Consider the following 72,089-nt stretch of genomic DNA (forward strand, 5'->3'; position numbering starts at 1 on the left):
GCAGTGACCTCAACATGTGTTTTATATTACGTGCATGTTACATGACCCATACTTTGCCAGACCTTTTATGGTGACAGACATTTTTTAGACTGGGATGGGAACAGATGTGTTTGTGACCATTTTTTCTAAATAACTACCAGCATCAATAACCGTTACTTTACCCTGCAAAGTGATAGCATTTGGTCCTAGCTAACACAGCTGGCTTTAGTCACAAGGCATCCTAAACGCTGGACTGGTCGCTGGTCAATCATCCACTGGTGCAGCTGTAGCCCTGTTGAGCCCACTTCAAGTCAATGATTGGAAGGAGAATGAGGGCTAAAAAAAAGTTTCAGACTAAGTGTTGCTAACTATTGCTTGAGAAACGGTCAGGAGTAACCATAATTAAGTAGCCTACAAGCTGTGTGTTTCACAACACATCTGGGAGGGCTGAAGCAAAAGCGGCACTGTTCAACAACTCCACTCCTTGAGGGCACGTATCCAGCATGTTTTCCATGTAACCCTCCTCGAATCCATCAGATTTAAATGATAAGGATTATTATCAAGCTTCTGCAGAGCTTCCGAATGAGCTGATTATTTGAATAAGGGGCATTGGAGTAGAGTTGCACCAAAAATTTGCTGGATAGGTGTCCTTGAAGACCGGAGTTGGTGACCCCTGCATGCAGGGAAATACAGGGTGACCCCCAAAACAAGAGTGATGGAGGTAAAATATTTTATTTATAGTAAGTGAAACCTCTAAACATGCCTTTTAAGAATAAATGACTAATCTTTCTTTTTTTTTTAAATTACGTCTTTTAGATGGTGTCCTCTTGTACCACTGCATTATTGAAAAATTAAACTTTAAAATAAAAAAGTATTTGAAAAGTTTTTGAAAATTCTTATAAAAATTAAAAAAATATTAAACTCACTAATTGAATGCCGTGGGCTCCGTAAGACAAACAGGTAAATGTTGTTTGTAGTATGAGCACTTCTTTGTTGTCCTGTTGGGTTTTTCTTTATTTTATTCTTGTTGCATTGTATTGTGTGATTTGATGGAACAGCACCATTACGTCCTAAACTGTGAAAAAATCAGAACTCCCTCTGTGTCGCTGTCAAACTATCACTGTTTTTAAAAGACATTTTTATGGCTAACATATGCTGTTGACTTCCACTGATTCACATCTAATTATCTATAAAAACCGTATAAGTATGCTTAAAACGGTATCCTTTTTAACATGTACAAAAAAATCTATATAAATATCAACTTTCAACAACTGTTAATTACTTTTCACAGCGTTTATACAGGTTACAGGTTCGTCTAAAACAGAAAAAAATAACCAGACACATCAAAGTGCCTGGATAAAAATGTCGATCCCTACTTAATTGCAATTACACTACACATGGCAAAAACAAAGCCTTTTCCCTGGGGTCATTCGTGCCCCCTCCGACTTGGCCTCCCGCCCCCTGAAGGGTGCCCGCCTCGCTATTTGAGAAGGACTGGTCTAATCACACAAATACTGAAAGAAAAATGCTGTATTTACATATGAATGACTAACGATTGTTCTTGGGTGAATGCTGGGAGGGTGCGGTTAGGTGGGGGTCATTGCAGTTTGCAACTCAAAGGTCAAGTCAAGTAGCGTGATAACCGCAACACAAAAAGAGTACGCGGGGCTGTGAATGCAGAGCCTTGCCGTCATGTCTCAAGGCATTTTCAGCGCATATTAAAATGCTATTATAAAGCTCCACTAGAATCCATAAGTACCCCCAAATTTGTGTTCTCCTCAATTTTCACATCTTTGAGCATTCCTGATCACCCTGCGTTCTCAGTACCAGCCCCGCCTGATCAAACAACTCACTTTATTCTGTCTCAAAAGTAAGTACTGCCCATGAACTGCTTAAGACTAGACCACCCCGACATTAAAGGTTTTAGACCAGAACTAGTCTTTACATTTATTTTTAGTGAACTATTCTTGAAATAACCCTTTAAAGAGCCAAAAGTCCTATCACTAGTGCACTCGGATGACATAATGAAAGAAGTGTGCTATCTGCACAATGAGGCAGATTTTAAGGGAGCCAGGTGTCTTACTTGGGGATTAGAAATATTGCCACTAAAGTACCTCATATTTCATAATAAACTGAATAACCATGATAACAAAAGTGATATATTTCTCAGCAAATAAGTCATGCAATATATTCCATGTCCATGAAAGAATGTTAGAGTGCGATGAAGAAAATCATTGTGGTGCTGTTAACACTAAATATCGTCATGCACCAAGTCAAAGCACTGTGCTTACCTAAAAATGTTCTCTGGGTCACACAAAACACATCGTAGTCGGTCATTTAGAACCTGCTTCCAGCCGTTTGTTGAAGAAAAGTCTTACCTGTCTCTTCAAGACATCCTGGTGACTCTCCTTGGTTACAATTGGTGCACACATTCAGCCAAATGTAATTAAAACTTAGCAAAACTTAACTGCATTGCACCAGAACAGGCTATGCATGTTGAAAACTGAAACAAAAACAAAAAACATCCCCTTTTCAGCAGTTAAGATGGTCTAAACCCAATTTTCTTTGTTGCTTTTCACTATATTTCATTTGTTATATTTTAAGAATTCGTTGCATAAAAAAAAACACATTAGCCACAATGTACCACCCAAAATCCACAACTCGCTCAGATACATGTTGACTTTAAGGACCCGCCAATTATATTTCTATAATTTTTACAGACTAAAACGGAAAATCTCAATCCCAACATCTTTCAAAGCAATCTTTCATAGCTAAACAGTTCTGCTGATTCTAATGTTCACAGCTTGATAAAGTGCAGGGTTCGTTTTTGCAAAGACAAGCCTTGTCATAATGCTCCCAATTCTCAATTACATTTTCATCTGTGATCAATCATTGATCAATCAAATAGTGTGTGTGTGTGTAAATGTGTATAAAAGCAACCCCAGCACACCAGAGCATCACATCAACTGCAGCTTATTCACTCTTAGATCAAAGCATTTTTCATCAAAAGGGTGAAGACCAGTTCCACTGCTGAGGTGTTTGATCGACATTTTCAGTGCGTCTCACCATCAAGTGCAATGACTGAGAAAAAGATTGAGAAAGGTTTTTTGATTTTTTTTTTTTTTTTTTTTCTGCAAAACAACTGCTCAGGACCCTTTTGCACGACAGAAGTGTTCTGCCAGGCCTCACCACCTCAAATCAGTGTGTCAACCAGAACAGTTTATGAAGTTCAGGCATAGTCTACATGTAGCAGGGGTTCTTAAATATCTCCGGCTTGCCCTATCTGTAGATTTTTTTTTTAATTTATTTTATTTACACACAGAGAGGGGAGAATTAATTTGTGTTTAAATAGCCCTTGTTTTGTGTAGACAAGGCCTCAGTCTGGTCAAATCAGTGCCCTGAAACCAGGATTAAACAAAAGACGATTAAAAAAAATGTGCAGCATTGTCAAGGCCCAAAGACTGCTCAAAGGAAGGACCCTGAAAAAGTAGCAAAAGGTAGATTAAAGGTGTAAAGGTGGTAACAGTCCTACTGGAGCTTGCATGGATCCAAGTAAAAAAAAAAAAATGTTGATGGGGTTACATACACTATGGGGTGGGGTATTTGCAGAGTGGAAGGCAATCTGTATAGCCTAAAATATCAAGAAGGATTAGCCACCTCTGACGTTCCCAACCATAAATGGGGTCAGATTTTGCAGCAGGCGGGAGCTCCATTGCATACATCCATCTTTACATCAAGTCAAATAAGATCGTGGCACTCCAGGACTGGTAAACCAGGCAGGCACCAGACATGAACACCATTGAGTATGTCTGAGGGAGAATGCAGAAGGAAGCATTGAAAAAAAAAAAAAAAAAAACATCTCGAAGAACTCTGTGCCATACAGGACTGCTTTTCTTTTGCTTACGTTTTTACTAGACACTAAGCATCCAAGGCTTTTCAAACCATTCCCTCTAAATCCCAGTTTGCCATACTGTCAAAATCTTGCATGTAAACAAAGGCGTGTTTAACGCCCTCTTGTTTGTGGCATGACTTGCTTTAGTACATGATTACATTAAATTATAATTAAGAATAGAAACGTCAAACAAAGAGATCATTTTCAAATCAGCAGTTGGACCTAGAAAAAATATGTGGATGTTGATTTTGTGTGATAGGTCCTTTCCAGGGAAATAATCGTCATTCAGGGCACTTGATACAAGCTGGGGATCAACAGCAGCAGATGCTATGAAACCTGAGCTTGCTTCTTTTTATTCGAGGCGTTTGTTGATTGCGCCACCTTTTATAAATAGAATGAAAGCAAAGTGAGAGCTGACTTTCTCTTCACAAACATCCTACTTGAAATTAACGCAAACATAAAACAGCTGCTGAGCTTGCTAAACTACAGTTCCAAGTCACATAGAGTTTAGAAGTTCATTATAGAAAAACGTACGAATGTTTAGGTTGTGTTATCATTGAAAAAAAAAAAAGGCTTTGAATTGGATAATTGCAAATACGGTGATCCCCCGCAACTTCACACATCCCTTGTCGCACCCTCAATGCATTGCGGATTGATTTTTTTTAATTAAAAAAAAAATACAAAAAAAAAAAAAAAGCTATATTGCGGAGAGATGCGCTGTGAAGGTTTCCTGCATGCCAGACAGACGAGTTAACTATAAATGCATTTGCCACGGGCACTCCTCGGAAGTCGAACTACTGCAGTACACATATTTACTTAAATGATCAAACCTTATACAGTAACTGTATTGTTGTCCCCTTCCTTTCCCATTCCCTTTGGCTGTAGTCTCATGGAGAGCAGTGGTTATATTAGCAGCGCCCAGGAGTCTAATTAGAGTGAAGCTTGTGGCTGACCAAACATGATGTTAACAATTGAAATGACAATTTATTACAATTGGAATCTAGATAAGAAATTAACAATACTTGCCCTGTAAAATTCCTATATGTGACTGCGCATATTCTATCCATTGTCTTGACTGCTTATCCTCACAAGTGTTGCGGATCTGTTGGAACCTAATCAAGCTGTCTTTGAGCAGTAGCCGCAGCACACCTTGAACCGGTTGCCAGCCAATCAAAGGTCACACAAAGACAACCATTCATACTCACCAACACAAGCGAGGAGAATTTAGAGAGTCCAGTTTCGATACCATGCATGTTTTTGGAATGCGGCAGAAAACCGGAGTACCTGGAGAAAACCCAAACAGGCACAGGGAAGACATGGAAACTAGACACAATAAGACCAGCGCTGAAAACTAATCTACAGCCTCAGCTTTCTGAGGTGAAAGGGAGAACCAGGCTGCCACTTGCCCGAACTATCATTTCTTAATTTGAAATTTGCACTTCTCGTTTGCCTTTTAATTATTTTGGCCTCAAAACAGTGCAGTAGATGTCATAAAAACTGGTTCACTGTGCTTTCAGCGTACTTCTTTGATATTGCAGCTATAGTTATCCAGCTACCCTGCATGTGTGTTGCAACACTTTAGGTTTTAACGTATCTAAAATCAATATACAATTCAGAGCATTTGAAATGTAAGTTTTGGACATGGTCTCACTTTCTTGGCTGGAAAATCAATTCCCTGTATGAGCCATATTCTCCTGAGTAAAAGAGAAAAGCACGCAGATGTATGCTTTTCCAGCTTTGGAAATTCTCATGTCTTCTCACATTTCTCATTTAAACTCCTTCAAGCTACACACCATGGATGGCCCAGCCCCAATTCAACATGGAGTTGCTGTCAAATTCTGGCCCTGCATGCATTCTTGCTTTTCACATTATGCATTCAAGAGGTGTTGTGAATTGACTATATTACTGGCGAAAAATTTGCTTTCCGCAGTCAAGGCATACTTACAAACTTAATAGTTTTGCTAATGTAAAATTGATTCAATAACATTATATTTTGATACACTGTATACATGTCATTAGTAAATGGACTGAGGCATTTCAAACTAAGTCAAAATTATTCCATAAAATTATGCCTTAAAACTTGTTTTCTTCAATATTTGATTTAGAAAACAACAAAAATTGCTCTCAGTTGCTACTCAGTCTGTCTTTTGAAACCTGAAAGTTGTTTGGTGGCTTTATACATACACGGAGGTTATACTCCACCAATTCATTTATATTTCACTGGTACCAGTTCATATTCTCTTGGCATCATGTCAAAAAAGAAACAAAACAAAGAATTATTTTTAGATCAGCTTTTATTCTGACAGAAGCTCACCCCATGGGGATTTACATTAATCGATTATAAAGTAGGACCTTGCCAAGTGGCAAGAGAGAACAGCCTTCACGAAAGTTCAGTATACATACATAGTTACTGACATGCATAATAGTAAAAAAAAAAAAAAAAAAAAACAGAGACAAGTAGGGAGAAATAAAATAGAACGCATTGCTGGCTAAAAAACTTAAACCAGTCAAGGACGTTAATGGGTGATCTTTGAAAAACCTCAACATTGGAAACACCCCAAAAGTGATCACATAAATGCCACACAAATACTTTTACACTTTTAAGGCATACTTGTCCACTGGTAAGGACTGCTGGCTAAACATCTTTAGTTGCATGTAGTGCTAGGCAGTAGTGGGAACAGCATGTAAAATGCTGTAACACCGCTGGAAAGTGCAGGCATATCAAAAGGCCAATCTTTGAATATAAAGTGATCATAGGTCTACATTCATTTTTTCAGCAAAATCGAGGGCAAATTTGACTCATTGTTCATTAGATAAAAAGGCACGTTTGTGTTGTTCATCTAAAACTAACGCATGGCAAGCCACCTTGATATAAAAGAAGTCAATGTACAAATTGTGATTAGGCTGTACAAGAGTATATTACATTTAGAACTCACTTTTCGCTTTTGAAAAAATAGCATGCATCGAGTTCTATTTGGATTCTACAAGTCTTTGGGAAGCAGATTTGGACTACTTGCTTTAAACGGCATTCAGAAGCACGCGCTTAGCTTTTGAGCCCAGTACATAATTATCTGCATGCACCCGTTCTACGGCTTCAACTAAATCAATTCTAGAAGGCGAGGCAAACCAGTTTCCAGTTGATATTTAAGGAAATTGTAGTTTAGATTGAGACAAGTGCCTTTTGCGAGAAAACGCTTGAAGGCACAGAACAAAACAGGAAATGAAACCACGTGAAGGCTCAGTTGAAAGGAACAGACAAAAGGCGCACACTTCAAAACAGGTTAAACAGATGCCAGCCCAACGTAGCGTTTCGATTGCTCACATTTTTGCACAGCCGGCGTGTGCAGAACTGCGTGGAGGGCAGCCAAGACAGGATGGGACAACCTGGGGAGTCCCTCATTGTCCCAGCATTGTTGAAAAGAATACAATGGGAGGTTTCTCGGCTGTTGACATTGCAGTTGCTTGAGGAGAATGGTGTATTCACATTATGGACGTGTTCACATTCAGTACTGGTTGCGTTTGATCAAACAACAACAATTGGCAGTCAAGTTTATTTTTCAATCAGTGTACCTTTCTGTTTCATACGGATATGGCTACGATGCGACAGACTGAAACAAGGAGAAGGTTGTTCACAAGCTGCTCATCGCGGTACATGAAAACATTACATATGTCAATGCAAATAAAGTGTCGTCAATTCCACGACCTCCCTGCTAAATCGGAGTATTCCACTTAATGATCGTCTGTTGCAATATTTTGTAAAGTGACAATTTTGACTAATGTTGCAAGAAAAACAAAGTGACACTTGATAGTATTGTTGCAAAAAACAAAAACAATCTCGCAAAATCCGCAAAACAATCTGTAGAACCTGTAGGACTGCGACATCAGTTATATGGGAGGTGAAAACGACTTCTTTCAGTTGGACTGAACATTTTCCTTTCTTGTGCAGATGGCCATAGTGTTGCATGCGTACTTTAGTCTAGGGACTACATTTGCATCCAAAAAGGAACATATACTTTTGCTAGCGTGACAAAATGTATTTCTACAAATCTGTACAAATCCAAAATCCGTTAAACAAAATAAATGATAAATTCCATACTTTTCTTTTCCAAATGGAAATGATTGTTAAAGGCTGCACTCCTTCTGTCCATTGCAGAGATGTGATAAGCTGATAAAAAGGCGCTGTAATTGGATGTTTTTAATTCATCACATTACGTTACACTGGTTAATGGGTAGTTAACACGAAGAAGCTAAATTGAGATTTTGTACTGTTTATCTGATTTTAGAAGGAAGCTGATAATAAGGACGGCTGCTAAGGAATTCGGGGGACATCTTGCCAATGTCGGGCTGTTCAGCATGTGACAGTCACAGATTCTGTCCAGATTCCATTGACAAGGTTCAGCCCCGGCTGGTAGTGACACTCGACGAACCCGTCGGGCAGACAAACATGTCCGCCTCCCGTCGCGGCCCTTTTTTGCCGACGTGGCGCCTCAGCAGCTGGTGGTGGCCAGTAGCTGCTTGGATATGGCAAGCTCTTCATTGTCTTCTGTGGTCCTCATTTCCACAGGCTTGCTTTGCTTGCGAATGACCTTGAACACGTCCCACTTCTCGGGCAAAAAGCCGCTGTTGAAGGCAAGAGACATCAGCCAAGACACCAGCACGATGGTGACCAGCGAGGAGAGCATAATCACAGTGCGGAAGGGGAAGAACTGAGTAAGCTTGCCCTCGGCGTTCAGCCGGCAGTAAGGGAAGCGAATGATGGGCGGCAGGTTGACGAGGGGCTCGCCGCTCAGGATTCTCATGGTGATTCCCATTAGCAGTCCCACGGTTGCCCCGTAGCCGTTGGCCGCCTTGAAGAAGAGGACGCAGACCAGCTGAGGGAACATGATGGTGTAGGACATGTCCACGCCCACGAGCCAGAAGACCAGCACGCTGCTGTCCAAGAAGGTGAGGCCAGTGCCAGCCACACCGACAACTACCACCGAGATCCGGATCACCCAGTGCATCTCGCGGTCCGATGCCTGGGACGAGAGAGACGGACAGCGCTTCAAAACGTGCTTTGCAATGTAGGCTCATCGAGGGTAGTCTTGAGGCCACGACGAGGACTCGATAAACACAAGTCAGAGAGTAACATATGGCATCTCATTACTGGGGACATTCTTTCGGCGCCCCGTGAAAAGAGCCATTGTTGATGGAAAACATCATAAACAAGCTTCAATGTGAGCAAGCGTTATCCCATGCTTTATTCTTAACAAATACTTCCAACAACCTACACATTTACAATCGTTACAGTTTTCCAAAAGGGAACTTTGATTCGCTAACTTTGTGAGATTTTCCTCATTTCGCCACATCACAGTTAAAACTATATAGTGATGATTCAACGTGGAATCCCCATCTCCATCAGTTCCCTTGTTTTGAAGACTTGGACTTGTAACTCAGTGGAAATAAGACATGATTAAGTGTGACTTTGTTTTAACAAACCAAAGGAAAAAGTCTACTTCTAAATAGTTTAGCCTGACTTTTGCAATTTAAAATCATGTGGCACCATAAAGCTGTTAGAACCTGAAATCAACCTGAACTCATTCAATTCTAAAGACATATGCTTTGTTTATTTCATGAGGCCTGACATGCAACAACAGGTATTTGTTTTCTATTTTTTTCATGTCTGGCTAAAGGAGGCTGGCACTACAGTAAATAATTAACATAATCAATTACTTTAGACACTGCGATTAGCTTTTTCTGCTGTTTGCCCTCCTCCCGTGCCGCCACTTTTGCTAACATGGCCTCACTCGAAAAGTAAAGCTCCGTAACATTTAATGTGGTTTTTTGAAGCGCTTGGAATGATTTACATGTAAAACGCGATTCTTAATATGACAAAAATCATGATACGAAAGCCACTCCGTGATAGGTTAAAAAACAAAACAAAACGAAACATTAACAAAAAAAGGCATTTCAAAACCAATGTGCAATATATTGGAAACTGAAGGTTGTATTGCAATAAGCGTATTGTGTCTCTTTGTATCCCAATATATTGATACATCAATATTATCCCCCAGCACTAATAATTACTTAAAAGGAAAATGTGTAATATTTGGACAGTGTCACTACAGGGTCTCAGAAAGAACATTGGTTGGTTAGCCTGGGCATCCACGAATATAAACAAGGAAGCCAGCCATTGGTGTACCTCCACACAGACGAATGACGACTGACACAAAGCGCTGCACAGTACAGAAAGCGAAAATCCAACACTTTAGATACTTTTTCTAATGGCAAACACAAATGCACTCTTACTAGTCAAGTAGAATGCAGGACAGCGATTCAAGCATACGAGGTTTTACAAATATCAACAACAAGGTAGTGTTCTCTAAGATAAACTCAACCCAGCGTTGTTTTGAAATCACATTCACACGGTGTTTTTCTCAAATGAAGATCAAACTATCGATGCTAAAAATAAAAAACATCAAGCGACGATGTCAAGGACGACGTTATTTATTTATCAATTAACGCTTTTTTTCTCGATTTACGTTTGTTTTTTCGGCTGAGGTTTATTTTTCGACGATGTCATGTGGGCATCCAACAACAGTGGACGTATTCAGCGGCCTGGTGTAGAATAACTCATCCAAATTCCCAAGCTGATTGTGGTGCACCGCCGTGATACTTGGAACTGCGTGTAGTGGAACTCCCCCCCCCCCCCGCACTTTTTTACGGCAATACGTCATTCATATGCCAGCATAGGTTTCGACGAGCCAGTACTAGTATAGGACTTTGAACACAGCACCTTGGAGGGCTATCAAATGTATGAACTCACTTTTTTATGGCCTTGGACTTGAGCGGTTTCATTTCTTTGATTGGCTTTTCTAGAATTAATGGTGTGGCAGGGTTACTTAAAACGTTTCTAACATTAAACCTACTTGTGCGTTATATTGTCATGTGACATGTTTCAACTAAATAGAAATACCTCAACTTAATTGCACACAGGACCAAGGACCCATAATTTCATCTCCATCTCAAAGCTCTCATTGATAGCATTCTTACCTGCTTACGGATGATGTTCTTGTAGATATTAGAGGAGAACAACGATGCAGAGGACAGCAGGGCTGAGTCCATGGAGGACATGACAGCGGCAGCGACAGCTCCGATCCCGATGATAGACACGTAGGTGGGCGTGAGATATTGCAGCGCGATGGGGAGGATGGAACCTGCTTTGCCGTCCTCATATGGAGTTTTCAGGCCATAGCCTGTAGAGTTCCAATCTAAGGAATAGTTAAATAAGAAAAAAAACATCAGGAATGTGGACGTTAAAGACAGAAAAGGCTGAAATGTCTTTCCGCCAGGCAATCGGGAGTTGAATGTACCAGTAGATGCAGCTACAGCTCCCACCAGCACTGAAGGGACACCCAGCACCAAGCAAAAGGCGGCTGAGACAAAGCAGGTCATTTGAGCTTGAGTGTAAGATGAGGTTGACAGGATCCTCTGGTAGAACGCTTGGTAGGCCAAACCGCCGAGAGCCTGTCGCAAACACAACGCGAGATACTATTCATGCCTAGGAACCCCGGGAAACGAGCAGGTGGTATCAATTGCATTTGACGCTCTTTTTAAGGAGAGAGTGCTGATATCCAGCACCTAGTGTCGTCGCATGAGATATCTTTACTCCCCAGTGTGTTTATTAATAAAGTGTTCCTCAACTCACCAGCAACATGAAGTCATCAAACCACTTTCCGGCTTCATCGGGCGCCACCGTGCCAACCCAGGGAGCCTGGTAGGTGTGGTTGTAGGCAGTCAGCGAGATGTCCATAGAGTGAGGGTTGGTCAACAGGAAAGGAACACACACCCACTGTGCATACAAACATAAAGCTAAGCTGATTTCAGTATGCACTCGGTGGAGGATGTTTGCAGTCTGACTGGAAAGTTAGAATCTAAATCAAGTTTCTCTTGGCCATACCACGAGTGGTTGACAACTATCACAGAAAAAGAAGGTCCATTGCGGAACCTCGCCAAACTGTTCACTCAAGTCAGGCCGATCCCAGAAAACATAAATGTGCATATATTCAGTTCAACAACACTTATGCCAAGCGCAGCTGCTCATAACGATCATAAGCTTCCAGGACAGAAACTAAATATAGTTGCAGAGTGGCTGGTCAAAAGCTCTAGTTACGATGAAGACTTTCAACTCAGTTGTGCTGCCCGTTGACCATTGGTTTAATTTGCAGCATATCACGGCAGAACTGCCAAGCTTCACGCTTCGTATGATGCTTCGTATTTGACCAAAGTGTTTGCTGAATAACTTCCTGTCATCAAATAACATCATGCGGAATGGTCCTGTCGTGAAAACGACTTGTTCTTACAGTAGATTTTTGCCGACGAAAATTAAGCAAGAAAAGTCCCGGTCTGATTGGCGGCCGCACACATTTCCGGCATGTTTGATCAAGCCAATGTGCTCAAAGCTGGGTTCTGTGCGACTCGTGGCGTATTTTAAAAATATCATGTTTCTGACGGTGACTGCGCTTGTTTACCAGGCTGATAAAGATGAGGATGAGCTGGATCACATCTGTGTAAGCCACAGAGTAAAGTCCTCCCAGGAGTGTGTAGACAACAGCAACAATGGCAGAGATGACAATGGAATAGGCGTAAGAAAGGCCCAGGATCACACTCATAGTTCCACCTGGAAGAAAATGGAACAAAAATGCTGGTGAGTAGCAGCAGAAAACAATTGGAGCAAAACCTGCACATACATTTATCACTGGAGACACATGCAACATATTTTTGTGACGGGATTTATTGCATTATGTTCTCTCAACCTCTTTTGCTTTTAAACTTTCTTTTTCCCCACAGACATACAGACACACATATACATGCATCCAACTTTCTAATGAGCCATGTATAGCATTTATTTGGTTTCCATTGCACAATATAGCACTGCGTTTCTGAGTTATCGGATACCGTTACACTCGGACAACTAGTTTTGTATTTATACATCGAAAAAAATAAATCCTAATGCAACAAAAGGACATAAAGTAATGATATTAACATAACAGAAGCAGCCTATTGATTGTGACTCCAAAAACCCTTTAAAACGGATCAATAAAATAAAATGCAAAACAAGAAAAAAAGTTCAAGTAATTAAACAACTGAACTGAAAGTGTAAAGGCACGTAAAAACGTGAAAGAAAAAAAAAACATCTTGTTACTGAAACAAGGCAAGCAAAACGTGACTACCTTTACTGTCTCTTCTCCCACATTGCCAGGGTCCCCCCAGCCGCTGCCTGCAGCCACACCACAACAATGTCCTTAAACAGAGAAGTGTCAGATCTGCACCATCTAATGACACTTACACTCCACTCTCTGACCTTCCATATCCACCCCAACACACTTTGTGGAGGAAAGAAAACAACTCTCACTACTTTGCGTTTAATAGTTACTTGACCGCTACGGGTTTTGAGCGTTGACGGTTTGTGTTCTCACCCGTTTTATTGTGTTAGTAATATTAGTCTATTAGTCTAAAGGATCTAAATGATCTTTTCACCCTTGGCACCAAATCGCCAAAATGTGCTATATGACTGGTGTGATGGTGTTTAAACACAAGAGACTGTATACTCCACATTCACATGTAATGAAATTATGGGTGACAAATCTTCAAAACTCCACTGCCACCTCATTTTGCTTGGAGCACAAAATAATTTCCTAAGTCTCATTCAATTTTCCTCAGTGTAAAAAGCTATTTAATGTAACTAAACTATCCGTAATGTACAGATAGAACAACCCTTTTAAGAATGTCCATACTTTTTGGGGACAAAATATCATAAAATTGAGGTTGATGAAAAAGTTGGCAAAAAATTGACTAAAAAGTCCAATATTTAACCTTGAGGTGTTTTTTTTTACAGAATTTTTAATTAAAAATAAAAAAGTGCTAACTTTAGTCTTGAAATATTTTGTAGGGAATCTATAATGAAAAAAAAGCGCTAGTCTTTTTCCTGCGAGTACTCTACAAGTCCTCAGTTTTATTACCTCGGCTATGGCCATGACATAATACTGACTGAATGGTAAAGGATTCCTGGTTGGTATGCTCTATGGTTTAGTGGCATATCCCTTATCTCTTGTGTGTCGAGCTAGCTGTGCCCTTTGCCACAGCGCTAAATTTAGGTTAAAAAAAGAAGGTGGAATGAGAATCTGGGGGGCCACTTTGGCTCCATGCGTAGGCCAGAGAAAAAGGGCTTCTTAAATACGCCCCATGTTGTTTTTAGATCCTCTACCTACCCATACACATGGCCGAGTGAGTGAAGATATACATGCACACAGACATGCACACACAAATATACAGCACTTTTGTATGTGCCTGGAACACTGAATTTATAAAATGGTTATGTAGTGTTGCCTGACAGCATGTTAAATGCAAAATTCTTCGTCGCACTGAAGCCCTGCACAAAAAGCTGACTAAGTGTACAGTATCTCACAAGAGTATCTGCAGCTATTCAATCGTTTTTGCATATAGGACATCTGAAGAAATGACACTAACACAACAAAAAGTAGCCAGGATAGAGCTTGTTATCCTATATATAGTTCCCTCAAAATCACCAGAATACACCCACTTAATAGCGAAAACGCAAACAAAAGCGCCTACACCATTATTTTCCAGGACTTCCTTAAAAAAATGGCAGAGGAAAAAAGACTAACAAGTATTTCCTGAGACCCCTAGGGCCCCATTACAAAGCCTAACTGTTATTAGAAAGTGATTAAATAGTTGGCATACAGTCGTTTAATCACTTAATACAATTCTGAATGTTTCGTCTGCAGGTTGAATGAACCCTCAATAACATTGTCGGATTTTCCTGCAGCTGTGATGTCAGAGAAGCCTTGTGAGCCTACACACATACAAAAAATAGTATCTACAATCTCAATTAAAAATCTCTTTCATTAAATATTGTAATATTGTAAAAACACATTCCGGAGGCCCTAAATTTAACACACATCCTCCCTATTCACACCTGAGACCTTGTAACATGAACTTTTCACATGACAACGGGGAGGGAAAATTGGGACATTTTCACTTCAGCCTGTACTAAGTTTTGTTGTAAGAGGTTTAGATATTAATGGCTGTATTTTGAGTCATCCTGAGGAAACAATACACTTTTACAAGAACTGTACAAGTGTCATTTCTTCAATGCTGTCCCATGAAATATCATGACTCACTAAATGTAGAAATATGAGGGGTATCGCACTTTTGTGATAAACTGTAATTTACCACCAATGAGCATTGTTCATGAAAAGAGAGGTTGATGAAAGACAATGTACATGTATTTTTTTAACACATTGGAGACTAAATTAGCAAATACTGTGAGCCATTGCTCATGTGCCGAACTGCAAATGTGCGGCGGTCCATTGAGTATTTCCTGTGTTGCGAGGCTCCGCTGAACAAGTATTTGCAATGTGCGCAGATGATTTTGTCCACGTGTGTATATATTAAGCTGAGCAAAAACGTGGGATAGCTGTGCTCCAAGTGACTTTACTGAGTGAGGGGTCCACCAAGAGGCCAAATTAATTTAATTGGTTTGAACACACATGTCTTCACAAACATTCCTTTTGTGGAGTTGTCAGCAGTCTACAGAGCCACCATGGTAACTCAAACACACAATTCACATGTAGAAACATTACACTGACAGTTACACACGCACACAAGCATGGAGTTGTGTGAAGGCATGTATCATTGAACCCGTCAAGTCAAAGAATAGAAAAGTCTCCCGTGATATAAACAACCTGCTTTGAATAATTGATCACCTTTCACAATCAACAGGCTGCTCGATGTTTAACCCGCTTTTTCAAATACCACTGGAAAAGAAGACAGTGTTAAAACACACACGCAAAAACATGACACACACATTTTCATCCACCACCAGAATGCCCACATAGGTACACATAGCAACGTAAAGCACACAAAAATAACAGCGGGAAGTACAGTTCAACATTTTGTATTTTCTTATGCAACAAACAGTGCGATAACAAATTACAGGTTATTAGAAAAAAAATCTGTCAAAGTCATGCATAAATTCACTAAAGCTGCCACTTCAAGGTCAGGTATCACTCTCAAAAAACTGATAAGTTAATGAATTCAAACAATCATCTTGAGCTACTATCACTATTGTGCCCATCTTTGCATCATGATCTCAAAGCATGTCTACCTGCCAACCCGTTGACAGTTGACTGTCAGTTAGAAAACAGTCCAGACTATCAACATGCTCTAATCCTAGAGATCATCACTCTTCAGTTAGCTATGTTGATGCTGGACAAGACACTTAGAAATGTATTTCACTCTTGCGAAAGCACTCCGTCCATTGATATGATTCAGACAATGGGCTTTAAGGAACAAAGTTCACACCGGTGTGTTGTGGATTCCATTTAATGAGCGTGATGGCTTGACATTTATTAGACACCGAGAGCACGCGGAAATGCCATGCCCTTATAATTGAATAGCTGCCCTTTATTAATTTCGGCTGTGTCTGGCAGCCAAGAGGTCCACCAATAGGACTTCATGGGTTTACCCACACGCATAAATAGTCCTAAATTAGTCACCATGGCATACTTTCAACAAGTGTGTTTGAGTACCACTACATGAATGGTTTGATCTAACTGAATAAGGATTTTAGTCCAATATTACTACTATATTCATCAAGTTATTTTGTTTGTGGTGTTTACAGCATGCCTAGATGTCTGTGTCTGCACGACGCACGCACGCTTCAGTGTCTAAGTATGAAGCAACTCACCCAGACTGACGAGTGTGCGTGCCACCCACAGTACATCAGCGATCAATGCAGGAAGAATCAAAGCATTGCTCATGCAGTTCCCATACTTCTTCTGGAAGGGGTCCATCATTGTCACATACTTGTTCTCTCTCATGGGCTTCGCAAAGAAAAAGCCGCCTGGAACATAAATGATAGCACTGCTGTGAAATAATGGTTAGCCCATAGAAAAGAGATCTTATATAATACTATTGGGGGAAAGCAAAAACTGAGGTGGTGTTTCAGAATGACAGTACGAAGCAGACATTAAGAAAAACATAAAATATCAGCTAGACACAGGAGTCCTCGCAACCAATAGTGGCCAAGAACTGAACAGGCCATGTTATACTTCCTGATTTCTCCCAACTTCACACTATGCCAGCTATTGTGACATTGGCCCAGTATGCTGGTCACGTCACCTGTTGCAAACGTTTATGTGGATGTGTATCTCTCTCCGCCATTAGAGGTCTCTTTGGTTCAAGTCGTCACTTTGCACCTGTTGCCTCATATTACCATGCTAAACTGATTTCCTGTGGTTCTATTTTAACTTTAGCAACACTTTGTGTCATTTCGTGCAGCCAGATAACCGGGGCTACCGAAGCTGTCGGTGGTCAACAACACTTATCAGATAATCACATAACAAAAAAACAAGTTGTCAAGGTTTTTTATTTTTATTCAGACTCTGTATGAGGTCGTTAATGCTGATGACTCGTTTGATCATATATGATGAAATGAAGGGTGTTGACGATCCCTGAAGAGACCAACCACAAAAAGCCCACAAGCCTCTAAAACTGTGCAGATCAAGTTCCATTTACATAGGGGAATTGCATAATGTACAGCCGGACACACTCATGTCAGCATCTAATTTTACTGGCATTTCCTGGTGCTTGCTGGTGTCAATTTTAAAGCCTTCACCCTTGTGTACAACGCCGCAGTCCGTCAACTGGCCTAACTAGAAATCAGAAAACATTTATCAAAAAACAAGACAAAGAAAACCTCCTTTTTGGCCTCAGCCATTTTGTAAGAGTTGTACTCACCCAAGAAAAATGTTACAACATAGGGCACTGGCATGAGAGCCCACACTGCTCCTAATGTTGGGTTGTAGGTGGCTTCGGCTATACCCAGGATAAAACCTCCTCCTACCCATGTGGCTGTAAAGACATTTTTTAATTTAATTTGCCAATCAGTAAATTGTTTTACACATATAAGCTAGTGTTAACGTTTGTACCTGTGAGAGTGAAGACACCCACAAGCCAACTGATGTTCCGTCCAGCAAGTAATGTGATCTCCATTTGCCCTGCATTGCACTTTTTCTCCGCCTTCCTGGAACGCATGGAAGCCCAAATGCCTGTTCCCAGGATCAGCAGGTAGAAGGCTGCCATCACCACCAGACCCGGCACGTTTAAAGTCATGGTTCACTAGTGTGTGTCTGTTGAACAGAAATGCCGTATGAATACAGTACACAAGATAAATTGCAGGCATTCACCCAAGGAACATAAATATTTTTTCAAAATATTTGTCTTAACTTGATAAAAACTGCAGGGTTGTGGATTTTTTACACAAACAATTCTTAGAACACCCCAAAAATAATGTTCACAAGGAAGGTTTTCTTTGAAAGCACTGATGAGGAGATGCAACAGCGGAAAGAAAGGCCCAACTTTCTGGACAGAGCACACACGAGTATGGCCTAAGTGGAAGTCAATAATGTAGTGTTGAAGATTTGATAAAAACATGATGGTTCACGACGGGCAAAAAAAAAGGGAAAAAACTGGGACGCAATATTCATGGTCATACTTAAATAGTGAACACTGAAGGAGTTTATCAGCACATGCCAACGGTATACCAACGTGTCTTTCATTGTCATGTTCTTTGCCGTTTTAACCAATAAATGCACCTGTCAAATGTCAAAGAGTGCATCTCCAGTTATCTATCGTTGCAGTGACATGGAAAACCTCGTAATTCTACTTTATATTTATTCAGACAATTATTTTCATGGATAAAAAACAAGACATGACCCCTGTCTGTAAAAACAAATAACAATGCACACCAGTCTCAAATGACTGCAGCCAAATGAGCGTATGGATATTCACTTGCAAATGGTTACAGAAAAAAAGGAACATATTTGTCAAAGGAAGGGACTGGAAAACAAAAGCAGAGTACTGTATGTGTGTTTATGTGAAGGCATGGAAGGAATGGATGAGGGCTGGGACAGTTGCCAAAGTCAACAAATGCCTGAAAAACTCACTCATTACTGTGACTTAAAAATGTCTGTGGGTGTACATTATGTACATTTTGAACAGAATTCAAAACTGTAGAGTGCTGATGACAGGGCAAAACCTCCTACATCGAAATCTGTTCTGTTTCCTTTCACCCAAGAGTGTTATTTTTACAAATTACTGATGACAATGTCAACGTTTGGCTCAGCGAACAACGTGTTTTATGGTACAAATCCATCCATCTTCTAGAGTCGCTTACCCTCACAAGGGTCGCAGGCTTGCTAGTGCCCATCCCAGCGGGCTTTGGGCGGTAGGCGTGGACACGCTGAACTGCTTGCCGGCCAATTGCAGGGTACACAGAAACAACCAACCAATCATGTACCCAATCAGACTTAAGACAATGTAGAGTGTCCAATACACCTGCTATGCGTGTTTTTGAATTGTGGGATGAAACCGGAGCGCCCGGAGAAAACCCACGTGGGCTCAGGGAGAACATGCAAACTCCACACAGGAAGGTTGGAGCCAGGCGGATTTGAACTTGGGTCCCAGAACTGTGAGGCAGATGTGCTAACCACTTCCACAGAACCGCCCTTAAGGTGAACAATGATAATAAAAATCATCCATCAATGACCTTAAATGATTCCCCCCCTCTACAGATTTTCGCCTTGCTCATGGCAAACACGTTTGCATTTCACAGCTTTTAAAGCGATGTTAGACTTTCAGTATGGCTCACATGGCTCATGGCGGTTTATAAGCACATGAAACACCTTTGCTCATTTAACTGATGATAGGCGTGATAGTCATGTACAGCAGCACTAGTTGCAGCCATCTTACATCCATGTTAGCTGGCGAAAGCATGAGCCAATCACCTTCAACTTTGGTGCTTGTTTCTGCCTCATTGGTTCTGCAAACATTTGCTACGCCCGCCAGGATCAGATACCTGTTTGGAGTGCCAGACTTGACTGCGACTCAACGGGACCGTGTATCGGGTCTGTGTGTCTGTACCTCTCCAATCGGCCCGTGATCATGCATGCGTTGGGGTTATTACGGCTCGCTAGAAATTGCCATGCATTCAAAGAAGTCTTTGTATGTGTATCATATAAGACTTGAGCTTTTATTTTAGATCAAACATGAAATCAGTTAGAAAACAACCTTTTTTTGTACTAAGATACCGATTTGCCATTAAAGAATTCAAGGGTACAAAAATATAAGGTATGCAGACTAAACCATTGATCTTGTCTCAGTATTATGGGGGCAGAGATACAAAGTGGCCAAATGGTGTCAAAAAATGATGTGCGCAAACATGCATACACAAGCACCTCTGGCCACCCCTCAATGGTGTTTTACCCTGGCCACCCTGCAGACAAAATTCTAGCTATGCCCATGAGTGTGAACTCTTGTTAAACACAAAAAAAAAGATACATTTACAGATAGCCATGAGAAAATCAGCTGGAGGAAATGTAATGATGGATACAGAGCTTGAATTGATCTTTTGCCATTTTTATTATTTAGTATTTGAATAAAAACAAAACCTCACAATCATCATTTAGAATAGTATGAATGCTGCAAAAAAAATTCTGTGATCATTCTTTCACTTTCAACCTAGTTGCTTTTTTTCAATAACGTTCAACAGAGTCCTGCACGTTTAATCCCAACATATTGAATTGTGTCCAAAAAGAAAAACCCAAACAACCACCGAAGGCAGCTAAGCTGCACTGGACTATAAACACAAGGCTCAAATCATGAGAAAAAAAATTGCTGCTCATAGTGCAAAAAATATACATATTAGAATATATAGATTTTTGGTCTACTCAAAATATTACTAGATCTGCGTCTTTAAACATAAATTATGCTATTATTGATATAGTTTCTGGGAAAGTATGCAGAATCATCCTAAAAAAATAGTTTGTGACATGCCTACTTTCAAAAGGCAAACATTCAGTATGGGAAACCCATGAAAAAGTTGACTATAGAAGTGCTGGTTATACTTGGTTTCTTTGTGCATAAAGCACAGCAAAAACAACATACTGCATGTCTGGGGTATCTAGCAGCAGTATTATATACTGTACAACCCGTGCAGGAGTAGAAGAATTCCCTTTATGGTGCTGTTATTTTTTATGACCTTGTAAAGTACAGCCCACAACACAGGGTACAGTAGCACAGTGGTGTCAAACTCATTTTCGTTGTGGGACATGTTATGTACTTATGGTACCGGGGAGGGGGGTCAGTTCCTCGAAAGCCGTATCATGCCTGTTTTTGACGTCTCACTTTCGACGCACCAGATTCAAATGATCAGGATGGTTATTCGGCATCCACAGAGCTTGCTGATGAGATGATCACTTGAATCAAGAGGTGCTCGCAGAGGGAGACAGGCTCTGTGTGCCTCTTCAAGAACTTAATAATACAGGAGTAATCATGAAGCCAACGCACATGATTTGCCTTTGCGAGCCGGATCTGGGCCTTAAACGGGAAGTCAACTCCAAACTTTTCCTTATAGTTCTATTCTGTGACTCATGTAAAACCTGCATTCTGATTATTTATGGAATATGAATTTAATGGCAGAATCCATTTTATTCACCTGAAGGAGCGACCATTTTGACACTTTCTGAAAAAAAAAAAAAAAAGAGCTGTTCAGCTCAGCTTTTGATGTCACATGACCAAATAAGAAACAGGGGAACCATAATCGGTCGCTACGCAATAGTACACCACAACCAGTACTGCACAAATTGCGTTCTAAGTCGGATGTATCCATTTACTGTGTAATAGTTGGGAAATTTGAACGGAAGTACAGTATAAACAAACCAGAAAGAGGATGTTGTCCGAGCATTTTATTTACTGACGTGGTCATTTCGTGAAGGTTATTTACATGGTAAGTGAGTGTTCATCTTGAAAATTGTGTTTTTATTAGAGGCTCTTGACTCGGACAAGTGCACATTTAGATGTTTGCAAATGGTTGGTTATTTTAGTCATTCTCCTCCTTGTATGTATGCATGATATTTCACATTGGAGTGACGCCTACATTCCTTCGCCAAGATTGGACTGATCTTGAAGTTGAGGGGAGGGGGACTCCCATTATATGTCTTCCTCCCTCACTACACACTCTTAACACACAGCAGGACCTGGCCAGTGATTTTGCATCATCTGTCATTTCTCAGAGACTGGATACACTCATGTTACAGTCTTCCTGAATTACATTACAGAAAAGCATTGCCTTAAGTGAAGTGATTTAGTCACATTTCATTTGCTGCCCGCTACACTTTGGCATCTTTAGGTCGTGTTGATATTTAAGTCTGGATTCAAAAAAACTCGTATAGCTCCAATTTTGCATCCTGTAGAGAATCGGGAAAATGTCTGAAGGGATGCCAAGTTAATCTTAAACCCACATGTGCTGGTGACAACTCCCAGCCAAGCTGCAAAACTGGGGTCAATGAACTGAAAAGAAAGTTTCAATTTTGGCCATTAATCATGCCCCTTGTCAGTATAATCTTTCAGCCATGTGACTTCACTTTTATTAACTACCAGGCATAAAATGGATCAAATAAAAGTGGTCTAGTTTAATAATGTGGATGCATTAAAGCTACACTGCGATGTGGCTTTGAGCGTCTTTTGAAATAATTTCCAAAGTGCACAATTTACATGGAGGTGAAGGTCATGGTTTGTTACCATCTGTTACAGCAAAACCTGCCGCTATTTGTCAAGATTTTACTTGGAAATGTGTACTATATTTTAAAATTTTAAATACATTTTAAAATTGGAAATGTATGTTTTAAGGGTTTCTACAAGACGCACTCTTGTGAGCATGTTTGTTGAAAAAGCTTTCCAGCCTAGGAATCCTGGTTGTCAGGTGGCTGAGCGATTAGCAGTCATGTTCCTTCCTCTTCTTTTTTCCCTGTCCATTATATGCTGGTGAAAAAAAAGGGGGCGGGGGGTCTCCTGTGAGTTAAAATTTATGTAAAATATCTGCCATAAAATGACCATAACAAAGTGTGGTAAATCTCCATTATTTCTTCTAAACCATGACCAGTGGTTTGATTGATTTGGGGTGAAAAAAACAAAACAGTGCTCGTGTTTGGGCCAATTAATTATTTTCCTTCACTTTCACGGCAAACATCTACCACAAAGGGATGCATACATTTAGAGCAGCGGGGGCACTCTCACGTGTAAGGCACGGCCACACACGTGAGGGAAATAACACTTTACTGTACTACCTCTATTAACTGCAAAATGGACTCACATAGTTTGGCCCCAGAATTTGGGGTTTTCTCGAAATGTTCATGGCTTATCTGAGCATTACACAAGTAAATTAGCATTGTTAACAGAAAGACTCCCATGATGGGCCAACAAAAATATGTACTGTACTTCTTTTACAATTTCTATGAACTGTCACCCCTGTGAGGTAATATTCACTACATACTGACAGCTCACTGTATTTGTCTGGCTTACATTAACCTTTACATAATTATTTCATCATTCATCATACAGCCTCTTCATTCTCAGGTTACTACTTACAGCAATTTAATTAAGCAATTTCCTGATCATTCTTCTTCCTCTTCTATTTGTCAGCTTTTAAATATTGATAGAAAGCCTACTTGGTTTAGATCAGTGGTGTCAAACAAATTTTTATTTTGGGCCGCATTGTAGTGATAGTTTCTGTCAGAGGGCCGGAATGACTGAATTCAAATACATTTTGAGTGTGTTGATCACACATTTACCAAGATTTGATATCAGAAGCCGGCAAAAACTGTTCAAAAGATATTTGGACAATAAGTAAATGTTTTTCTTCCCCCAAATTTTTAAAAGTTAAAGACAACTTGTAATTTTGGTATTTTAGTCAGAAACCTGAAGTCAAATCAGCATTTCAAGGGCCACAAAAAGTGAGGTGGCGGGCCGGATCTGGCCCCTGGGCCTTGACTTTGACACCTGTGGTTTAGATAGATTGCAGTTATTAACGTTTAATGCAGAAATGGATTTTTTTTCTTCCTGACTTTAAAATGTCTAGCTACATTTGATTGTATTTTGGCTTGCACAAACGCTGCTTTATGGTACAATGACCGCATAACTGACTGGCAGTTTCTTAGCGTCCTTAATCAGCTATTGAATATGATTGTTTTTGCTTTTTAACAGTGGTGTGTTGATGTTGGTAGAGACGTGATGTGATAATAAAAACTTGGAGAAGTAAAGCTAGGTGACAGTAGCCAGGCCTGCGAAGTCAACTTTAGAAAAAAAAAGTGTACTACTGTACAGCATTCATTATTTAGTGAGTTTACTTTAAAGATGACCTTCACAGCACGCTGTTGGCGGTTGCCGTGATGTTTGTTGCATCTTCCTTGGTTGTGCGCAACCGGCATAGTTACACAAAAGCCAACAGGAAGCGGAATTGTTTTATTATCTTTTTTAATTGATAAAAATCCATTTTGAGACTTTCTTTTTTTTTTAAAATAAACTCTGAATTGTACTAAATGAGAATTATTCGTCTGTGAATGGATTTTTTGGCACACCTCAAATGTTGACGGCGAAAAATCAATGTCTTCTACAGTTAGGTATAGTTTAAAAGTGAAAGTGTATCTTCAACAGCATTTTGACTAATGACTCCTGTTATTTAAGTATTATTTTGGTTTTCTATCTCTGCCAATGAAATTCTGTGGAAAACAACAAATAAATGCTTTTCAATTTTATGGAAAAAACATTCAAGAACTGTATCATCCTGTTGACATTCATATAATTTAACATATTAAGTACCAGGGATGCATGAAATCAATATTTAAGTACATTAAGGACATTAATTTCCAGATATTTAAGGATTAAATCGATACTTCAGTGGCTGGGATTGGATGTCGGGACTCTTAAAAATGTGAAAATACATTTAAATGAGTTAATAAGTAATGGGTCCTTGCAGATATGTCAGTGTTATGTTCAATCATGCAGTACAAAGAAATAAACTATGGTTCAGAGTCCTGGGATAGGCACCAGCAAACAGCAGTAAGCAGCAATCGAAATTGGATGGACAGTATGCTGAACATACTCTATCTTTCTTAGCTGCCACCCCACAAAAGCGGAAATTCCATCAGCCGCCACGGCATTATCAGTGACCTGCTCATGCTACACAACTTTCCATTACGCTAACTGGTGAGGTTCAGAGCAATGCAGAACAGAAACCAGGAAAACAGTGGTATATGTATACACCCCCCCCCCCCCCCTTCTCCCCGAGAAAAGAAACTTCCATGCCACCCCACCACTCACTGACTATATATGATTATTATCTATAAAACATTGTGTAAGTATAACTAATCTATAATTTTTAACATTAACAAAAGAAAAAAGCAGTATAAATCAACTTTCCTCAACTCTTAACTAATAATAAATAAAATAAATTAATAAATACATTAATAAATAACCGATTGCATCAAAATGCCTGAAATATTAATAATAAAGGATGCCCATCCTTATTTTGTTGCAAATACACATGGCAAAAACAAAGCCCTTTCCCTGGGGTCATCCATTCCCCCCTCCCCGCAACCTGGGGTGTCCCACCCCCAACCCTACTACTTGATAAAGACTGCTAGGATTACCGTGGTGCAAAGTTATCCACCAGGTGACAGAAGGCTCCAATATACGTAGATAAAACGGCTGCTGCAGGCTTTGGCGCCTGTGTACTGTCTTCCTGCATCGAGGCTCAATGCCATCCCACAGAGCAGTGGCAATTATATATATTGTTGTCAGTATGTATACACAGCAGCATGTCTGATTTCACCTACTGACATTTGAAGTTATTGCATCAGAAGGCTCAATGTAACCTTGGGCAACATTTGGCTGACAGACAGTTGGCACAGCATTTATTTATTACCAGTGTAACTAGAGTAACTTTAGACATGAGGACGCTCTCTGTCTAAATAAGCCACATCCACTGATACAGGTGCAGAAGTGTGACTTGGCAAAGCCCAGCTATTACTATCTATGAATACCTTCCTCCCTAGCCACATGTCTCCATTTCCCTGCCCCTCAGTACTTTTCCGCTGCTGCTCACCACTTATCCACCACCATGCTTGCGATCACATACGACCAAACTGATTCAATGCAAATCTTTACGTTCACTTGCGCTTATTATATGAAAAAAAGAAAAAAAATCTGCTTGCTGTTGAAGCACTGGGAAAATGTGACCGGTGTGTGCACACATTGAGGGCCAAGAAAAATTGAATATATGGACTGAAAACTGACTATAACACATCCTTCATCCTAATTGATTTTATGGCAAGTTCTTTGAAATACAGCCAGCCGAAGTCATCTTAAGTCCACCCATAAGATGGTTTAGAATGATGACTGACAGCTGTTGTCTTGGTGTGACGACAATTACTTCTTATAATTATTGGTTTCGAAACTAACGCGGAGGAAAATCCTCATTTGTGACTACTGACTAATAAAATTGCACGCTTATTAAACCTGCAAACCTACATCAAACTGCAGTATAGCTGCTATTCAGGAATTGGCAGTCTTTGAAATATAATACAGAATGGAATCTAACAGTTTTTCTAATTATTTGCATTTCATCAAATAAGGGTATTCTCCATGCTTATCAACATGCCCCCCCCAGTCCACAAACACATCAGTTCCTGCCTGCTAGAGAAGAAATGAAAAGTGGATCACAAGCCCTGCGAGATTACATTTACTACACAAAGAAACCGCACCATGATGAGGCCCTCAACAGTTATGTAGCCCCAACTGTATCACTCAAGGCTATTTAGAGCTTAGTAGATATGTGTGCTGAGTCTGCTTGAAAATAATTTTAAAGAATAATAAAAAAAAGTACACATACAACACAAAGTTAATGATTGCAACAGGAAACATTGTAATGCACAACAGGAGGAAATAAGACACATACCCAAAACGGTGTTACACAGAGTGTCTCGGGCCTATGTGATGATGGGCTGATGGAAGAGAGATGCTGTTCTTACAGGTCACGCAACACACTAGATAATTGAGTCCGTCCAAAAAGAAGAAAAAAAAAGTCACAATGCACTCAAACTGGAATGGTGCCACACACCGCTCAGAAAGAATAAGAAAAAAAATGTACAAAAACAATTGGATTAATTCTATTTTGATTTAAATGGTAGTGGGATTTTAATAAATGCTAGTAATTATGGTGAGAAGGTTTACTCATAAATCAGACTCAACGAGGGAGGTAAGAAGTCTCTGGAAAGCGGCACCCTAGACTTTCTTTTAAAGCGCTCCAGGGGGCGTGACCAAGTGGCCAAAGTGAAAAAAAGGGGAGGGGGTTGCGACCACTACGGCCTGATTGGTGAGTGGCCCGAGGCCCCCCTGTCTACAGCCAATTATCTGTGAGCACAATGCATAGGGCCGGGACCGGCCCACATGTAATAGCAATCCATATGGACATGACTTTGGTCCCGGAGTGACACTAAAGCACTTTTAACTGCCTCTGACCAGCTCATGATGAACCTCTCCCCTATTCAGCACTGTTGCAGGCAATTCTCATATCCATCCCAAATGGACAGATATAATGGCATCTAATATATTATGATTTAAGAATATACATATCAATAAAACTGGTCACTAAAGAAATATAATTATCGGCATCTCAAAGTCTCACCTAGCCGCTGTGTTTCACAGTGACTGAATAGCCTGCCTGACATATCTGACCAAGATCCTAACACACCCTCCGCATACGGGAGAAAAACCATCTCCTCTCCCTGACTGGCCATACTTTGTTACCCCCCTTCAGGTTGATTGGTGTGCACTGTGTGGATGTGGGTGCCTCCTTGCTCAAGACTTCCACAAAGCCCTCCTTGTTTCTCTCCATATGGTTTAGTGCATGAAGTATTGAGTAAATCACATGGGAAGAAACTTAGCTGCACTGCTAAAGAAAGGAGTTCACAAAAGAAATGTGCTATAGTTGGCAAATCCCTCGCTTTTCACTCGGAAATTAACTTATTATTTTGCCTCCAGCCTGCACATCGGCAGTAATCCTTGCACAACTTCATATTTTAGTTCTCAGGGTTAAAGAAAAACACTTTGTTTAAAACGGCAGTAGTTTCTTCACAGGATTTCCATGTGCACCTTAAAAACATGTATCCTATAATTATAAAGCCACTCATAAGGGGATTGAGACCAATTCCTAAATTAAGGAAAGGAAAAACTTTTAGGATTACTAAGCTTCCGCCTTTGGGAACAGTTGGAGAAAGTTGCTTTTTGTTGCAGTGAAAAAAAAACAAGGTCAGCTTCGGTGTGAAAGAATCGTTAGATAGTGACAATCAACTATGTATCTTCCATTTTCACTTCCTGCCGGTGCAGTCATTGCATTGTCCACTAAGATTCTAGGTTCAACAATCACCAACCAACAACATCGTCAAAAGCCAAGTGAATGAATGCACATGATGAACACTAACAGAATTCATTTGCGTCATCTGATCAAACTTTAAACAGACACAAACGGGAGAAGTACCGTGCAGTGAGCACTGTCCTGGCAACAGAGCTGACTGAGGTGGAATGTTCTGATGTAAATTTACAATGTAACAACTTCCCGGCAGGCAGCACTTTTAATATGTCCTACGACATAGACGCAAAACAAATTGGATCGGACTGTAATATTAAGAAACACAAAGTAAACATGAAATCGACATCAAATACACGAGGTTACTCTGCTGACCTATAATATGACGGGTGAGTTCAGTACATAGTTCAAAATAAAACAGGATGATCAAAAACTGTCACTTCAGATTGAGACATATTTCTTCGTGTATGTAGTGTCAGAGCTAAAATAGCCTGTGCCGAGGAGATAACTTCAATTTACTGCCATATATTTTGTGTTTCTATTGCTGATAACGCAGAGACTGCAACTGTGAGTAGCCCAAATCACAGTCGTCTGGGATAGGAAGTCGCAGCGCATCCGTGACCCCAATCAGGGAAAACAGGACAGAGGATGACCAGATGGATGTTTAAGCAGACAAAACATGTAAATAGATGTCAGAGTGAAAGAGGTGATGAAAACAGCACTGCACCACTTGTGGGGGCAGAGAGGCTGCATTGCTCAGGGGCACCTCAGCATTAGGAAGGAATAAGGCTTACATCACATCAAAAATTAGCTCCATTTGTTACATTTTACCCACAGTGGGACGAAACTGTCCCCATCTAGCTGCATTGCCAATATGCTCATTGGGAGCTACCACACTTGAGAATGTCAACCGGGAATGAATTTGATTGAGAGCTAAGGGCTGTCTGTATAGGGCAGAAAATAAACAGTCAATAAGGTCAGGGAGGAACATGAATCGGGGGGCGTACACAAAATCAAATAAACAACCTATTTCCCATTCCATCCATGAGCAAATCAATCAATCAACAATCAATCAATACATTTCAAATAAACCAATTATTTGAAACTGGCCCGTCCATAAATGACTTTTGGTCAAGAGATTTTCAATTGGGCAGCTTAGTGGTTAGCTCGCCCGCCTCACAGTTCAGGGACCCAAGTTCAAATCCACCTCGCTCCGGGCATTGCAGCTTCCTCCCTCTCTCCAAAAAATTGCATTACAGGTGTATTGGACATACTAAATTGTCCGAAGGAGTGATTGCATGCCTGAATGGTTGTTTGTCTCTAAACCAGTTCTGAGTGTCCCCCGCCAACTAATTGAAGTCAGCTAAATTGGCACCAGCAAGACCTTGTGAGGATAAGCGGACCTAGAAAACGGGTGGGGATTTTCCTTGGTTCCAGTCTAAAAAACACATTTGTATTACTGTGTGATTTGAAGCACAGACGCACACCCCTCTCAAAGCTGCTGCCAAGTGACAATTTTAGGGTCAGAGGTTTAAGAGGTGCTGAGCTGCTCCACAGGTAAGGCGAATTTAACCATTTTCTATATTTTCACACAATTTTATTCCCACATATGAATGAGAAGCATAACATGTTGCTGAAATGTTGTTTCAAGCTTAAGTATGTTAGCAATTCCACATACTAGTTACATAAAAAAAAAATCAAATCATTTCTGCTGGGATTCAATTTAGGTGTGCTTGACCAAGAATTGGGCTGGAAATGGTAAGAAAACTGCCTAAAGCCGGGTCTTCGTTTTGGCGCAAGTGATGTGACGCAAGCGGTTACATCACTTCGTGGTACAAAGCCATCTTCAATTGCCTGCTTCATAAAGATGGCCGACCGCATCATTTGCGAGAGGGAGCTCTTGCTTTTAACCATGTACATATAAAGACATTTTGCCCATGACATGCACAAACTCCATAGTCCATATGTGCATTTGTACCCTCAACACCTAATTCTACATGTGCATTTTGTGCTAAATTTGAGATGGGCACAGAAATAGGTTATTTGAATTGTAATCGTATAGGACTGACAATAAAAATGAATAGCATACAAATATTTAACTTTTGTACTTTAAAATTTAAAATTTGTATTATCCACTGGTCAACTTCAACTACTGTTCATCAATGGAACCTTGTACACAACAAAGCTGTGAAAAGTACCAGTAAGAGCAAAGAGGAAAAGTGTAATGAGCACACTTCTATGAAAGAACTTTGTGCCAGCTGTTAAATATAATAAGCAAGAGTAACATTTATATTGTTTCCAAGAGGTTTAAGGTTTTTATGACGGAGCACCGTTCCTACAGCGGTGCGGTGCTAATGACCAATCACGCGGCTCACCTGTTTTCTGGTTTTGGTCATGTGAGGTTCGCAAGCTCAGCCCTTGCAGTATGATGTCATTTTCTGTCGACAGCAAATGGCAAAATGGCTGCCCCCTGTGGAGAAAAACAGGTGGCTTTTGCTCCCTAATTCATACTCCTCAAGCGTGATATTAATCAAAATACTCTGCCATGCATTTTCGATATCTCACGTTCTAATCATCTACAAAAGACTCCTAAGCTCCTATCCCACTGATGGGTTGAGTGCCGGCAACGGTAGCCGCTTTTGATCTCGTCAGGGTTTGCTCAAGGTTGCAAATGTTCGCCAAGCGTTTGTCGGACGGTTGCCGGACGCTGGCCTCTACTTCACTTCTCGCGAAACACGTGGAAGAACAAACACTAAAACTGCGGGCCAGTGTTTGGCAAGTGTTTGCAACCCTGACGAACGCCTGACATGGATGCACACTTGCATCATTCGCCAACACTGGCAATGCTCACCCCTCAGTGGGATAAGATCATTGTGGATTGGTGATCTGGAGCCTGCTGTGGATGATTTTGCCCGAGACAAAATCCCATTCTGGACTGCTGGCCAGCTAGTTGCAGGGGCACATACTGTAAAGACAGACAACAACTTACACTTAATCATTTAACTAATGTCTATGTTTTGTTTTGTTTTTTTATTATTGGAGCAACCGACATCTGAACCCCAAACTTCAGTATACGTTAGTGTATATGTGCCACATGTATTGACTGAAATGAGTAAAACTCTCATTACTTACACCAGTACAGGAGTTTTGTTTGAATTTGGAGGTTGGCTGATTTGAAATCTATTTCAAATATATGTTTCACTCCTTTCGCATAGCGATTCTATTTTGTCTTTGCTGATAACCTATTGTTACTGTTTTAAGCGCCATTTGCAGCGCTGTCTGTAGCTTTAAACTACAGCTACTTTATTTGGACTTTGAGCATGAATAAAATTAGGACATCACCAAGTAGTTTGTCAGAATTCAGAGCTGCTACATTTTGCCCAGTTGCATTCACTTTCCCCAAAACAAAGTGTCTTGCTTATAATGCTAAATATTTCTATTGAAATGTTACAAATGTTGAGACCACAAAAAACACTGAAAGCTGTTAACATGAACCATTACACTTCCACTGTTAAAAATTCCCCCATACTGTAATTTTTTGGATCTACTTTTGATTTAGCGATAGACTTTAGAAGGGACACCCATACACACATGGATCATAGGTGTTTGTGTCTAATTCCATCCGAACTGCCAATTGTGAGGCATTTGTAGAGACAAATACCTCATATTCCCTACTCCAGTATGAAAAAAGCAAATACGTAAGCAAACATGTTCTCAGTATGCATGAAACATGAATCTAACTGATTCATGTTTCATGCATGCAAACCAACATCAGGCAAGGGGAACATTTGGATATTGCACAGAAATACCCACATCAAGGTTCAAATCCAGTAGCTGTACACCTTTCAAAGGAAGAATAAATCGCAGCAACACAAAACCGCATAGCGTGATTTCATGCATTGACAAGCATGCCAAGCCACTAGGCGGCAGTAGTTTTTGCCAAATTCTTTAAAATCAGGAAGAACTTCCTTTTTATCTGTACCTCGCTGTCTCCCCCTGGACTGGTTGCCAGCCAATTGCAGGGCACCGAGAGACAAACAACCATTCGCACACACCCAATCACACCTAAGGACAATTTAGAGTGTCCGATACTCCTGCCGTGCATGTTTTTGGAGTCTGGGAGGAAACCGGAGTGCCCGGAGAGAAACCTATGCGGGCTTGGGGATAACATACAAACTCCACACAGGAAGGCTGGAATGAGCTGGAATTGAACTCAGGATCTGTGAGGTGGACATGCTAACCGCTCAACAACTGAGTCACCCTTAATCAAACAACACGTTACCATTTCTTGTAAAAACATCAGTCTGTCCATTCTAACTTGGCATATTTTCAAAATAGCGTCTTTAACTTAGTTTTAATGGCTGTTAATAATGAAAATAGAAAAAAGATTACCTTTGGAAAAAAGTCCCAGTGGCCAATTTTGACGTCGGCCACTGTTATGAAACGTTATTTTCGGTCCCTAATATGCCATATGTGACATAGATTTGGAGTGCATTAGCCCTTACTCAACTCTGAGCAGGAGAACAGCAAAGCGCACTTAGAGGTATTATGTCCGAACTTACCGAATAGAAAGATGGGCTTTTTTTTCTCTCAAATTCTATGTATTGATAGCACACACACACACAAAAAAAACTCATTTTAATTAAAATTGCTGCACATTTGAGCGTGTTACAAAATTTGAATGTCAATGCATTTTGCCCATGATGGGAACTCAATCTTCCTCAACACAGGCATTTCGGTCATACTTGCTACCACAGTGTGTAGGTGGATCTAGGGTGCATTTGGAATAATGCTCCGGCCCTGACTTTATTCCTACTACCTCCATTTGGACACTCAAGAGCGTTATTAAAATGGGTCATTGGATTATTCGAGCGATTACAAAATGGAAGTGGCAGAATGAACTCAAACCATTCTAATTGGGACACGGGATTCCCAGAAGCATCAGGGAGGAGAACTGGAAACAGTTTGAGCACGAGGTACTGACCGATTGGTTTACAAAATAATGGTGTATTCGGAAAATAATGAGGGAAATGGGCAACATTGAGAAATTGACCGCACTCTCACACAATAAGTGGGGTGTGCGTATTACGCTGGTTACATTTAAAGGAATGGGAGTGAGCCCACTTTTAATATGTTCCAACCTTTCTCGCCCATTTTACTCTTGTTCGGTAGAATGTATCATACTTGAGTGACACTTCCATCATTTTAATTGATTCACAAAATCAGTACAACGTATTGTAGGAGGAGTCTCAAAACCTGATACAGGCTCGCATGGTGCATTCACATTGCAGAGTCCTGATGCCAAATTCCCCAATGTGCGGTGGGAGGTGTAGGGCTTAGGCCAGATACTTGTTAAGAATTGCGCAGTTTGTGGTGGTCCATAGGGCATCAAAGTGAATTTTCAAAGGCAATTTTTGTTTTTATATCTATGAGGCTACAAAGGGGCTAATTTTTTTTTTGTAAAACTTGAATTTCAGTAACAGTCAAAGGTTTGGAAACGCCTTCAAATGATTATTTTTTCCTGTAAATTAAAACCACAGTAATCCAGACTTTGCAGTAACAAGAAATAAATTATTTACTAGTTAAAAGACAAATATTTTATAGGTTAGATTCTTCAAAATAACTCAATCCTGGGCAATATTTTAAGATATTAATTGGCTGTTATTGTAAACATATTTTTACGTAAAGGGAAATTCAATTGACTGACTTAAACTGACAAAACAAGAGGCCTTTTTGGGTGACTGATTTGCCCTAAATATCATGAATAAGGGGATTGCTTAGACAACCTATTATTTTATATGCAGTGTTATCCTTGCTTTAAATCTCAAAAAGGTTTTGTGGCTCCCAGTGTTTTTTATTCATTTATTTTTTCTGTAGGAAGCAGTCAAAATTACTCTTGAGTGTTGAAGGTTGCTGACCCTGCACAACACAGAGGAACATATTGCCAGTGCCATCAGTCTATTCAGAAAGTGCATTAAGGCAAAAGGATGGACATGGACAATTAAAATGCAGCGCTATAAATGTACAGAATACATACTATTTATTGAATGCAGCGCTAAAATACAGGTGCCAGTCTATTTTTTACTGGATATACTTTCAAGAGATAATGATTAACTACACATGAAGTTTGCATGCATTTTCGTAGTTCAAATATCACAAAAATACCTGATTATAAAAAAAGATACACAATGAAACACAACATGAAGCCTTTTGAGCTAATCTTCTAGTACACTCATTAAAAAAGGACAGCAGCCCTGTCTGACCACATGTAAAATTTCTAGCTTGAAAAATGCAATGTACACAGTGACCCACATTCATAAAAAGCGAAAATGTGCCTGGAAATAATAGTTTTTGTATTGATTGGCAGAAAAGGAAGACCGAGCAAACAAGCCCCCCCCCCCCCTTATTTTCAAAATAGGGTTGTTAACTGTCACACTGGTCACAGTGTAACAAATAGATATATGTATATATATAATGTATAACAAATGGGTTTGACGTTTTGAATTCACTATAAATGTCACTCTTTAACGTCAAGGTGCAGTTTCTAAATGACTTTATATTTTGGTATTCATGTCACTCGTTCAATTCGCTAATTAGCTACAGTATTCGTGTATATATATATATATATATATATATATATATATATATATATATATATATATATATATATATATATATATATATATATATATTCAGATATATATTCAGATATATTTAACTATTAAATTGAACTTTAAAGAACTCTAAATAAAACTTGAAATAAAAATGTCAACATTTGGCCAAACGTTTATTTAAGAAGCTGATTCATAATTGAAAAGTTTAAGGAGTTTTGACGTATAAAGTTGCGAGTTTCTCCGACTCCAGTCTAGTCCGGCCGCGAAGCTCAGACACACCCAAGCCAAACTTCCGGCTAACCTCATCACAATCAACTCCATAGAAACCGCAGGTGTTGGTGGTTTTTCTTTTTAGCGTTTCGAATTTGTCATACTCACATTTGTGTTTATATTCCTTTTTGCGTTAAATTGTTGCTTACAACAGCGATCACTTCCATTTGGAAAGGTGCGTTTATACAATACATGCAGCCAAGTAGAATTTTGAATTAATAATTACCTAATGAACGTGACCTAATCTGATAGCTATGAAAACGTGTATCGCGTTTGACATAACGTTAAAGCTTGTGCGGTCATATTTTTCTTCTTCGACATATGGCGATCATATTTTATCATAAACGTCGTAACGCACAGTCGAAAAGCGTCCTCCTTTGTTTCCCAGCAGCACATATGCGTCACGGAGTGACGTCACAATAAAATGAGGAGTGGGGGGGTGAGTTCAATTTTTGAATGCAGTATTTAGTTGTTGTTTTTCAATTTTTGTACCGATTACGCAAGTAAAAAAGGAGGGCTAGGTTGTAAGAAGCGTGTCCAGAAATAATGATGTGTGTGTGTGTGTGTGTGTGTGTGGGGGGGCTGTTAATAATCACATTAATGGTTAATGTCCTTTAGAAAAAAAAAATCAGCAACAATTTTAGCATTTTTTCTTCTGGTTCAAATAGTTAAGATAATGGTGTCAATGTTCTAGATCAATGTAGATTTATTATTGTTTCATTAGCCAATGATTCAGTTGGTGAAAAATTATGCTAGTTTTAATAAGGATTGCCTTTTTATTTTTGGGCACGTTGATACACTTGAACCTTTTTTTCCAGATTAATAAGAAGATATGTAAAGTGTATAATCCCTGTTAAAAGTAAAGTTAACAGATTTCAACGTCTTATTTATTTTGTTCATGTTAAAAGGGATATAGATAGATAGATAGATAGATAGATAGATAGATACTTTATTCATCCCCGTAGGGAAATTCACATTACCAGCAGTATCCTCAAGTCGAGATATAAAATATGAGAAATAAAGTACACAAGATACACATAAGTCCAGTACAGAAGTATACTTAAGGTGCTTGTTAACAGTGTAAACAGAATAGTGTGAATCGTTGGAGTCTAGTGCAAGTATAATTAAGGTGCTTGTATAAAGTGAATAGTGCAGTGCAGAGTATGAGGTTTAGAGTTTAATGTGAGCTTTTACTGCCCCGGGTGGAGTTGAAGAGCCTCATGGCATGGGGGAGGAATGATCTCCTCAGCCTGTCCGTGGAGCAGGACAGTGACAGCAATCTGTCACTGAAGCAGCTCCTCTGTCTGTGGATGATGCTGTGTAGTGGATGCGTTGGATTGTCCATGATTGATAGCAGCTTGTTTAGCGCTCGTCGCTCAGCCACAGTTGTCAGACTGTCCAGCTCTGTGCCCACAACCGAGCCCGCCTTCCTCACCAGTTTATCCAGACGCGAGGCGTCCTTCTTCTTGGTGCTGCCTCCCCAGCACACTACTGCGTAGAGGAGGGCGTTCGCCACAACAGTCTGGTAGAACATCTGCAGGAGCTTTTTGCAGATGTTGAAGGACGCCAGCCTTCTGAGGAAGTACAGTCGGCTCTGTCCTTTCCTGCACAGAGCTTCTGTGTTGGTAGTCCAATCCAGTTTATTGTCCAGCTGCACACCCAGGTATTTGTAGGTCTGGACAAACTCTACACATTCTCCTTTGATGGTTACTGGTTCCGGATGGGGTTTAGGCCTCCTGAAGTCCACCACCATCTCCCTGGTCTTGGTGGTGTTCAGGTGCAGATGGTTAGCGTCGCTCCATGAGACAAAGTCCTGGATCAGTTTCCTGTACTCCCCCTCCTGCCCACTCCTGATACATCCCACGATAGCAGTGTCGTCTGCAAACTTCTGCACGTGGCAGGACTCAGAGTTGTACTGGAAGTCTGACGTATACAGGGTGAACAGGACAGGAGACAGCACGGTCCCCTGTGGCGCTCCTGTGCTGCTGACAACAGTGTCGGACGTACAGCCCCCCAGTCTCACGTACTGGGGTCTGCCTGTCAGGTAGTCCGTAATCCATGCCACAAGGTGTGAGCCTACTCCCATCTCTGTCAGTTTACCACTGAGCAGCAGAGGCTGTATGGTGTTGAAGGCGCTGGAGAAGTCCAAAAAAGTAATCCTCACTGCACCACTGCCACTGTCCAGGTGAGAGAGGGATCGGTGTAGCATATAGATTATAGCGTCCTCCACTCCTACCTTCTCCTGGTAGGCAAACTGCAGGGGGTCAGTGGCATGGCGGACCTGTGGCCTCAGGTGGTGTAGCAGCAACCGCTCCATGGTCTTCATCACGTGTGATGTCAGGGCGACCGGCCTGAAGTCGTTGAGCTCCTCCGGTCGTGGTTTCTTTGGGACTGGGATAATGCAGGATGTCTTCCACAGCTGGGGGACCCTCCCCCGTTGCAGGCTCAGGTTGAAGATGCGCTGTAGAGGGTCTCCCAGCTCCAACGCACAAGCCTTCAGCAGTCGCGGGGATACTCCATCTGGACCTGCTGCCTTGTTGGGTCGCAGCCTCCTCAGCTCTCCACACACCTGGGCTGCAGTGATCTTGGGTGGGGGGGGGATGTCCTCCTCTGTGCTGGTGTCTAGGGGGGGAGGGTGAGCTAGGAGGGAAGCTGCAGTACTCCGGGGTGGGAACGAGTGGGGGTGGTCAAACCTGTTGAAAAAGTTATTCAGCTGGTTGACTCTCCCCCTATCTCCTTCCATGGCAGCACCCCGCTTTGTGCTGCAGCCGGTGATAGTCTTCATTCCATCCCACACCTCCTTTATGCTGTTGTTCTGCAGCTTCCGCTCCAATTTCCTCCTGTACTGCTCCTTCGCCTCCCGGAGCTGGACTCTGAGCTCCCTCTGCACCCGCTTTAGCTCCTGCTGATCACCGTCTTTAAAGGCCCTCTTCTTCTGGTTCAGAAGGCCTTTGATGTCGCTCGTGATCCAGGGCTTATTGTTAGCATAGCAGCGAACAGTTCTTACAGGAACAACAGTGTCCATGCAGAAGTTGATGTAGTCTGTAGTGCAGTTTGCCACCTCCTCAATGTCTCCCCCATGTGACCCCTGCAGTACATCCCAGTCTGTAGATTCAAAGCAGTCTCTCAGAGCCTGCTCTGCCTCAGTAGACCACTTCCTGAATGAGCGTGTGGTTGCTGGTAGCCTCCTCACTTTTGGTTTGTAGTGGGGCTGAAGCAGAATGAGGTTATGGTCTGCTTTCCCCAGTGCAGGCAGTGGAGTAGCACTGTATGCATCCTTAATGTTTGCATACAGCAGGTCAATGGTCCTATTTCCCCTGGTGTTACAGTCCACATACTGGAAGAAAGCAGGTAATGTTTTGTCCAGAGTCACATGACTGAAGTCCCCAGTGATTAACAGAATGGCCTCGGGGTGCTGTGTTTGTAGTTTAGCCACAGCGGAGTGGATGACGTCACACGCTACGTCCGCGTTGGCGCGCGGTGGGATGTAAACAATGACCACAATGGCGGTTCCGAACTCTCTAGGCAAGTAATAGGGACGCAAACTTACGGCCAAAAGTTCGATGTCCCTGCAGCAGGTGGAAATCTTTGTATTTATATGTCCGGGATTACACCATCTTGTATTCACGTACATAGCGAGTCCGCCTCCTTTCCGTTTCCCGCAGGCTTTTGTGTCTCTGTCTGCCCTAACTGTGCTGAAGCCGGGTAGCTCCACGTTGGCGTCCGGGATTTAGTTATGCAATTTTTATTGATAACTATCACATTTATGGTCACTGCAAGCGAGTGTGTGTGGGAGGGACGCGTGACGTGTTTTCTCCTTCCTTCCTTTTTCTAAACATGATTGAGAAGCACTGCTTTGAATCATCCATCCATTATCCAAGTTGCTTATCCTTACGAGGGCTGAGGGCTTGCTGGTGTTGTTTTCGAGCAGTGGGTGTGGGCCACCCTGAACGTTTTGTCAGCCAATCGCAGGGAAAATGAAGATAAACAATATATGCACGCGCAAACACACCCGGGAACAATTTAGAGTGTTCAATTTACCTACCCTGCAAGTTTTTGGGGACTGTGGGAGGAAACCGAATTGCCCGGACAAAATCGCCCTTAGGAAGTTTTTGCAGGAGGGCCGAAGGGCAGGAGAGCCTGTGGTAAGCACATGACCTCTGCATATACGGTGGACGTGCTAACCGGTCTGCCAATGTGCTGCCCTCTTTGATGCATTAATATTAAATACATTGATTTATGTGGAGTAAAAACACCCATGTGCAGTGACGCTGTAATGTTCTAGAGAGAATTTTAAAGTAGATGAATTATGTTGGAATCTGTGAATGTATTTTGTCAAAAGAATTGATGCAAATAACATCTCATGCAATTGAAAGCATCATCTGACAAGCTATTGTTTTCTTGTCAAAAAATAGTTAGCTCTAGTCTGCATCTTATACCAAGATATGTCCCGTAGTTCTAAAAGTTCTAAATGATACTATGTTGAACCAACTGTTACTTAGGACAATTTAGTGTGTCCAACACACCTGCCATGCATGTTTATGGAGCGTGGGGGGAAACTCCCCGGAGAAAACCGAGGCGGGCTCGGGGAGAACAGGCAAACTCCACCAGAGGCCAGAGTGAGGTGGATTTGAACTTGCGTCCCCAAACTGTGGTGTGTGTGTGTGGGAGGGAGGGAGGGTTCATTTTTGATGCTCAAACCTATTTTTTTAAACTAACTATCTGGTCTCCGTGAATAAATGCCGATACGGATAAATGTGCAACTCGATTGACGTCAATCCTACGACAGTGATCTGACCTCTAAGGTAAATAGAATTCCACACTTTACCTTGATGATGGGGATTGGGCCGGTCTGGTCAGGACAAACTGCTGGTACATTTACTGAGTAAATGTGTGAGTGGACATGCCAATTTGTTAGTTCCCCGCTCTGCTGCTTTTGGCTTCATGCTTCATGGAACATGTTACTGTCAGCTTATTTATTTACGTTTCTAATGACATTACTCTGTTTCTCTTGTTGTGACTGCCACTCACAGAAATTGTGTGAGCCAATCATCTGTTGGTTTTATGAGTTGATGAATGAATTAGTTGCCTTTCGAAGAGAAAATAGAAAAACGTCATTGCACAATGCATAAAAGACTACATTCTGATTTATTTCAATGGTGAATAAAATGTCTGAGAAAAACATCAACCAGAGTTTAAACTTGAATAAAAACACATTTTCCAACATACAATTGCGGTCATTCAAACACTTTCTGGTTTCCTTTTTTGAAGGGGGCATTCGTTTGCATTTGTGCCACAATGCCGTTCATTCGCTGAAGCAAGAAAGGGGAGAAAAACGAGCTACTGCGTTACGTTGTTACTTACGAGTTGGCCTAATTTGAAAACGTTGACTTCTCCTTTGGGGCACACAGCACACCCCTCTCAAAGTGAAGACGTCGCGGGTTCGCTTTCGGCTCCGTCCTTTGTGTGGATTTTGTATATTCTCCTTGTGCCTCCGTGGGTTTTCTCCGGGTACTCTTGTTTTCCTCCAACATTCCAAAAACATGCATGATCAGTACACTACATTTGCTTTGGTGTGTTTACCGTGGTGAGGAGGCGTTTGTGTGTCCCAGTATTCAAAGAAGCTTAGTTTTCTTGAGCTTTATGGCCCTGGTAGGGTCACCCATTACAAACAGGCCCTAGGTGAGGGACCAGAACTTCAATCCCATGATAACAGGAATGATGTACTGTATGGACAGGTGCATGAATGTTCGTTTTATGTCCAGAGGAAGATCAGGCAGCTTATTATTTTTTGGTTCAAAACAATTCACTTAATCAAATCCCGGCTCGATTAATTTCTGTCTCAATGGAAATCCAGGTACATAAAAGTAATTAGTTTACATTGAAATCAATGGCAAATGATTGGTCAAGTGAAATGTCAAAAAGCTGTTTGCAGAGCAGGTAGGGAGAAGATGGAAGAAAAAGGAAAGCAGAATCTCGAACCAACCCCCACAAGCAATAAACACTGGAATAGTACTGGAATGCTTGACTATGGATATGGTGGAAGTTGCAGACTAAATAAAACAGGGAGGTGGGGGTAAGGGAGGATAAAAAGACTCAAGTGGCAGTGATACATAACAGGGCAGGGCCATCAGTCACAGCTGCAAGAGAAGCCTTGGAACAAATTCAAGAATCAATGCTTAATGCGTAAACGAGCTTACTGGTGCCACTTTTCCTCAGTGAGGCATTGACCATTAAAAGTGTTGACAGGACCTGACCTAACCATCCTTCAAAATATACCAGGAAGAGAAAATGCTGCGTTATAATAGAACACTGGTGTCATACCCAAATATCATAAAAAACATCCCCTTGTTTGTTCCCCCAGAAGCAAATGAAGTATGTCAATACTCTTGCTAAAATCTACATCAAATATCTTCGTGTAATAGATAGTGTTGATGTATTGCAAGCATTTTCTTATTACTAAACCTTGTTTCAGCAAAGAAGCCTTCAGACGGGTCCGGAGAAGACTACTTGTGGAAGAACACATCCGAGGTAGCCTCGAGGGCTTTTTGACAAATTCCTATTCAGCTGTGTCAAAAAACTAAAGCGTTGAAACTTCAAATAGTTTTAATGTTGCAACATATTAGTTTCAGAACACGTTCATTGCCCTGCACTTGTCTTGTTCTGCCGTATGACGTAATGACGTAATTTCGTCATTTTAATAACACATACCATGTGTTTTAATTGAACACCTGTGATATGTGTCAAGTCTGCCTGCCCGTGTATTGACCCTGCCTGTATCTGGATAATCTTTGGAGAAGATTTAGCTGTCATTTGAAGTGGAGAAAAAAAGTGAACAAATCTGAAACTTTCCGACTCAAAGTACTAATTAGCATTGCCTTCAACATATTTCGAAATATGTTATTCTTTCAACCTAAAAAAATGACTTTACGTCGATCATGACGTGTTCATGTTAAGTCAGCAAAAACAAGAACTTATTAGAGACATTGCAATGAAATATTCCCTGCGCCCCCAAGAACAGCATTTTGATTCACACCAATCGTGACTATACTGCTTTTTTAGTTTGATCACGTGAGGCTCGCAAGCTGAACCGTGATTTGTTGTAAAACTGAGCCCTGAACAACTGATGTCATCTTCTGTCAACCATAAATGACAAAATGGCCACCCCTGAGATAAACAAGAATGGGCTGATTTTGCTGCTTATTTCATACTTAACAAGCACAATGTTAATTAGAGAGCGATTAACTTTATAGACATGTTCAAATGATGCTTTTCCTTTTCAATTTCAATTAGCTATTTTGTTGGCGCATACAATGAAATTCACATTGATTTCCAAATTATGGCTAAAACGCAAAACCAACAAATCTAATCATGAATTTTACAAAAAAATACCATGACAAATACCACAGACGTATCATTTTAATAACAGTGTTAGTTTTTTCTTTTCTTTTTTTTTTAGGAAAGAAACTGGGTTAACTTCACTGTAATTATTAAAACATTAAAAAAAGAAAAGGTATAGTGATCTACATGGAGATAAAGTAAGCTAAATTCAAAGCAGGAAAACTCATCTTCCTAATCTTTTCACATTTCAGAGTTCAAACAAAAATAAACACAACGAAAATAGGAGAATGGGATGTTCAAAATGAACTTGAATGTTCTGAGTCAACAGACACTATGACTGTACAGACAAAACAGGTCAGTTACATCACATCTGATAAAACGGAGGTCAATTCCTGGTCAAGGTGGAAATAATATTGGAGCACTCCTGAATGAAAGAGGGTTTTTTATTGTTTCAGATACCTGGATTTCAGTCCTGTTTAGACTGACTTTTGTGTAAATGATTTCCCCTCAGCCAAAACAAATAATTAAAGAAAAGAGTATTCAGAGAATAAAAGACTGTACAGTGTATTTTTGTAACTTGTCAACAAAGCCCTTGGAATTTTCGTGTTGGTGAGTTGGAACAAATGAGTGCAAAGCTGACAGCTGAGTGCAAAAAACACAGTTTGCCTATCCATGAACATTGGTAGGCAGTTTAATAGGCCCAAATCTTTTTTGGTTATAAGGCACGCAACATAGTCCAGCTTGCAATTACTGTTGCAATGCCTGTGTTAAAATGACTCAAAACGTTTTTTTTTGTTTTTTTTTTGTTTGTTTGTTTTTTTTTTCAAAATAGGAATGATCAATGATCATTTTCATCTCTGGCAATAACTTTTTCGACTGACATGAAGAGATTTTGAAGCACAAAGAAGAAAAGGACACTCAGTAGTGCACTAGCAAGCCTTTTTAATAGGAAACGACAATGACTTCTGAAAACCTCTGAACAAATATTATGTTTGTGAATTTTGATTATCAATTCACCAAATGCTTATGTTTTGATGCTAGACTGAACTTAAAGTATGTATGTTTGTGTTAGGAGTCACAGAAACGTGCGTGTTTCTCAATTTGAAGATTGGTTGATGTTGTCATGTTTACTCTGAATTGTATTCCTTAACCTTCACATCTTCAGCAGCAGGTGTGCTTAGAGTCACCCGCATGGCCCATGTGTTCAGACGTACTGTGTTTGGCTTGTTGCGCAATTAAATAGCTCTCATAAGGTCACTGAAACTATTATTGTTTCCAGCATGACAGGCTGTGACTGGTATTGTTAACACCTTTTGACTCTATGGCTTTATTTCATCGCGGCAAAATGTGCTCCTTGAAACATCTCTGGTAAGGGAACTACCACACATGCTGTTTACAGTTCTTTGCCGCTCGTTCGTATCTACCTTACAATTGGTGGTTGAGGATTGGTAATGGTTAAATTGATCAATGTTCAAACTTCTTTTTAGACGTTTCAACTAAACTTTTCTACTCAGATCATCAGGTCACAACCCGGATGGAATAAGATTGCACCTTTTCAACTTTCTTTTCGCAAATAGCACATCCAGACTTTCCTTGTGGGCACCCTGACTTTTCCAAAGGGCCTGTTAAAAGGACAGGCATGTTTATAAGGAAATAAAAAAGTAAACTTTTTTCTTTTTTTTTGCTTGTCCATATATATAAAAGACTGGAGCAGGGGTCACCAACCTTTTTGAGAGCTACTTCGTTGGTACCGAGTAATACAAAGGGCTACCAGTTGATGTGAAAACACCAATCGCATTAAAGATTTTTCACAATAATTAAGGAACAGCTATAGTAAATCAAGTGTAATATGTAATGTAAAGGCATGTACAATTGTTTTTAAAATTCGTAGAAAATCACCAATGTTCTATCGCTTGTAAGCTATTTGCAGAACAGACCTGAAGGCTACTCATATAATCTTTGGGGGCTAATTGGGCACAACGTTGGTGACCCCTGTAGCGGAGTGTTCAATAAATAGAAAAACTCAACTTTGTTCATAATGCGCTTTGAAAATGTCCAATTCTGTATTCAAAGTGCCGTAGATGGAGTAGTTGGGATATTTTCAGATTGTGCTTTGGCTCGTTAAGTGTTCTGGTGCATTTGTTCTCCCCACCAATTTGCAATTTCATGATCAAAAGTAAACAAACTTTCAGACTACCTGAAAGCAGGTCTAAATTTGAGCCGCAGGCATACCAACACATACTTGGGGGATTTGATGGAGGCGCGCAGGCAGAGATATTCAGCTCTATTCAGTCATAAATATAAACAATGGACATGTTTTACATGACCTCTGGATCATTATAATGAAGAATTCATTGAACAAATTCTAATCATTGTCCTCTGAGAAGTATTTTTGAAGAGTCCCTCAACCCCCACAAACACACTCACACACACCCATGCCCACAAAGACACACAGTGGCCGCAAGGAAAAAGATATGGACGGCCAAAATTCATGTTAAACAGTGTCGTAAACACAATAAGAATGATGTAAGCTAGCTGCTAACGTTAGCCCCACCGAAACTATTTTTGATACATTTCACTGTATGTGTACTGAGTGTAATGGGCTACATTTAGAATGGCCTATCAATTTTTTCCAGTTACGGTGGTGACAGGAATATACACAAGTAACACATTAACTGTGTAGTGTATTTCAAATATAGTAATATTGTAATGTAACTACTGACTTTAAATTGACAGTACGAAGTAATACATAATGCATTACAGTTTTGAAGTAACTTGCCCAACACTGATTATCAGTCACTATTGTAACATATTATTTGGCACAGTAATGTCATGTGGCCTCAGGCGCCTGAAAAAGTTTGAACTGAAGAAAACTACCATCATAGACTTTTTACGAGGCACCATTGCGAGTCTTCTGACCAGCAGCTTCACAGCCTGGTACGGCAGCTGCTCAGGAAGAAATCGCAAGGCACTGTGCAGGGTGGTGGCAAGGTGGCACCGAAAAAAAAACATCACCAAGTTTGCCTAGCCTGGAGGACCTCTACACCCAGCGTTGCCTCAAGTCTCCGAAGATCATTGGAGACCCCACCCACCCCCATGAAAGGCTGTTCTCACCACTCCCCGGTCCAAGAGAGTGCGGAGCTACAAGAACCTCCTAGCATTCTATTCTTGTATGAATATTTGTCTCTGTTTGGTGCAAATACAGCAGGGATAGTCGTGGTGGTGTCGTTGATTAAAACAATCATCAATGACAGAAGCGCGGGGATATTTATCGCACGTTTCAACATAATATGCAGTAGGGAAAAGACACTTTTAATGCCTACAAAAAGGGAACTCCATTCTTTAGCAGCGGCGTGAACTGTTGCGTTTACATTCAAGGCCTCATGGCTTTCGTGCGTCACATGATTATGCAAAATGCAACAAGGTTAATTTAAATGAGGATGGCTTGGTTGAACTTCCGCCATCATTTGTGCATCCTGCCTTGCAGGCTTGACTTTCCAGAATGGGCTGTGCAGTGACAGCGTGGCTCTGATGTGGTATGGAAGCTGACAGGAAGCAGATTGATTTAATTTATACAAAATGTCAATTAAAGTATATATCAATTGAAATCATAGTAAATAAAAATCGCATTTCTTATCAACATTGATTTTTGGCATAAGCCTAATTGCACACTGAAACCCAGAAGACACACTTTTAGAGAAACAACAAATATGCGCAGCAATAACATGGTTTCCTTTTGGCGTAGAGAATGAATGCGCTTCAGCAGAGCAAATCTGAACACAATCTCAATGTGTATTAATGTGTACAAATAGGATTTAGAACCATGAGCAGTTTGTCACATTTGCGAGCCATGGTGGTGTAGGAAAGGTGGACCTGAAACACAGGGGAAACCAGGAGGTTGGTGCTCACAAAAAGTTGATTTAATATATGAAAGAGAACAATCCAACAAGGACTGAACAGAGGGTAAAGTAACAAACCAAAACTGGAAACAGAAGCTCAACTCATGGAGTAATGGCAGGAGGACAGCAATTGGGAGACAAAAGAAACTTGGGACTAGAAAGGTCAAGACATCTGACAGCGAAAACGATGACGTTAACAATGACTCGACAACTCGAGGGAACAAAACTGGCTTGAATACATGGACGCTAATTCGACAAACGCGCAACAGCTAGAAGGGAAAACGAGGCAGGAGAAGCTGACACACAAATACCCACAACCAAAAACCCCAACAGAACATGACACAGGTAACACTTCCACTTGAAGCTCATCAAAAAAAAGTCATACAACAATAAAGACAAGTTCATTGATTGCCATAATAAGAGCACTATTACATCAGGGGTTGTAACGTCCTGGCAAGTACTTCACACAAGTGACACTTATTTTCAATTTTTTGAGAAACAATGTGACAAAGTGAAGGAAGTTATTTTTCTTTTTAAATTCAGCCTCATTTGAAAGTGAACATTCTCACTGCCATGTGCCAAAACACAAAAATTAGGTCAATTCTACAGTGAAAATTGGAGGATTCCAAAACACGGTCCGTGAAATGGTGACTTTGCATATTCTGAAACCCAAATATGCAAGGGGCTGGCTCGTCAACTGTATTTCAAATTCCCACATGATGTAAAAGTGTTGTGGAATTTTACTGTCCTTGTTGGTTGTCCCACTGAACCGACGCATTGTCCTTGGAGTGACCGGGTGTCACATTTTCTCTATCGCCCGTCAGCTTATCAGCATTGTATTTGACCCTGAGATATTCACGACTCATTTGCTGCAGCTTAAGAACTTCCCAGAGTACTGCGTGTCAAATCTGATACTGCATATGCTATCAGGGTCACTAAGACACCAAAATGAGCCTTTGCATATTCGCATCATAAAAAAAAAGAAATCAGATCAGAAATTAACAATGTGGAAGTGGAAAGGGCTTGTGAAGTGAAGTTTTAGGGCTTCTTAAAGCAACACCAGGAAACCTTTCTTCTTTGATAAAATCTCTTTATAGTTCTTCTGATGAAACATCCACTTACACCGAGTTGAATGATACTTTTGTCATGGCATTTGGAAATCTATATTGCTTTTAGTGGCACTAAATTTAAAACTGTGCAGATTATGTTTAAAAACCAGCAATAACGTTCTCCCGATAAACATTCAGAACGTCTTCATGGATAGATGAGGAAATTATAAATTTCTTGGGGAACATAATCTAAAGCATCCTGCAAGTCCATACATGTCTTAGAAGCATGTGAATTTCCGGAATGGTCTTTATGTAGACAAACACTCCTTAGGTATGATTTGACTAGATTAAATGTAATTAAACGTAAAAAAAATATGAAGTAATACAAACGTGAACATGGAGATCAGGAACATGGAGAAAAGATCAGTAGATAACACAAAATATTGAAACCAAAAAAAAAATAGTAACAAAACTAACATGCAAATTCCCATGGAATTTTTGAAAGAGTGCTGACTTGCCGGTCCGAAAGTGGGGGGCCGATTTACCCTGTAGAAGTATTTGTACCTTTGCGCTTAATGACGCAAAGACAAACACTCACGCAAACACACTTAAGGGCAATTTATATTTTCCAATTTACTGACCCCACATGTTTTGAGAATATCGGATGAAAACTGAAGACACACGTGGGCACAGGGAAAACATGCAAACTCCACACAAGAAGGCCGGAGCAGGAAGGTAACCCACGACCTCCACATGTAAAGCGGCCGTGCTAACCGGGATTCTGTCATGCACCTTGCAAGGAAACACGCCTTTCGTTTTTACACAACACATGAAGAGTGAAAAAGTTCACCAATTTCTAACTGCATGCTACTCTTCATCTCATGTTGCCCAGTCTTTCAAAATATTATGGAACGGAAAATAGGCACACTGTTCTAAGCTAGTCATTTATTAATGCTCTTGTTGTTTCGCTGACGTAAAGAGATGCTTCCCTTTCCAGCAAATGAGAATAAAATAGTAGTAGAGCTGCTTGATAATTAACTTTTAGTACTCACAAGCCATTGAGTGAACAGACTCAAAATGCTGGATGGACCCAGAAGAATTTTCATCAAGTATTAAAAATAATGGTTATATATTTGCCGTTGCAACTGATAAAAGGATGGGGCATATTTTTTCGTGAAACCTTTTACATTCATGTTTAGCGACTCCCCTCTAATCACATCAAGAGTGTTTTTTTTTTTTTTTTTAAACATACTTTTCATAATACAAAATCTAAAAAATATAACACTTTCCATATTCTTGAGCTGTATATTAATCCGTACTTAAACAGCAGACCCTTGCTATTTGCGGTAAAAAAAATTGTAAAATGGTAAAAAAATAAATAAATAAATAAATAAAAAAACACACATTACAAATGGTGAGCGATAAGAGGACCCTAAAACAGACTGAACGACACAGACTTGAAGACTAATTAAATAACAAAAGCAGCATGACAAGACTTGTGGAATATCAGATAGCAATACCAAGTACAAACAAAAGGCCATAGTCAAAAACTATGTCAAAGTACCAACAAAAATGACCATAGTAAAGGGTCCATGGACACAAAGTAACAAACAAAATGCAAAAAGCCAAAGGGAGGACGCAAGTGATGGCACGCTCGAAGCAGACGCTCGACTTCCGAATCACATTATTTACAAGGCTTCAAATGATTTTATTGACCTCTAATTTGATATAGTATGCATCCCTATTTGAGTGTTTGCAAAATGCACTTTTCATCCAGCGTGGCATAATTGCCTCTCTGTCCGGCATGGATGTCGGCAGGCGGGGGTGAGCAGCAAAGGGCAACGTTCCACACTCTACATTCCAGTCGTCACTTGGGTAAGGAAAGCTTGGGATTATATCCCAAGTAAGATGATCAGCAAATCATCTTCGAAGACCTCCATTTCCAACAAATTGGACGGGTCTGAAGGTGACGCCCCGAAGAGGAAGAAGAGGATGTCCGTGAGTTAAATGGGAGGAGCTGTCTGGTGTGTGAGATAGTGAGGATGACTTTTAGACAAATGAATATTCAGCTGCATCAAAAGAATAAAGCATTGACACTATCATTTTACGGTTCCAACATTAGTTTCAGCATTCGCCTCACAGTTTTATCTTGTTTCTGCCCCACCCCCTCCACCCATAACCACAGCAGTGTTACTCGATATACAGTGCGATGTAGAAATGCCTCTAAAGGTAGCCTAATTTCATCACTTTAATAACACACACCAGGGGCTTTAATTGGAAGCACAGTGAAACAACCAATTTGCTTAATTTACACAGTCAATCTACATGTCATGAGAGAATTATTTTTTTTATTTTCTGGTTGCTTTTGCTCACCGGGAGGATTTTCCATAACCTTTGAGAGAATATTTTGCACTTTCAAGGTGAAGTAAAATGAATCCACATCTTGTGTTACACACAACCAGCTGTCCCATTCGGGGTGACTGGTGCGCAGTGGTGGGCTCCGGGGACCAGCAAGGCCAAATCTGTTGGCCTAAACATATTCAGAAAAACAGATTTATACATAAATATGTTTAAATGAAATAATTCTGCCTCGTCTGATCTCTGTACAACATATTATAGCTGCCTTTTTGCAGTGCTTCCAGTGCTATATATTTAAAAAGTTGAAAAAAAAAAAAAAACTTTTCATTCAATCATATTTCAGCGAGCTAGTGTTGTCAGGTTCACTGAAATCAGCCAGAATTCTCAAAATGCAGAGGTTGGCCGATCCCCTGTGCTAGCGAGACTGTCCCAGCAGGGGAATGTTATGTCCTTCATATCATGAAGGCAACAATGAACGTCACCCGTAGCCTGAGAAATGTTGCAAATCGAACTGTTGGGAAGGCCTGTTGTTTGCATCGGTTCGGTGTTTGGCTCCAACCCCAACCCTATCAGCCAGGTACTTAAAAGCCACAGTACTTCCAAAAACGTTTGAGTAAACTTATTGAGCGCTCATTCTCAGCATTGAAGTGTTATATTGTGATATTGAAGTGTGAACATTGTGCCAGAGACACAAATGGCGAGGACGCGGCTTTCAGCTAGCCTCCATGTCCATTAAAAAAAAAAAAAAAAGAAGACTTGCTCATGGCCCTTAAACGCAACAATAGTTTGCTCAACAGAGCCATTGAAATCATTTCCAGGAAATAAAGAGGGATGGATTTTATTTTCAAGTAATGCACTGTGCAGCTCCACATTGCTGAGTGCAAACATGTTTGTAATTTTGATATGCTCTTGTTTATTAATAATGAAACCAACAATTAAATTGCAAAATGACTAAAAATAATCGGTTTTGAATGCGCTAGAAGTGATTCTTGATTACCATATATTAAGCTCATGTAATGGGTTAGGGTTAGGGTTAGTATATGTATATGTATATATGTATATGTATATGTATATGTGTGGATTCTCCAATCCTGGTCTTTTATTGATGTTATTCGGAGGCATATTGATTTAGGGAGGAATACGTATGACGTCTTTAAGATTCCAGGGCTGAAATGCACGGCCTGCCAATTCTAGTGAGTAAGACCCTATCCCAGCTGACTTTTTGAGCAAGAGGTGGGCCAATGTTGAAAACAAGGCTCAGTTATTTTGACAGTTTTACAGACGTACTCACTGTTAAACACTGACCTCCTCTGGCCATATTTAAAATGACACGCAGCAAGGTTTCTGTTTGCGACAATAAGGCGCCCTTTTATATAAAATGTTTTTTATTCTATTTTATTTAAGGGCGTTTACATTTTTTAATTGATTTTCAAATTGTCAGACAGCAAAAGTAGTCCTATAGTTTCTAAAGTCAAATTGTTACAAGTAGCCTTTGTCTGCCACTATGTGAATCACTTATCTTAATTGTGTAAGTAAATAATAAATGCAAAGTCGCCTCCCAACTTGTATAAAGTATTTGCTGTGCTCAATGTTGTGACGGCTTTAAAGCAGAGGGCACATTTCAGGGCACATGATCCTTCTTGAACATGTTTAAAGCTCATATGTAGGCTAAGAGAAACATTTCCTTTCCTCTTACACAATCCTTACATGATATCGACATATATACATTGCATATCACATTCAGCACAATTCGTTTGTTTTTCTGAATCATAGCAACAGTTACATAATTGTTTTGATGTCATTAAACACCACTCTCCTACAAAGAAGAATGTGTACAGAAGGTATCGTGTTTAAAAGTGTGATGTAAGTAGCGGTGAATGAGCTTTTAAAATAGGCTGACCCATCTCTTATCACAGCAGGCTTTTAGGGTGTAAAAGAAATCTCATCAGTGTATTTCAGAACGCATAAGATGACTATCTGATAATACAAAATAATTGGTTACATAATATCAGTGGCCCACAAAACATGAAATTCAAGCTAATGATGAAGTAACCTCATTAAATGTTAAATGGACTTACACTTATATTGTAATTTCTACCTATTAATCAAGGCAACTGAGATGCAAAAGAAATGGCAATCACTCTACTATTTTATATTCTTTAAACATTCCAGTTGCCCTGCGGCACAATGGCGTGGGCTGTTTTCTTTTCGTGGTCGTAAATACAGCACAGCCCATGAGAGCAGTGAGAAATGGTTACTTTCTATTCAATGTCTGCGCGATCTCTCACCTTTCAAAAAAGTCACCATTTTAAGAATCATGTGTGTCGCCTAGTTCAGAAATGGCATTATGTTAGCGGGAGCCCGTCAGTGATATGAGTTTAGCAACTCTATTGTGAAAGTGTTGCAAGTCATTGGATCCCTGGTACCTGCATCTCGTTTGAGAATGCAAGAATTGCCTGGAGAAGTTGGAGGGACGCTGCATGAGTGAATCAAACTTTATTTATTAGGAGCAATGCAGTCAGAGAAAGTTACAGGCTTGCAGCTGATGCGATGCGTGTAGAGGTTCTAATGGATGCTAATTCTCAACTCTGGGGTCTTTCACAACAGTACAAAAGGTAAAAGTGTCAAATATACTGCACATCAAATACAAACACCAAAGACATTTCATGATTCAAATATTAGTAGTCCAATATTACATCAAATGTCCAACACTGTACAAGTGCTAAGGTCAAATATACATTGTGTATCATTTTAAAAGAAGTTAAAACCAAAACAAAACATAGCACAAACCAAAACATACCACACGATTGCCACACTATTTACAGATGAGTGCATTTTTCTTCTTTCTTTAGCCAGGTTTTGGTTTTGGAGGTGAACATTTCCAAGTCCGAGATGGATTTTGTGTCTGATGGCAGTATGTTCCAAAGTTTACTACTGTTGATTCGAGATTGCTGACTGTCCAAATTTGGTTCTGTGGAGACGGATTTTGCAGTTTTGTTCTTGCTGTTTTGTCTCTCAACAAATCGACAATGTGGCTCTGGTGAAATTACAAAAATGTCTTATCTAATTTCATTATTTAACCATCGCAGAGTGTAATCTGTTTGCCTGCGCTTGTGTGGCTTTGTGAAAAAAATTATTACATTACATTACATTACATTACATTACATTATATTATATTATATTATATTATATTATATTATATTATATTATATTTGTGAATTACATTCTTGTACTCTAAAAATCTATGTGCGTTCACCCAGCTCATTAGTTTCTTAACTGTTGAATTTATATGTAAAGAAAAATTCATGGGCTTTCACACACCTGTTATTTTCTGTTTTGTAGTTTTGTATATAACTGTTTTGTAGCTTATTCGTTTGTTATTCAATTAAGTATTTGAAATAAAACAAAGCTGCCTGTGACATTTGCCATTTTTACCATGTAACATTTGCCCCAGAAAGAACATGACCAAAAACCATGGCAGGCCACCTGCATTCTTCACTGAGAAAGTTTGAAAATAGTGAATTCCCCTTTATTGTGGTGGTCTCCAACCACCAGTCTGTGGACCATTGAGCTGCTCAGACTGAAGGGTAAAGGATGTTTTGCCACCCTCAAAACCGTGTTTGTGGAAGATTAACTGGACAAGAGTCACATTTATTCTTTTATTCTCATTTGTTGATAAACTATGTCTTTGTGACAGACAGTATAGAAAGGCAGAGAGGATGAAAATATAAAAAATGAAAAATTACATCCAAAATGTGAATATAATCATCTCAGAAGACTGGACAAAGTGTATATATTCCCACACATGATGTTCTTGGCTTAGACATAAGAAACAGATAAATTATGAAACAGAATTGTCCGTAATCTTTTGCATGGATGTTCCAAAGCGTTTGCTCAAAGATATGATCTCTACTAAGCCATCCAGCAGATTTGGCCAAGTAAACAAGTTTCTCACCAATGCACGTCCCCACAGAAGTGTCAGGGCCCCTCCTGCCACATAGCCATTGTTGCTGCTACTGTCAGTTTTTAAGATTATAAACAGTAACAGCAATGTTTATTGGTGTTGTTTATAAAGCACTTTAAAAATATGCTTCATAAACAACACATTGTTGAAGTTGTTTTGGAAGTTGCTTGTATACATTTGAAATGCCTTCACAGTGTTTTGGGATCATACTTTGTAAGAAATGCTATTGAAGTACAGTATTTAGGGTTAAGTATCACCATAATCAGATGAAAATCTGCTGGGACAGGCTCTGTCTAATCGGTCACAAGTGTGAGGATGAGTGTATGGAAAAGGGATTGATGAAAAATAGTTAAAAGGATATTTTAACTAAGGACAGGAACCTTTGTTGAACAAAACAAAGAAGCAAAATGAGTAATGAAACTGAACAAGGCCTGAGGGTTGTGTCCCCCTCACTGTGGTAGTTAACATTTTTCATATGAAGTGCCGGTCAAAGGTTTGGAAACGCCCTCTAATTCAGTTTTCCGTCAAAGATAAATCCCCAAATATACATTACTATACAGTCGCTGACAAAATGCTGGCCGAGAAACAAAACTGTTCTTGAAAAATGAATGTTTGAACATTTGGAATTTTCTGATCCAAATATCTTTGTTATTTTTTCAGTCACTTTACTGCCTTCAGTTCACAGTCGTGAATTTTGAAGTTTGTATTTATTGACGCCATTTGAATGTGCTTCCGACCTTTCTGGAACTATGGCCACTATGGGATCTGTCCAGCTGTTTTAGGCATGAGGGTTTCAGCGGCTGCAGGTGTTGAATTGAGCGAAGAAACCTTCGTCGACGCGTCCCCTTTTAATGTCGGGTCTGGCGCGTCTGTCGTATTCGGCGGTGGTGATGTTGTTGTGGTCCAGCTCTCGCCGCAGCTCCTTCTTCAGTCGCTCCTGCTGCCTCTGGAGGATCATAGCCGAGCGCGCCGCGTTGGAGCACCAACGGGCGTGTTGTTGCTTGTCTCTGATCCCCTCTAGCTTTGTCATCATTTTCTCCTCAACTTGAAGGTTCCAGAACTTTTTCATTTGCTCGGCGCTCTCGGGACGCGGCCTCCTGTCGTAGCTGTGAAAGAAGCCGGGCACCCCCACCTGGGTCGGCCGTACCTCCGTGGGGTCGTCGTCCATTTCCCTTTCGTGCCGTTTCCTCTCTTCAGCCATGGCCCGGTTGAAGCGGTTCATTTCCACGGCGTTTTTCCTCCTTCGATCCGCCTGAGCGTTTTCCAGTTCCATGGCCACATTGTCGATGTGTACTCTGAATTTGTCGTCGTCCAGCTTTTCCATCCTCTCTCGTTCTTTCTCCACGGCTTGCAGGGTCTGTTGCTGGAGCAGCCACTCCCTCAGTTGCTCTTTCTGCCTGCATATTCGATCGTCGCTGTCCGGGTCCTCGCCCGCCATTCCGGGAGGCATCATGTGTTCCACCGGTTCTTCGGAATCGTCTCGGTTCAACTTCTCCTCGATGGCGTGCTCGTATTGCTCTCGAAAACTGCTCTTCACCTTTGCGTGTTTCTCCTTTAGTTCTCGGAGTTGGAGAAGGTACGCCTGCTTGCTGTTGTGGAGGAATTGGGCCTCAAAGGTGTCTTGCTCCAGCCTTTCGGCGTCGTTCCATTTTTTCTTATCATCCACCTGCTTGTCAAGGCCTTTCTTGTCGACGCCGATGATTCTCAGCTTGTCGTTAAAAATTCTCTCCTTTCGTTCTCGCTCGTCGTTGCGACGCCTCTCTATGCTTGCCAGTTGAAAGCGAGTGGCATTCCATTCCATTTTTGGCAGACAAATGCAGTGTGAAAATCACCAACCTTTTTAGAGTGGTTTATGGCTGGTCCTGTAAGGAAAATCACACCCCAAGATTACAGTTAAGCTCTGAATTGATCACTGCTTTCTATTTGGGGTGGAGTTTGATTACTAAAAATATCTTGCATGCTTAAAGTTTAGCATGTTGTTTTTAGATGTTTTCATGTCCATGAGAATTGTGAGCAAAGGGGAGCTTTTGCGCCACCATACTTCTGGCATACGACTACATGTTTGGAGAACGTTCAATATGCCAGTATTGTAAGAAAAAAAAATGAACACGTTTATATTAAAGAATGATAATTAGAGAATTGGACTATTTCACATTTTTGTTAACAGTAAAATTAGCAGAAATTTTTTCAACAACATCTGACAGCATTTACCATTTTCAGCCATAGTACAAATACTCATTCAACAAAGACAGTTACTTCACCTCAAAACCCAGCCATATACAGGTATGAATTACTGTATTTTGTGCTCAGCTGCATGGATAAAGCCAATAGGATATGTATGTATAAACATGAACATTGATGAACATAAATCATATTTGGTACACAAATCACCTGATTTTGTTGCCATACACAATGCTGTTTTCATAACCCCCCATTATGTTAGAAAATAAAAATAAGCATGATCCTAAAATACATAATGATATCACAGTAAGATAACTAAATGTTCCTTGCCTCCAAATCCTTTCCTTCTCCTCCCCCTGCTTTTGCTTCTTCAATAAGATCTTCTAACTAATTGTTTACAAAATGAACACAAATCATCACATCATCTCTAAACTCCGGGAAATTCACCGTCACCCTTTTATGTAAAGGGATGTCATCAGTGTTCAACAAAACCTTGAGCATCGAACTACCCAGTTTGTCATGTGTCTACTGTTGCAAGTTGTGTTGTCATAAAGTTTACGAGTAATAGTAAGCACAAAGGATGACATCATAAACATTGTAACAAAACAGTATTAAGATAACTGTCTTTAACGTGGGAAAAATTCTTTCAATTGAACTTTTGGTTTCACAGTTTCACCCAACACCTTACATGGTGTAGCTAGATAAAAGAATAAATCCATGAATATGGCTGATGTTGTACCACTTTTTGTGATCACATTATGCACTGAGGTTAGATCGAATTTTTATGTCTTGCTGGAACTGGGTGTTCAATCTGAGTAATAGAAATAAATTCAATCATGTTTGAATAAGTTTTGCAATCAAAAGTGGGCAAAACGTGCCAGCAACTGCTTGGTCTGGATTTGATCTAATTGTTGGATTCTACATACAGTTTGGTTAGATGCTTAAGTTCATTTTGTTTTCACAGTCGGCAGAAGCATTTACGTGCATTATTGGAGCCTGTTGCGTGGCGTGGTTCTCGTCTAGAGCATCATGGCGACAGCACCATCCTCGTGCACCGAGAACCGACTTCTACAATGAACGGGATTGGTAGGGGGGGTTACAGAATTTAATTTAGATATTTTTTTAAACGGATGTCCGATCTTCTCCTGACTCAGCCAGTAAACGCATTCTGCATCGACATGAACATAAATTTGAAGAAAGAGCAATATTCCGTGTATTCAGTAACAAAACAGCTCCTGGGAATTTGTGTTTAAGACATAGTTGCAGAAGCTTCCAGCTCAAATATTGCACCGAACTGATTGACTTTGTCAAATTCAAATTCAAATTATACAACATATACAGTAGCAATACAGTGGGCCCCCAGTTTACAAAATTAATCCATTCCGCGGTTGGGATCCTAACGCAAATTTGCCGTATGGCGGGCAATCCATACTTATGTTAACCGCTAATACATGTAAAAGACAGAAACGTCAAAATTGTATATATATATATATATATATATATATATATATATATATATATATATATATATATATATATATATATATATATATATATATATATATATATATATATGTATATATATATAAAAAAATTCGATAGGTTCCTGTAGGAATGGTGGAAATCTCTTAACTAGATAACTAAAATGTTTTTTCAAGTGTAAACTCTCCATTGTTATCATGTTTGATCATGTACAGATTTAACCTTAATTCAACGTCCGTACCGCTGCTGATATAACCGCAGACTTCAAGGGAGAGGGTACGGTAACTGTTGTGTTGGCCATTTGCTTTCTCTTCTGTATGAACATGTTTTCATGGTTAGCTCATTTGTTTCACCTGCACAAGCAAGTGAAAACATGAATGACCTATTTATGAAGAGGGCAGAAATACTTGTCACAACAAACAACAAACAAATTGTAACATACTGTAACACATACAGGTGGTCCCTGTAAGAGTTTCATATATATATATATATATATATATATATATATATATATATATATATATATATATATATATATATATATATATATATATATACAGTATATATATATATATATATATATATATATATATATATATATATATATATATATATATATATATATATATATATATATATATATATATATATATATATATATATATATATGAACAGTGCAACAGAAGACGACACAATCGAAATATTGATTTTGAGTTGAAACTGCTTTTTACTCTGCAGTATTCTTTTGGTGTTGTGTTGAAAAGATGTTGGTACTAAACACACAGGCATGTTCAGTCTGTTGAAGACTGACTGTTGCTATAAGCAGGCCATTAAAATAAGTATACATGACATTTTTATTTTATCTTATTTTTAATTCGATGTACCATCTTTCTGTTCTATGTACAGTAAATATAAGACGGAGCAGCTTCTCCTTGACTTTTTTTTTTTTTTGCTAAATTTTTGCTGCAATTTATATACCAGTGTTGCTTACAATATGAAATTTACAGTGAATAAAATAAACAAACCAAAAAAAAAAGAGTGACTTCAGTGGATGACTGTCAGTCCCAAATCATCACAAAACTCATTTCAGCAGTATGAGAAAGAAGTGACAGGCAACGATTCCAACTATCAAGATGAGAACCATGGCAAGTAAAACCAAGCCACGGCGTAAAACTAGTTGTTTTAACGTGAGAACGTCGCCAACGATGGTGTTTGAAGTCCCGAGCTGGTCTGGAATCTGTTGCTCCTCTGAAGCTCTCTCACACCCGGATGTCGGGGCAGCAACTGGGACTTGAGTGATGTTTGAGTCTGTAGATCAAATAAGACAAAATGTAGTTTTACTGACAAAAATATTACACATATACATATGTTAGGGACAAATATATTATGATAAATTGGATTCTAATCTTGCAATAAACAGTAATGATAAGTAATGACAATCTGGAAAATAATGCCATGTTGAGTAAATATAACAAATGAAAACACATTTGGTTAGGTATTTTTAATTCTTGTTGGCCCAGCCACTTCCCTTCCGCATGTCACTTGTGATATTTATTAGAGTCTGACCAATCTATTTTTTTTTTTCGGTCGATTACAACGATGATATTCGGTAGAAATAAAATCGACCAATCAATTCACCAATATTAATAACGAATCATGTAAATTCCCTTTCGGTTTCTGCACACTTACACTAATACAGATATAATTACAGACAAAAACTTGAACCGTTTTAAAAAATTGTTGTCATTTTAAATTTGTTTATTTGATGATATTTTTTGCGGGATTGGGGGAGTGGATTGTTGACCGTCAATGTATTTGTCCCACATTGTACTGTGTTAAAGTTAGATGTGTCAGATTAACAAATTGCTGGTGATAAATTCATTACAGTCATCGAAAGAAAACATATCTTTTTTAAATCATCCATCTACGCATTATCCAAACCCTCGTCATGGATGTGCTCAAGTGTCTACCTGAGATGTCTTGGGACAGTGGGCGGGGGACACCCTGAACTCTTGCCAGCCAATTGCAGCACACACAAAGACAAACAACCATTCATATTCACAAACACACCTAAGAACAATTTCAGGTGTCCAATAACCCTACCATGCATGTTTTTGAAATGAGGGAGTAAACCAGAGTTCCCAGAGAAAACCCATGCAGCTGCAAAAAGAACAGGCAAACTCCAGATGAGAAGGCCAGAGCCGGAAGCAAACCCGTAACCTCTACACTGAGAGACGGCCATGCTAACCAGTCTTCCACCATGTTGCCATTTTCGTTTGGTCCTGTTCATCTAACATTTAATCTCTAAATTGGTGCTTTCTCTATGCTGATTAAATACGTTTTGATGCTTTCTTTGTAAGAATGAAGGAACTTACATCAGAAGCAGCCCAAGTTTAGCCTACTACATAAATGCAAAGCACCCAGCTGCGATTGCAGTCACAGTTAATGATATTAGCGAAGGCGCTAATGGAGCCATAACAAAGCTCTGTGCCAAATTAAACTCATCAACCCTAACCCTAACCCCAGGTGTGAGGGGGCCTGCCATGGATAGGATAGGCAATGTTTTATTTCAATGTTGTTTTTTTAAATTATTTAATGATTGACGAAAGAAAACAGCACTATTCATTCTGATGGTCAAAACTAAAGGTTTCAGCCAGCTCTTGGGATTAGTCTCAGATGTAGCAGAAGCTAAATATTTGCAACGGCTAGACTTGTGATAAGTCTGAAAACAGGGCTATTGGACTTGCCTGACTTGAAATCTTCTATCTTGATCTTGTCTTCCAAGGTGACCTGGACCCCCGCTCTAATTTGCGCCTGATCAAAGATGTTTACATTTTTAAAAATGGAAAGCACTTGAATTAAATTAATGTTTTCAGGTCACTTAGTTACATACCTCTTCAGCAGCCTTTTTCCAATTTAGTTTGTACAAATATATGAGGAAGAAAAGAGCCTGCATGAACACACAGATGGTAAGCCCTGTCCAAAGTCCTGTTAAAGAAATAACAGCAGTGTCCCTTAATCCCATATGACACATTTGATTGCAGAATATACTAGTCTTACCCACTATGCCCATTTTTGCCGCAAAGGTCAAGGCCACACCAATGGGAAATCCGATGAAGTAGTGTCCAACCAGGTTACACAGAGCACCAACCTTTTGTTTCCCAGCCCCTCGAATGACACCTCCACTCACTCCCTGCAGTGATCATTGCAGTCCATATATATATATATATATATATATATATATATATATATATATATATATATATATATATATATATATGTGTGTGTGTGTGTGTGTGTGTGTGTGTGCGCGTGAGTTTGTGTGTGTGTACAGGGATGTTTTTTTTCTTACCGCAACAGCATCAGACATGTGCATGAAGACGAAAACGATCAAGACATCATAAACCCTTTCCAAAATGTCTCTGAAGGACAGGTATAGAAATGAAATAAATATAATAGGATACAATATTAATATTCCAGCCAGAGGAACACAAAAAGCTCAAAGAGGTGCCGACAAAGAATTACTCCAATTTAGCTGATAGTTACATTCAATGATTCATAAATGCAATAATAATACGAATACTGTGTTTAGACTATTCAAACTGCATAGAACATACTATTGTGAAGTATGGTTTGACTTGACGTTCCCATTGGAATTCCCAATGAATTAGAAACATCACTCACTATTCAACATTTAAAAGCAAGCGATTAGTTCAGCTGATCAAGAAAGAGTTTCCTGAAATTGACAGCAAAATCCATTGCCAACATAAAGTAGAGAATGAGTACACATCAACAGGTCCAGAATTACAATTAGTTTGAGTTGTCTGCCCCAAAAAGCTTCTTCTTTATGGGGACTATATGAGGTGTTTTATCAACATTTCTCAATAGTTCTTCTCTGTGGAAAATATTGCCAGAGCTCAAGTTAGTTTATAAAACTCACTGCTCCGATGTGAAAATGTAGCCAATTACATTCCTGGCAAGGGTGATGGTCACTCCAACAATACAGGCCACGATGACTGAAAGAAAGAAAGCCATAATAGCATCATCTTTACATTGAAGTCATCTGATCAAGGATGAGAAAAGCTGAACAACCCCCCCCCCCCCCCCCCCCCCCCAAAAAACAAAAAAAAACAAAACGATTTGAAATCTATTAGCGTAGTGGAGGTACGGACTGACAATTCGGTTTGATCAAACTTTCTTATCCTGATTTCTGTTGCAGTTGTTTCATCTGTAAGCTAACTGGATCACAATTATTGTTGTCTTGACTGGTTGCACTTGAGCCCGATTTGCTGCATGTTTGCACGGTGCATCAAAATAGTCCAAGCCTCTATTGTTGGGGCTGCTGATCAGAGCAAGGTGGTTGGTGAAAGTCATTCCACAATTCTGGCCTCAAAGAGGTTCTGGCAAGCAGTCTGACACCCCTGGATGGGAGAGCTCATCATTAGCGAGCTCAACTGAAGATATAAACTGCTCCCATGAAGTTAAATATTTTTGTCTTTCACGAAAAAATTCAGGATGAACCTAGAATGCACTACAACTTAAACATTGGAATGTTAAAACGAATTCAATTTGCCACATAACATGGTGTGGGAAGAACAAGACCTTGTCCCTACTTTTAGGCTCTGCATGTGCCTGGATTGGGATCTGTTATCAATACAGGTACCTGATATTCTAGTTACCTTCCTACTACATGCCTTGTGAGTCCTGTACAATTTAGCAGAGCCTCCTGTTTTATGATACTTGCTACTTATCATAGGAACTGTAATTGTACTGCTATCAAGTTCTACTAGCAACACTTTACCACGATAATCCAAATGTCTTACATGCACAAATGATGGCAATTTTGCTGGACAGCCTGGCTTGCTCAACGTTTCCCGCACCGAGAGAATTCCCCACTCGAACGCTAGCAGCAGCAGAAATTCCAAGCGGGAACTGCAAAGGTAGAAAGTGTAGAACCACGAGTGAGCCATTCCAAATGGCAATCAAACGAAACGTTTTGGATCAAGGGATGGCCAACACAAGAATTATGAGACGCATGCAACTCATTCATCTGTTAGTTTGCTTGTCCTATGTGTCTCCCTGGTCTAATAATGTTGACCAGGTTGGCCACCCTTGATTTAGTTTCCATTTCAATTACCATGTAAGCTACAACTGTGAGCTGATACGTAACGGACTGGGCTCCCAGCTCCGCTTCGCTAATTATACCAGCGATGAATCCTCCCACTTCAAAGAGCCACCATTCCAGACAAAGCATGAGCATGCTCGGGATGGCCAGCTTGACGAAGGGTCCCCACTCTTGTAAACAGTCCAGTGACCAACCTGTGGATCAAAGATCTGTCCGTTAAACCGCTTTTGAGAAATGCCAATGCGCACGTTTCGCTGAGCGTATTCGTGTATGTCATGTGTCAGGTTGAATATGCACATTGAATGTAATCAGGTGGTCATTTATCTATGATAAATATTCGTAAGCCAAATAATATGTCACTTGCAGAGCAAATAACCGAGAATCATCACCTCTCCTACCTATTGCATTGTTTAGTTAAAGCCTCTGGACGATCTTGTTAAAACATTACGCATTTGGACTCTCACCGCAAAGGTCTGTACCAATGGAAATAGTGCCAGTGGACATGAAAATGAATGATAACGAACCTCTAATCATTCATTCATTATCGGGTTTAAGGTGAGTGAGAGGGCAACTGACCTCCCCATGTGGCCTTGTGCAAGCCCCTCCAGGTTATATAAATAAATAAGACCACGGCCAACACGTACTGTGAGATTGAATTTGCTGCAGCCGAACCACTTGAACAAAGGCAAAACACAGCATCATTCAAACACAGCAAGAAAAACAATAAACAATAAAATATTAGTGTCATTTGAACTGTGAACTCACTTTTTATCAACATGGATTTTTAAAAACTAATATCTGACAAATAATGTGAGGCAATCACACTACTGTGTCTTGTCTAAACAAAGCAAAGACTATTTAGTGTGGAGGAAGATTGGAAAAGTCATTGAAAAATAAAAATCGTGAGATGAGGAAATAACTTCAATTGAACTGATGAATTGCTGCTCTGTCTTCCCTTAACAGGTCAAATATATTCAGACTATCTTCCTTTTGCAAATTTAACTACTAAAACTATTCTGGGCAACTTACGCAACTCCCAAATGCAGAACATGCAGGAAAACGTAATTGATAACGGCATTTAAGATGTTTCCAATTGCACCAGTTATGACCTGTGGCCAAATAATTCCCTGTAAAAAAAACAAACAAAAACACATTGGCTCATATTTATCTACGTCTTATTAAATTCCATATTAATGATTTTGTGTTGCCACGCGGAACCTGATTTTGAAGATATCGCCCTTGCAGCTGGTACATAAACGCCGCCTGAAGAGGGAAATCGTAAACTTACACAATAAAAGCAAAGGGTGTATGTTACATCTAGTTTTGCAAGGCAAATTGAAACTCACCGGAAGGGCAGGCATGGCGATCTTCACATAAAGTTGTGACAGGCTGTACAACACACAAATACCATGTGAAATTTTGCTTTGGAATCATACGTCTCTTTTTGTGCATTTCAGCGTACAATACATTTTTGACCTGGAACAAAGTTTTTTTGTTTTCTTAATTTTAAGTTCTGTGAAATATCAGGTGGGCAATTTACTTTCTTTCTTTTTTTTTTTTTTTTGCTCGTCTGACATTCATCATTTGTCAGAGCCCCGCCCACTCTCCGCCATCGTCGGTCCGTCATTTTTTTCAAGCCAGACGACATTGTAATCATCAGTCCGAAATTGTGATTGTCAGTCCGTCAGTGTATTTTTGCCCATCTTTTCACCACCAGTAAAGGGTGACATTTTTTTTCTGGTCTGTCTACTTCTATTTGGACTCATACTATTTCTTTTGTCTTTTTTGTAGTTACACTTAAAATTAACACCATGTATGTGGTTCTACACTTACACTGCAATTGAAACACAACATAGTGATATAAGTGTAACATGAAACCAAAGCCACTGAAACCAAAACCATTTTTCTGAGGGAATGCAGAGGACAAAAGTGCACTTTAATGATACTTAAATGATGGATGTCAACAGGTTCATTAACATTTGTCTAAATTTGTCTGAATATCATCTGTCACATACACTACAGGTAAAACAAAGTATTGCAGAGGTTGAACTTACATAACAACATCGTCTTTAAATAGCGAATTTAAAAAGCCCTTCTATCTTGCATTTCCTGGCCAAGAGCCAATCAGAGAAAGAATGCAAATTTGGGTATCGGCCATCGGTTGTTTGAAAGAGTGACCACCTGCAGTGGAAACGCATCCCAGAATGCTCTCATCAGCGAGCAATTTCTTCATGTAAAACATTTTTAACAAGCAAAATAACACATAAAAAAAACCTCTTAACACTTAATTCCAAACATTACTTTGAACTTAGCTTAGCAATGCTGATAATTGTCACATTGACTACAGGCTGATTGCAGTTCTTACTATAAAGATGCAGCAACATAGCAGAGAATCATGCAAGTCAGTTGAATTATATTTAAGTGAGCAAAATCAAGCGATGGGGGCTGACGGACATTTGACACAATGTCAATCCCGACTATTATAGCGACGGAAGGAAGTTGCATTTCCGACATTTTTCATTCGCCATTTTATGAGCTTTCCCGTTATCCGTCAGTGCTGAAGAAATGCCCACCTCTGTCAAATATTCTTTTTCAAATGGAGCTTTTACAATGACAACAATTACTAGTCGTCTACTACTGCTACTATTACTAATAATGATAATTGTCGTTTGTGTTGTTATTTGAGCGATTTCCCCTTTCCAACAATATCATACCAAGATGCTGCAGGTTGAATAGACTCTTACCTGGCAACCTCAAGGCTCTGTTTGGCAACGATGAGAAGAGGTTCAGTGTTGATGAGAACAGCCCAGCAGGGGAAACAAGCCAGCAGTAGAATCAAGACCCCCCTCTGAAGTATCACCCCCACACGCTTCAGGTTTCCGCTCCCGTAGGTCTACCCGACGGCACAATCAAATAAGCAAGGTTAGGATACTCCGAAAGCAAACTAATAATTTGAGTTTTGATAAATGGAAGGTAAACTAACTTGATACAAAAGATTATTGTTTAGCTGGTTTTAGCTGGAAGTCAGACACTCTGAGAGCGCCGTCAAAGCGGTTCTGTTTCAATATCAATAATAAATAAATCAAGTAAAGGTACGAGCTTTGTTGTTTTATTTTCTTTGAAATTACCTGAGATATGAGGGTGTCACAAGTTAATGACAATCCAGTCCCAATTGAAATACCGGTCACATTAACCACCTGCAATTAAAGAGACATTGTCAACAAAACACATAGTTTGACTGATATGTCTCCAGTGTAGGCAACGTTCCTTTCAAAAGGTTTTTATGGTTACTCATCACTTGTTCCAAAAGGTAAATTAGTTCGTAATTGAATTCAAACTTTATAGTAAAAGTAACTTAAACTTAAAGTAAAAGTACTTATTTTCATTGAGGGTCGCTTTTATATAGTTCATGTCCTATTAAACCACTCTCTTGTCTTATCGCAATTACAATTACTTACTGCAATTGATAGTGATACAGCAGCAAGCTCTGTTTTCCCCAGATGACCACAGAAAACCATGCTGACAACACTGATCATGAAGATCATCATCTGGGAGATGATCTGGGATAGGAAAAACAAACAATAAATATCTGCTTGTTTGTACTGTATATTCAAAGTAAAGGCACAACCATTCATCCGCTACCATTCATTTTCCCATGCTCCAACTACATTGATCTGTGCTCGGCAAATTGGCCTTCTTTAGGACAAATATCACTTCAAAAAAAATTAAAAGGTAATCAATCGATGGTACTGACCAGGAAATAACACAATAGATTAACGCATGGCAGATTTTTTTTGGATGATTGATTGTGTGACTTGCCTCAGTGTATGTTAATTATGATCAACCTGTTACTCAGAAGTGCGAGTATAAAATGTTGTGGGAAAACGTGTCAAATAAATTGGCAGTTAGTTTTTAAAACAAAGCGTACTGTGGGAGAAACCAAACTACTGTTTTCAAGCCTCACGTGTCACAAAAGAGTGAGTATGTTCACTTCTTTACCAGTGCTCTGTTTATCATTAACACCATTCCAAAAAGCTTTTCCTTCGAAACCTCACAGTGCTTTTCCAAGAGTAGCCTCTATTCTATTCTATTCTATTCTATTCTATTCTATTCTATTCTATTCTATAAAAAGAAAAAGATTGGCATCAGAAATGAGTCAATGAGTAAAATTACAGCTAAAATGCTGTCATACAAAATGACAGTAGGTTTTTTCCCCCTTGGTTTTATTGCAAAGCAAAACATAATTCTTATAAGAAAGAACATAAGGAATCTAGGCAAACTCACCAATATTTCCCAATGACCAGGTATTTATTTAAGACATTCAGCATCTATTCATATTTACATTGTTGCCCACGTGGAATGTTATATTGCTTCGAAACTATAGTTTTTGTTTTTCTCTCAAACGTTGTGCAATGAAAGGTTCGTGACAAATTGTGTGTCCTCAGATTTCATGACTTAACCCGACAGTATCATATATATAAAGTATATGTAAAGTACCAGGGAGAGGGGATGGGGACGCCGGTCTTGTTCACGTCCTAAACAACCATTAATGTTCTGAACTGTTGCTATTAAAGAGAACATTGGATTAGTTGTCATTTTTCTGAATACAGTGCCAGACTCTATCTCTACCGGTCCCCATAATTTGAGCTTTAGACCTCTGCCTGAGAGCCATTTTCCACACCCGGGGAAAGCCAAGCCATCTTTCGGGGGCCGCAGAAGACAACATTCAAAAAGCCCAGTGGATTAGCAACCGTGGCTTAAGCGCGTGTTAGACATTCAGACAACACTTCCGCAGTTGACAGTGGGCCCAACACTGGCTTGTTGTGGATGGAAAAGTTGCTAAATGCGACGAGGATCTGTAGATAGGTGTGTAATGCACCGCTGGGATGCCATTTCATCTTGTTGCTCTCATTCCTATGCCCGCTACGATATTTTTGAAAAGCCGTGGGACGCATGGTCCCAACGGGAGTGAAAGGGGAAGTGAAATCAAAAGGTGATTGCTGTTGAGTGGAAATGACATCACGGTTGCCCATGACCAATCACAGCTCAGCTCGTGAACATCACTTGGCCTAATTTATAAAGCAGGTGAGCCATGATTTGTCACTAATTAAACCTTTAGTTCTTCTTCCGCTATTCTCAGGTTCCAGGGGCAAAATTAAAAACGATTGGATTTTACGGCCTAATTAATTGTCCACAAAATCAATATTAATCTGAAAACAGTGTTTAAACTAGTAGGGGTCCACAAAATACATTATGGTAAAGACATTTTTTGACTCTACTTCTCCTTTAAATAATAATGCTTAGTTTTTTTTTATAGGGCTTTTCATGACACGTAAAGACAATTTGCACCATCGTTGGTAAACTACGTTGTGTAGCCACAGCTGCCCTAGGGCAGACAGGCGCGGCTGCCATATTGCACCTATGGCACCTCCGATCAGTCCCCGGAGCGGAGGCTAGGTGGCTGAAGTGTCTTGCCCGAGGACACAACAACACGTGGCTCCGACAGAGCGGGATTCGAACCGCAGACGATTGGGATAAACCGTTGTACTGTCTGAGCCGCGGCCGCGCAAATATAAATATTCAAATCAACTTACATTTGTGGCTTATTTACTAACATTGTATTTCTGAACTTTTGTTTTTAAAAGTAAACTCAAAGTATGAATTAAACAGGTAATTTTGTTTTAATATGATACACCTTGCACCTTTTCTCGAGAAGTACGCACACAAATGAAAATGCGTCATTAGAACCACTTAGACTTAGAATATAGTACAACACATCAAGCATAATCATTTTTCATTCAATCATTCTATTGATGAAGGCGTCGACAGAAGTACTAAACCTAGCACTGCATTAAAGCTATCTACAGGTCTTCTTACCACGGGTCCCGCGAGTTTGAGAAGTTCAATAAGTTCGGTGCGGTACTTGAGCGGGATGCATCTGCGAATGCGTCTCACACACCAGTTCCCAGGAGCCGTTTCGCTCGCCTCGGAATATACGGAATATTGCATTTTCTTCACATTGATGTCCATGTTGATGCAGAATTGGCTCAGTGGTGGAGTCAGGAGAAGAGGAGGACATCCGTTTAAAAATCAAACTTAAGTCAACTTGGAGGGTGGAGGTAACACGGCCCCCCCGCCTTCACATTCACTGTAGGTGTCCGTGCTTGACGCACGTGGATGGTGCGGTCACCAGCATGTTCTGACGCATCCAGGCCGGGGCGGGAATCACGCGACATAACAGGCTCCAATGGTGCACGTGAGTACTTCTGCCTATTATGAAAACAACATGAAATGTGAACTTTGGCATGTAACCTTACTGCAGTGCTTCTCAATTATATTTTGCAAAGACCCCCCTATAAATGAGAAAACATTTCGACCCCCCCCCCCCCCCCCCACCTTGCCACTCAGACCATCAATAAGATTAATATCGATGCAAATTGTAAAAGTATACCTAAAACGGTATCATTTTGAACATTGACACAAGGAAAAAGCAATTTAAAAACAACAACTATGAACTACTTTTTTATTTTACTGGTTTTTCTAAGGCAGGGGTGGAAAACGTACAGGTCAGTTCTGGTCTGCAAATAGGTTTAATCCGGCCCACGAGATGATTTTTGTCAAGTATAAAAAGATGCAGTTTTTTTTAAATGAGTGAAAAACTTGAAATGTTTTATGATTATTAGTAATGTTAATGATTTATGATTACCGTAATAGTGATGTTGTGCTTTTACTATTTTGGACAGTAAAAAGAAATATTAAAAAAAAAATTGAACTTGTTTTTTTAAAGTTATGTCAATATATACCATAATTTTATTGGTCCGGCCCACTTGGGAATAGATTTGCCTCCAAAAGGCCCACAAACTGAAATGAGTTAGACACCCCTGGTCTAAGCAAGAAAAAAGTGCCTGAAAAAAAAAATCCAATCCAATCCTTATTTTATCACAATGACACTTCACGTGGAAAAAACAAATCATTTTCCCTGGGGTTATCCACCACTGATTTGAATGCACCAAACATTTGCAATGAAATATTTCCTCAGGGAGAAATGAATGAAATGGACCGTGACAGAAAGTATTTTGCGTCAAAGGGCTGTTAAGGATCACTGAAACTTATTATACAATGACGCTCTAGTGTCTGACTTTTGGTTAATGTAAAACTGTCTGCATAACATTGTGAAAACAGGCTGCAGAAAACTACAGTAACATCCCAAACGTGACGCTAGAAAGCATTAACTACTGTTGGCCCCGGTCAAAATGTGAAACAAGAGCATACGGTTCATTTTATTCAAAAAAAGCACCAATACAGTACTGCGCCACAATCCTTTTCGTATCTTTTAATATACTGTACAGTAACCAGAAGACATCATTGATTGACAATAATTATAAACTTAACAGTAACCAAATACAGAAGGTGAAGGTAGCTCTTTACAGATATCCTGATGCCTATAATTTTCTCTGCACTCAGAAAATGTATAAAGATGATCAACTAGAAAAGAACAAAAAAAATGATGTATAGAGATGATCACATACAAAAGAACAAAAAGTAAGACAGAGTCGCTTCTCTACGGGGAAGTTAACATTTTACAGTTGAAGAGAGGAACGTGTTAGGACACAACAATTTGATCAAAGAATTCAATAAAAAATACACAAATGAAGCTGTTCATCGCTCCGCAAAAAAACATTTCCATGTTTTTAACACGAGGTGCAAAAAGATAGATTCTGTTAGAAACAATTTGGTTTAGGTCGACTCAGTGGGATTACGATTGCTCAGTTCGAGAGAGTATGAATCACTGCTTTGTCATTTTACATGCATTTAAATGAGTTTTCAATAAAAGATGTTGCCGGCTTGGCAATTAGATGCACACGCGTCTTTTAAATGAAAAAAAAGACATTTTCTGGTTAAAACTGTTTTTTTGTTACACCATAAAAGTATTTAAGAAGTGATGTGACTGAGGAGAGCGACGGCAACGGTATATTGAATCAACATGATTAAATACTGTAAGTGACAAGGTGGCAGATTGGTTAGCACGTCTGCCTCACAGTTTCTTCACTTAAGGTCCCGGTTAATTTCAGCTGGCCTTCCTGTGTGGATTTTGCATGCTCTCCTCATACTCACGTGGTTCTTCTCCAGAGACTCCTCCCACACTCCAAAAACATGCATGGCAGGTGTAATGGACACTCCAAACTGCCCATAGGTGCGAATGTGAGTGTGAGTGGTTGTTTGTCTCTGTGTGCCCTGTGATTGGCTGGCAATCAGTCCAGGATATCCCCCGCCTGCTGCCCGAAGACGGCTGGGATAGTCACCAGCACGCCAGCCAGTCGTGGTCTGGGTTTGTGTTCGCTTTGGATTCTGGTGTTGTTCTTTTTCTTGCCCTTCGTATCTTGTTTAGTTAGGTTGTGTTCAACTGTCCTTGTCAACCCGCTCCTTGTGTTAACCAATCAGCGCGCTCTAGCAAATGTCTCTTGTCCAGGTGTTCCTTGTTGTCTCATCAGTTTGGCTTGTAATTACTTTCCTGCTTTCTTTCTGTCTGTGTTGGATCATTTTCATGTTTACCCGCCTGTCTTTTGTCTTTGCAGTCACTTGCTGTCCTGTTTTTTTTTTTTTTGCATATCCTGGTTCTTTTTAACCCCTTGCTTTAGTTAACCCTAACCCTACCCCTAACCCTTACTGCACAAATTCTCTGACTCTGCGCTTCCCTGTACTAGGATCCACAATTCCCACATCCATGCCGAACCTTGACAAGCTGCTAAAGAAAATGGATGGATGGATGATTAGATACAGTGGTACTGAGGGAGAGCAAGAATATTCTGTATAGTGCAAAAAATAGACATTAATATATCGTGTATACATCAGTTGATAATATACATAAACAGAAATAAATGTGAACTGGCTAGAACAAGAATCAGACAGTGGTGGGGAGTCAGGGCCAGCAAGACTTTCTCTGTTTATCTCTCAATTGTTTCCTGCACTCAATGCGGATGTCGTAACTATTATCTGCCCGGGACCTTCGAAATTAGTACCACAGGTCAACTTGTATTGGCCAATGGAATTGCCTTGTGGGCCCTGAGTTACAAATGACTCGAGTTTTCTGAGAAAGGAGATTTTCGTCCAAACCTTTACTTTGACTTAAAACTTTATAACAACTTTGACTTGAAATTTTATAACTCAACTCTTACAAAGGTTTCGACCAGGGATCCAAGGAGCTCCAAGATGCTTGGGTCCCCAGATGGTCGAAGCCCCTGGGGGTTGACCCAAAAGGCTGAATGAGAGCAAATCCAAACCACATGGGTGCTGACACGTTTTGACTTACTGTAATACTTGCCCACTGTTCCTTGCAAAACACATTCAAACATGATTGAGTTCTACACCTCAAATTAATCACCCAGTTCCAACTAGACGATATTTGAATTTATTTCTACACTTCAGATTAATCACCCAGTTCCAACTAGACACAATTTGAATTTATTCTTAGACCTCAGATTAATCACCCAGTTCCAACTAGACAAAAACAAAAAAAAAAGACTTAACCCTCGATGCATAATGCCATCACAAATCAGCGCTAAAGCAGTCATACTCATGTGTGTAGGCTTTCATCTACATTACACCATGTAAATATAGCAAGTGTTGTGTGAAACTGTGAAACCAAAAGTTTGATTGAAAATGTTCA

At 39.9% G+C, this 72,089-nt stretch overlaps 3 protein-coding genes across 5 annotated transcripts; all 3 read right to left on the bottom strand.

Annotated features, from left to right (window-relative positions):
* Nucleotides 1–6,147: 6,147 nt before the first annotated feature.
* LOC148420811 (high affinity choline transporter 1-like) lies at nt 6,148–35,231 on the bottom strand. 3 transcript variants are annotated; one of them, XM_088419996.1, is made up of 11 exons: nt 35,132–35,231; nt 30,991–31,104; nt 30,515–30,609; nt 17,866–18,066; nt 17,675–17,788; nt 16,623–16,778; nt 12,382–12,530; nt 11,559–11,702; nt 11,224–11,377; nt 10,904–11,121; nt 6,148–8,889 (listed from the first exon to the last, which is right to left on the bottom strand). In XM_088419996.1, the coding sequence occupies exons 4-11, from the start codon at nt 18,047–18,049 to the stop codon at nt 8,359–8,361; spliced, it is 1,650 nt and encodes a 549-aa protein (XP_088276122.1). In that variant the 5' UTR covers nt 18,050–18,066; nt 30,515–30,609; nt 30,991–31,104; nt 35,132–35,231; the 3' UTR covers nt 6,148–8,358. The 3 variants fall into 3 exon arrangements, with proteins under 3 accessions (XP_088276122.1, XP_088276123.1, XP_088276120.1); XM_088419997.1 differs by lacking the exon at nt 30,991–31,104 and having other exon boundaries at nt 35,132–35,210; XM_088419994.1 differs by lacking the exons at nt 30,515–30,609; nt 30,991–31,104; nt 35,132–35,231 and adding an exon at nt 26,730–27,020.
* An 18,156-nt stretch (nt 35,232–53,387) lies between these two features.
* LOC148420812 (RIB43A-like with coiled-coils protein 2) lies at nt 53,388–56,193 on the bottom strand. Its single transcript, XM_088419846.1, has 2 exons — nt 56,026–56,193; nt 53,388–55,496 (listed from the first exon to the last, which is right to left on the bottom strand). Exon 2 carries the CDS (start codon nt 55,433–55,435, stop codon nt 54,428–54,430), a length of 1,008 nt encoding a protein of 335 aa, XP_088275972.1. The 5' UTR covers nt 55,436–55,496; nt 56,026–56,193; the 3' UTR covers nt 53,388–54,427.
* Nucleotides 56,194–57,968: 1,775 nt separating this feature from the next.
* On the bottom strand, nt 57,969–68,506 carry LOC148420813 (multidrug and toxin extrusion protein 1-like). Its single transcript, XM_088419762.1, has 16 exons — nt 68,300–68,506; nt 65,881–65,982; nt 65,551–65,619; nt 65,167–65,315; nt 63,769–63,811; nt 63,641–63,685; nt 63,452–63,549; nt 62,999–63,096; nt 62,435–62,616; nt 62,121–62,229; nt 61,238–61,313; nt 60,650–60,719; nt 60,358–60,490; nt 60,191–60,285; nt 60,045–60,111; nt 57,969–58,605 (listed from the first exon to the last, which is right to left on the bottom strand). The coding sequence occupies exons 1-16, from the start codon at nt 68,450–68,452 to the stop codon at nt 58,379–58,381; spliced, it is 1,716 nt and encodes a 571-aa protein (XP_088275888.1). The 5' UTR covers nt 68,453–68,506; the 3' UTR covers nt 57,969–58,378.
* Nucleotides 68,507–72,089: the final 3,583 nt, after the last annotated feature.

Source organism: Hippichthys cyanospilos, chromosome 7, assembly GCF_059441005.1.
Source record: "Hippichthys cyanospilos isolate Australia breed blue-spotted pipefish chromosome 7, RoL_Hcya_1.0, whole genome shotgun sequence".
Taxonomy (NCBI): domain Eukaryota; kingdom Metazoa; phylum Chordata; class Actinopteri; order Syngnathiformes; family Syngnathidae; genus Hippichthys; species Hippichthys cyanospilos.

Coding starts and splice junctions, on each gene's coding strand:
- LOC148420811 (XM_088419996.1), bottom strand. CDS start 18,049: ATGACTTTAAACGTGCCGGGTCTGGTGGTGATGGCAGCCTTCTACCTG. Junction 17,789..17,865: donor GGGTGTCTTCACTCTCACAG/GTACAAACGTTA, acceptor ATGTCTTTACAG/CCACATGGGTAGGAGGAGGT. Junction 11,378..11,558: donor TTGATGACTTCATGTTGCTG/GTGAGTTGAGGA, acceptor TGTTTGCGACAG/GCTCTCGGCGGTTTGGCCTA.
- LOC148420812 (XM_088419846.1), bottom strand. CDS start 55,435: ATGGAATGGAATGCCACTCGCTTTCAACTGGCAAGCATAGAGAGGCGT.
- LOC148420813 (XM_088419762.1), bottom strand. CDS start 68,452: ATGGACATCAATGTGAAGAAAATGCAATATTCCGTATATTCCGAGGCG. Junction 65,620..65,880: donor CTGTATCACTATCAATTGCA/GTAAGTAATTGT, acceptor CTTTAATTGCAG/GTGGTTAATGTGACCGGTAT. Junction 60,286..60,357: donor GGCAAAAATGGGCATAGTGG/GTAAGACTAGTA, acceptor TTTCTTTAACAG/GACTTTGGACAGGGCTTACC.